Raw genomic sequence first — 72,089 nt, 5'->3', positions numbered from 1 at the left:
ATGAAGTGTGGAGGGGGGGAAAGAAGAGGCAGAAACCTGGGAGGTGGCAGAAGAGGGAGAAACTTGGGAGGGGACGGGGGTGGAAGGCATAGTACGAGGAGGAGGGTGAATCTCCACACTTGTAATAGAGCCAGAGAAAGGGGAAGAACTAGGCCCAGAGACTGGAAAGGTAAAGTGTGGAGGTGGAAGAAGGGAAGGAAGGGGCAAAGAAGATTTGAGCAATGTGGATTTTTTGGACTTCTGAGAAGTAGAGGGGCGATTGGTATTAGGTGTCGTACGAGGTCTTGTCGATACTGGGGCTTGTGAGGAAGGACGCTAAGATGTGAGAACAGACTGAGTTGTAGTCGGGACGTCAGAGCCAAGGACAGCAAAAGGATTAGATTCCGGAGTGGCTATGGGAGGGGTAACAACAGAGGAGGCTGCAGAAGATGGGACCCCAGAAGTGGGGGGATGTTTTGAAACACGAGAATAAGAAACACGGGGTAGTCTCCCTTGGAGGCGGAGATGAGTAACTGCCATAGCATAAGGGAGACCTTCTGCCTCTTTGAGGCAACGGATTTCACGTTCATTTAAGTAGACCTGGCAACGGCGGGAGTACGAAGGGTGAGCTTCATTACAATTAAGGCAAGATGGAGGTTGACTGCAAGATGTATTAGAATGGTCGTCAGCACCACAGACTGGGCATTTGGCCATAGATCTGCAATATTTCGCTGGGTGACCAAAACGCCAGCAATTTCTACACTGTTGCGGTGTAGGTATCACCTTTCAAACTTGTAACCGATGTCCCACAACATATACAGAGGATGGGAGTTCTCGGCTGTCAAAAGTTAAATGAGCTACATTGCAAGGGTAACGTCTCCGCCCACGGGCAGGAAGGACATAAGTGTCTACTGTGAGGATTGGGAGATCCTGGAGTTCCAGCTGTCCAAGAATGTCATTGCCACATGACTGGAAATTCTGTTGGACTATGGTATGGGGCAGAATGACAGTACCACTACAAGAATTGAGAGAAAGATGTTTTTCAATAGTGATAGTAGTATCATCTATATGCGAAAGGAGAGAAAGATCATGAGCTTGGGTAGCATTCTGGACAGTGACGATGCGCGTACCGCTCTTGAGAACATGAAATGAAATATCTCTACCAACATGACGCAGGAGTGCTTTGCCAATACTATGGTCAGAAAGGTAGGCAGAAGAAGAAGTCGGTCTTAAAGTAAAGAATTTAGTCCATTGTGTGGTTGGAAACTGAGCGTGGAGAGGGAGTGCATGACGTGTCGGTCTTTTCCGAGTAGAATGGGAAGGTAACGAAGGAGCATCATCAGGAGATTGACGTTGGCATTTAGGAGTAGGACCGGAGTTGGTCCGGCGTGAAATGGGCGGGCGATTCGAAAATTGCCGTACCATAGAGGGAGAAGCCGGAAGCATAGTCAAAGGAGAGTGGAGTTCAGAAAAATCGAAGGAGTCAGTCGAAGCCCCTGTACCTGAAATGGGTGAGGAAACAGCACCAGCAAGAGGTACAGGGGCATCAGGAGTGTCCGAAGAGTGGTCTAAAAACAAGGCAGGGTCAGAATGGGGTGCGGTATCAAGAAGGGGCCTGGGGGTAGTGGGTTCATGGATTGGGTTCTCCATGGTTAGGTTACTCCTTTGCTTTTTGTTTTTAAGAAAAAAAAAGAAAGAAGAAAAGAAAATAAAAATAAAAAAAAAGAATAAAAAAAGGGGGGGAGCGGGGAGGAATAGTTCCCAGGAGGAATGAAAGGGCCGGAAATCTCCCTCCGTGCCCAAGAGGACCTCAGCACCGCAAGTAGCGCAGATGCAGCATGGAACCCGTGCCATACCCTACCTGTTGAGAATTTTGGCCTTACCTGCTGTGTTTATTATAACTATATATAATGAACACTTAGCTGATAAATGACAGCAAATCGTCTACACAGCCGCCCCTGCAGACGAGGTCTAGATGCTGTCGAAACCATCACAACATTGGGCTGTCAAGAGATACAATTTGTAAGTATAAATTACCCCTAGGGGGTGTTATGTCAGCATATTTCATTCGATGATGGCTGACGAAATACCTACTTGTTTGGACTCAAAAGTCCACACCTTACTGCCGATTATAGGTTGATTACAAACTCCTTGTGACTCAAGAATTGCGCAATCCCCCGATCTACAAGAAATTCGTAACATACCTTGCTCTTTGTAACGTGAGCTATGGTGTTCTCAACACCTTCGACAGATATCGGTGACTTGATAGAAGCTGAAGTGTCCTTGGATGTCCACGTCTTCCATTGTCTAGGAAACGCACACTGGTACACTATGTTCCACAAGATTTGTCTTTATTGTTCACAATGTATCACAAGAGAAGCTGATCACACTTCTCTGAAGTGTTTGTGTTAGAGACACTTTGTTCACACTAACGCACAGATCTCCTGGCGTCAGTGTCACTCTCCCTAGAGTCAAAGATAGTCTGCCAGACGCCACAGCGCTCCATGCCGTCACTGCCCCCAGCACAAAAAAAAAAAACGCTGACCTAGTACCTTGCATCCTTGTCACCTCCTCGATGAAGCAAAGCAGAATGTTTGTTTCTTGCTGTCTTAATCATAGACAACAATGTACACTATCTTTACTATGGTAATAAAGTGGGAGCAGGATTTTCCTTAATTGTCCTGCTAAAGTAAGAATGTATTGTCTCTTATAAAAATACACGTTGCAACACCCCTGCAAGGAGCAGAGGTCACTTGACTACGTGGCATAGCATCTGTGATCAATTACTCACTCTAGCAGTAAACAAGACGCTCGCCCCTTCTGAGTGGCCCCTCAGGGCTGAAAGGGGCTGAAGGGGGCTGATACCCCCCTCCTGGAGAAAATTTCTCCACACTGGGGGGCGGCGGAGGTTCGCTGCAGGTGAACTATTCATCACTTAACATTAATTTGATTTTCTCACTCGCCACCACTGCTGCTTGTCTTTTCTGAACAGCTTTAGTCTGTATGGTGTCTGGAGAATCACTAATTTTGTTTTTAACACTGTGTAATTCTAACGGCACTAGTTTATTTATTGTCCGCTTATTCACTACACCTTTGCTCAAAACATCAACTGTCCTGATGATTCCATTTGCATCAGGATATATGGTCACAATTTTTCCAAGTGGCCATTGGGACCTCGGACCATCATTGTCGATAATCACTATGTCACCAGGTCTTAAGGACTTATGATTTTCAGGAACACCAGCTCCATAGAAGTGTTCTCTCAATGAGGTGAGATAGTCTTCTCGCCAAATTTTCTCCCAACGTTCAATCACTTTATTAAGGTGTTTGAATTTACGTCTGAGTTGCTCAGGTTCGAAATAAGTAGGTTCCTCTATGATTTCTTTATCATTCATGGGAGGAACAGGTTCGAGCCTTCTGCCATGGAGTAAATGAGATGGACTTAACACTTTTAAATTGTCCAGATCATCGGTAACATAAGTTAGAGGTCTGTTGTTGACTCTATTTTCTATTTCAGTCACAACTGTATGGAATTCTTCTAAGTCTATTCTCTGACGATGAAGAGTCTTCCTTAAACAACGTTTTACAATGCCGATCATTCTTTCATAAAATCCGCCGTGCCATGGAGATTTAGGAGGAATGTATCTGCAACGACATCTGCGTTGATTCAGCATCTGTTGTACTTCTGGCTGATCAAAGATCTTGCTTATATAAGCAGCACCAGCAACAAAGTTCGTTGCATTATCTGAAATCATCAGTCTGGGACATGCCCTTCTGGCTGCAAACCTTCTGAATAATTTGATAAAAGTTTCAGCAGACATGTCAGTGGCTACTTCTAGATGTACTGCTCTAGTTGTAGCACAAAACAAACAGATGTACACCTTGATGGGAACTTTGTCAACAGTGTTGGTTAAAATTATTGGTCCAGTATAATCTACACCTGTCACCTCAAATGGAGTGATATGACAAACTCTTTCAGAGGGATATGGAGGTGGACCTGGATACTGACATACTCGCATATCGTAGTGACGACAAGTAATACAGTCCTTTATTTGTTTTTTCACACTTTGTCGACCTTGAGGTATCCAGTAGGATTGTCGTATATGACAAAGTGTGTCAGCTACCCCACCATGTAACACGTTACTGTGGGCGTTTTGCACAATCAGTTTTGTTAGCCAATGATTCTTGGGGATCAATATTGGATGTATGGCTTCTTTAGGTAGTGAAGAATTATGAATTCTTCCTCAACATCTTATAATCTTTTCTGAGTCGAGATAAAGTCCTAAAGAATTAATCATAACAGGTTTCTTTGGGGATTTATCTTGTGTTTCTAGAAATTTATATTCTGTAGAGAAAACGTCTTTCTGTATTAGTTTCACCCAGTATTTAATGGGTTCAAGACATTCATAATCAGGTTTTATTCTTTTAATGAATTTAAAGACAAGAGCTGTAACTCTTAAGAGTTTACCCAAAGATGAGTAATTAGATCCATCAATGACTATTTCTGTTGTGTCTGCAGTATTTACACAACTTATTTCTGCTGTGTTCAAGCAGACTGTTTCTTCTGGCATAATGTGAGCTTTTTGCTGAGGCCAGTTATTTTCATTAGAGAGCCAGTTCGGTCCGTGGAGCCATAATTTATTATCCACAAATTTCTTGAGTGGGACACCACGTGACAACATGTTAGCTGGATTCTCTTGGGTAGAGACGTGAAGAAAGAGATAATCTCTCTGCATCTCTTTTATTTCTGCTACTCTGTTCTGTACATAGACCAACTTACTCTTATTATTTCTTAACCACTGGAGAACTGCTTCATTATCACTCCAGATCACGGTTTTTTCAATAATGAGATGATCAAGTACTTTGTTGAGATAGACAGCTAATTTTGTACCTACATAGAGTGCTGTCAGTTCCAATTGTGGTACTGTTCTGACCTTCAAGGGTGCTACCCTGGCCTTTGAAGTAATTAGTGTACTTCCTTCAGCATTACTCATGTAAGCTACAGCGCCATAACCTCTGGTTGACGCATCACAGAACACGTGTAATGTGTAATTGTTTCCCTCTTGACCTATTTGTCTGGGAAATTTAATTTGATGAAGTTGCTTAAACTCCCTGGATATTTCATCCCATGCTTGACTCATTTCTAGAGGCAAGTTCTCATCCCATCCAATTTTGAGTTTCCATGCATCTTGCATAAGCATTTTACCTTTTATGGTAATTGGTGAGACGAGTCCTAGAGGATCAAAACATTGTGATACCTCTGACAGTAAACTACGTTTAGTGAGTGTACTGCATGATTTATTGTTTATCCTTTTGAGACTCAAAGTATCTTCCTGTGTGTTCCAATTAAGTCCCAGCATATTGTTGCAATCAGGAATTTCAGTTTCAGGGAAATCTTCTTTGATAAGTTCCCTTAATTGCTTTGAATTTGTATTCCACATCCTTAGAGGCATATTTGCTTCTTTCATCTCCTTGTTAGCTTCTCTGTATAAGGATTTCAAATCCTCCTCTTTATTCACAGTACCTTGAAGATTGTCCACATAGAAACTTTTCTTTAAGACTTCTTTGAAGGGACTTTCAGATTTCTTCAAATGTGTATTTAGAGTAGCTTCTAGTAAGAATGGAGAGGATGTTGCACCAAATAATACTGATTTGAAACGATAAGTTTTCACAGGACTTTGAGGATCATGTGGATTTTCAGGCCACAAGAATCGAGTATAATCTCTATCTATTTCTTGTAGTCCTACTCTTAAGAAAGCCTTGGAAATATCAGCCGTGTAGGCATATGGGTTTGTGCGAAATTTCATAAGCACGTCTCCAAGCTTCTCAGTTAGTGAGGGTCCAGTCATCAGACAGTCATTAAGACTTGCTACATCTTTATTTGCACGTGCGCTGCAATTATATACAACACATAGTGGAGTGGTTTCAGAATCTTTTCTGACTCCATGGTGCGGGAGATAATGAGCGTTTGTCTTCAACTTATCTTCGACTATTTCCTCAATGAATTTATTGTCCAACTGTTCTTGTATGATATTATCATAGACAGTCAGTAGCTCTGGATTCTTCCTGAGCTCATGTATTTGTGCTTTCATCTGTCCGAAAGCCATGCGATAATTGCTAGGCAGATGTGGTGGATTTAATTTCCATGGTAACCTAACCCAATACTGTCCATCTTTATATTTGACAGTGTCCAAATATTGGTTATAAGTCCGAGACTCTTGTGGGCTTGGTTTATTTACATCAATACCTATCGCATCTAAATCCCACAACTTATCAACTGGTTCATTCATTTCTTCCAGTAATGATAATTTTTGCTGTGGTACATGATCAGCGGTTATTCTCGTAACTAGTACATTTTCCACTGAATCAATATCAGCTTCTTTCCCACTTTGAGAGGGAATGGGACCACATATCATGTGGCCTCCTGCTGTTTTCAGCAAGTGAACATCATGTTTACTTACTATATTTTGCACAAAACAGTGATAATAATCACTTCCAATGATTAAATCAATTAGACTAATTGTGTCCGTCTGTATGTCAGGACAGGCTAACTTGACCTTAGCTGCTTTCAGTGCTGCAACTGTTTCTTTTAATCCCTGGATCTGCACAGACTTAGGCAAATCATCTACTACCACAGCTTCTACTGTCTTTTTCCTTTTTCCTAGACCAACAGTGATTCTGGCTAGGTCATATGTCTGTTTACCAGAATTGTGGAAAAAACCAGCTATATCTAACTGTATTTTGGCATAGGGTTGTTTATTCAGTTTCTGCAGCACTGTTCTTCTTATGAAGGACCTTTGTGAGCCTTGATCAAATAGTGTTAGCACATTGGTTTTGTGTAATTTATTAGATAACTCAACTCGAGCTATCGGGAGAGCAGTTGCTTTAAACTTATCTCTCACATTTAATGCTGTTGCTTGTTGACTTCCTGATTCTGTGGAAGTCTGCTGCTGTTCAGCTAAAGTATTTGGGCATAATGCTGTATGATGCATACCCTTGCATTTAAAACACTTCTTCAGTGAGCATTTTCCTCCCTTGTGTTCACCTAAACACTTGTTGCACCTTTTCAGCTGATGAACACATTGTTTACGTGCCTCCATTGATGTGTATTGACTACAATACTGTGCCCAATGTGTTCCATCACAAAGTACACATTTTGGAGTATGTTTATGTGTGACAGTTTGTTTACTGTCTGTTGTATTCACAGCTTGATAAATGCCTATATGGGATTTCCCATTATGTGGTTTAGTGGGAGTAGGTATACTCTTTTTATACTGAGTTGAAGGTTTATTATCCACTGGATTTGAGGATTTTTCATCTTGTCTCGTTGCTTGCATGCATGAAACTATTGTTTGTAAACCATTGCTAATTTCTTCACAAGTGAAATAGCGTTTATTGAACATAATATTTAATCGTTCAATAGTTTGTGGTGACAACTTATCTTGTACAATACCACTGATAAACCAATCACATTGTCTTAGGTCATATTTAGCACCTAGAGATATGAGACTATTGTCTAATGTGATTCTAAATGCCTGTAAGTCTGAATAACAATGTTTGGGTGGCTTCAAGCTTGATATTAAGACTGCATGTCTAACTCTGGCCTTGTCAGCATCGAAGTAATTGTCTGCTAAGACACGTAAGGCTATTTGATAATTACCTTTAACCACCGGAAATGACTTAATCAGTTCATAGGGTTCTCCCTTCACAAGACATTTAAGATAATTGAACTTAGCAATCTCATCTATGTCAGTTCGTGAATTTACTATGGATTGAAAACCACTAATGAATTCTTCATAATTATGACCTTGGAAAATAGGTAATGACAATGTAGGTAAGCTTGGTAATGGGACACTTGTTGTTGTTACAGGTGTAACAGGTGGTTGCCCACTAGTTACAGTAGGTCTCTGTGACAGAGTTTTACGGCAGATAGCCTGTACTCCTGTCCACCTTAATTGTTGATCACTAAAAGTATCCAAAACATTTTTAATTTCATCCTCAGATGGATCTGATTCAAGAAATTTATTTTCATAATGTGTATAGTCTGAATTAATTATTTTCATACGTTGTGTAAATAATCCAAACTTGACCTCAAGATCATCAAAATCTATGTTTGTATCTTGAGTTAATCCTAGACAGACTGAAATTAGATTTTCTAATTGTGTAATCTTAGTCTGTAAAGACTGAAACTGAGTTTTCAAACAAGCCATTTTAATGGTATACTGAAAATTCTAGCACCACACTTAGAGTGTTTAAAAAACACTGTACTGCTATAGACAGCTGAGTTTTTGTTATGCTTAAGTCAGCAATAATCGAGTCAGACACTACTGACCCACTAAGCTTAACCTCAGGGTCAATGACCATGAAGGGTACAGGGTACATGTGTCTGGTGTTTATGGCTTAGAGTTTGCTGTGTCAGCCTGCCCATGATGATTAATCGTAAATAACGATGTTATACACTTCATTCACTATACACTATAAATGTCACTGTATAACTGTAATCACACGTGAATATTACTTACACATATATAAATTTCACTGTTAATATATATTTGAAAGCTTACACTTTATATATAAGTTCCTTTAATATAACAGGTAGATCTATAAGAAACAAACTTTAACACAATCTTGTCTCTTAATTTCTGTCTATAAACATTATAAACACTGTGTATATATATACACTCAGACAAACAACATCACTTGGTGTTGTCTTAATCAGCGATTTCGAGAATGGAGCAGTTGATGGAGGGTGCAGGATACCATCCCCCGTCTTCTTGTTGGGTGAGTCACCCAGCTCCCGTTTCGTTGGGTGAACGCTGGGTGAGCGCCCGTTTTCTTTTGGCTGCCCATTCTCTGTGATTGAGTCTGGAGGGACTCATTTATACTGATTTATATTGTAAAACACTAGTTTTACAGCTTTTTTCGAAGGACCTTGGCTCATAGGTTATTTGTACACTGTAGTACAACATATTTGGACCACAGTGTGGTCTTTATCCGGTTCGAGCACGACCAAAACTCTGTTGAGAATTTTGGCCTTACCTGCTGTGTTTATTATAACTATATATAATGAACACTTAGCTGATAAATGACAGCAAATCGTCTACACAGCCGCCCCTGCAGACGAGGTCTAGATGCTGTCGAAACCATCACAACATTGGGCTGTCAAGAGATACAATTTGTAAGTATAAATTACCCCTAGGGGGTGTTATGTCAGCATATTTCATTCGATGATGGCTGACGAAATACCTACTTGTTTGGACTCAAAAGTCCACACCTTACTGCCGATTATAGGTTGATTACAAACTCCTTGTGACTCAAGAATTGCGCAATCCCCCGATCTACAAGAAATTCGTAACATACCTTGCTCTTTGTAACGTGAGCTATGGTGTTCTCAACACCTTCGACAGATATCGGTGACTTGATAGAAGCTGAAGTGTCCTTGGATGTCCACGTCTTCCATTGTCTAGGAAACGCACACTGGTACACTATGTTCCACAAGATTTGTCTTTATTGTTCACAATGTATCACAAGAGAAGCTGATCACACTTCTCTGAAGTGTTTGTGTTAGAGACACTTTGTTCACACTAACGCACAGATCTCCTGGCGTCAGTGTCACTCTCCCTAGAGTCAAAGATAGTCTGCCAGACGCCACAGCGCTCCATGCCGTCACTGCCCCCAGCACAAAAAAAAAAACGCTGACCTAGTACCTTGCATCCTTGTCACCTCCTCGATGAAGCAAAGCAGAATGTTTGTTTCTTGCTGTCTTAATCATAGACAACAATGTACACTATCTTTACTATGGTAATAAAGTGGGAGCAGGATTTTCCTTAATTGTCCTGCTAAAGTAAGAATGTATTGTCTCTTATAAAAATACACGTTGCAACACCCCTGCAAGGAGCAGAGGTCACTTGACTACGTGGCATAGCATCTGTGATCAATTACTCACTCTAGCAGTAAACAAGACGCTCGCCCCTTTTGAGTGGCCCCTCAGGGCTGAAAGGGGCTGAAGGGGGCTGATACCCCCCTCCTGGAGAAAATTTCTCCACACTACCCTTCATGCCAATAAACCAGCAATCCGGGATAGCAACCTCACATCTGCCGAGCTACCTCGGTGGACAAAAGAGAGGGCGGCCGGATATCCGCCACAAAGCATACCTCCTTCAGCCACCACCCCCGGAATCCGAAAGGTGGCTTCCAGAGATACACCCGTCGCCCGAAAGACACCCAAAGCTACTCCGGGATACCGGAGAGGGATCAGGACATCCCCAGGCGATCCAGATTCCACGGCAAACTACGCCACTGCCAAGAACCTCAACGGAATGGGATGGACCCCGGTATCCTTTCCCCTACCTAGGAACTAGCGCGCCTGTGGGAGAAATCCCAAAGGCCAAAAGGGAGGGGTGGGGAGGAGGAGGAGGAAAGGAAAAAAGGGAGGATGGGGAGGATGGGATAGGGGAGGGGAGATTGGGGGGTAATTAGGTTCGGTCTGAGGAAGAAGACTGACAGGTCTAATTCCTCAGACCAAGAGCCTCTTCACCACGCCAAGGAGCCCCCCTTGAAGAGGTAGATGACCAAAAGCTCCAACGGCGGGTCATCATACGACTAAGACCCGCATCAGGAAACACTTGTTCTGTTTCCTGACTAACCTTAACCTAACCTAACCTATTTGTACAAGGAAATCTTATAGTATTACAATTGCTTCGAACTACAGTATGCCTTGAAACATAGAAATAAGTCAAAGTTGTTTGACTTTATTGAATTATCCTAGGTTAAATCTACGTAGTGTACCTTCTGTCTGGTGGCTAAAACTCCCGCTTCACACACGGAGGGCCCGGGTTCGATTCCCGGCGGGTGGAAATTCCGACACGTTTCCTTACACCTATTGTCCTGTTCACCTAGCAGCAAATAGGTACCTGGGTGTTAGTCGACTGGTGTGGGTCGCATCCTGGGGGACAAGATTAAGGACCCCAATGGAAATAAGTTAGACAGTCCTCGATGACGCACTGACTTTCTTGGGTGGCTAACCCTCCGGGGTTAAAAATCCGAACAAAATCTTATCTTATCTTACAGTTGATTGGTTAACGTGGTAGTTACGTTCCTGAAAATGGCTTGGAATAAGAAATTGTGTAAATGAAATAAAGAATGTATGGAAGAATTAGGGTTGCATTCCTTAACCCTTTGACCGTTTCGGTTGTATATATACGTCTTACGAGCCAATGTTTCCGACGTATTAATACGCGTAAATTCAAGTAGTTTCAAATTAAGTGGGAGAAAGCTGGTAAGCCTGTATGTAAGAGAATGGTCCTGTATGGTGGGTGTGCGCCCTGTGAAAAAAATTGGGGACCCAGTGGTGCACTGTGGGAATGCCATCTTGGTAGTCCTTGTTCACCATGCCTCGTGGTAAGAAGTACCTCACTCCTCACCGAATTGGAGGGCTTCTGTTCCCAAGTGATAGTTCTAACAGCGGTGGAAGTGCCAGTGAAAGTGAATTCCATGGTTTTCAAGAGAGTATGAGTGAAAGCAGTGCCCAGGATAACGTAATTAGTGATGAAAACCCAGATGACCCTCAACCTTCTGCCTCTGGTGCTGGGCCATCTCATTCACATTCACCTGTACCAGGACGAAAACGGAAACTATTTCCCCGTCTACAGGACTCAGATCTGAGCAGTGAAAGTGATAATGAGAGTGATTTCCAAGTTATTGAAAGCAGCTCAAGTTGCGACAGTGAGAGGGAATATTCACCAGTGAAACGGCAGTATGTACGACACAGCATGCATTCTGGTAGTGTGCCATATGCCTTTCCAAGGCAAAAGAGTATACCTCGGAGTACATCCCGTGGCCCTACACCATGACTTGAGAGTGAAGATGATGATATTGTTACAATGGGGATGTGTAATGTGCATGGGGCAGCAGGTGCTGGTGGTGGTGGTGATGGCAGTGGCACAAGTCATGTGGCACCAGCAGTGGGCCATGCCAAAACCACCCTCAACTACCCCCCACACTCCCACAACATCCACATCCACAACCTGCACAACCACAATCACGTTTCAATATCCAGAACCCACCAGCAGACTGCATCTGGGACTGGCAGCAAGTTGCCAATTTTGTTCCCAATCCCCACGTGAAGGCTTACTCAGCCCTGTAACAACTTCAGTCAGTACGTATTACTAAGGCTGGCTCCTCCTCAGGAAAATTAATGCACAGAAAAAGAACAAAAACTGACAAACATAAACACTTTATTATTTAGGAAATATAAAATATAAAACACTTAAATATGAAATATTGATCCTACATTAAAGAAAATGAAAAATATAAATATCTGAATTCAACGCTAATATATATAAAACTTGGGTGTCTGGTGTTGGTGACACTGCGTGTTGTTGAAATGGTAGCCGTTGCTGATGATGTGGGGGGGGGGGTCGCAGGTGTTTGTGACAACCCACCGGCTCGTTCTTCACAGAGTCTATAGCCGTAAATAATCTATCCAGATGACAGGAAATCAGGTTCTTTACCGCTGCAATGATGAGGGGTTACGTCCTGATTCTTCATACATGTGCACAGGCAAGTAGATAAAACATGGGACGTCTCAGGACGTTAGTCAGTCTCCTTCAATTCTACTCGTTGGTTGGCAGGTGACCCATTCTGTCATTCCAAGCTGGAAAGAGAGACAGGTTACACACTGCTTAAGAAATCACTCTCCATAAGTACAATACCTAAAAGACGTGGTGATTATTAAGACATTTAACATAGAGCAAGACTGAAAGGACTAAGTTTATTATTGGTCAAAAGTGAAGCTTTCAACCAATAAGTCCACTAGAATATGAGCAGGCATGTACTTACAGTAGTGATGGGAGCTGTGAGTCAAGTGATTACTGTTTGGCCGGAGCCCCACACGTCACCTTTCGGGGGGGAGGGGGAAGAGGGAGGGGAAGGGATAGCGGGAGCTAGACTGACCCTACCTTAACAAGCAGCCAGCAATCAAACTATCACTTTCGGGGAGGGGGAAAAAGGGGGGAAATAGCGGGAGCTGGACTTACCCTACCTTAACCCTTTCAGGGTCCAAGGCCCAAATCTGGAGTCACGCACCAGCGTCCAAGAATTTTCAAAAAAAAAAAAAATTGTTATTTTTTCTTATGAAATCGTAGAGAATCTTTTTGTGAAGGTAATAAAACAAAAAGTACGAAATTTGGTGGAAAATTGACGAAATTATGCTCTCGCGAATTTTGATGTGTCAGCGATATTTACGAAGCGGCGATTTTGCCGACTTTGACTCCCATTTTAGGCCAATTACATTATTCCAATCAACCAAATTCTTAGCTATTTCACTAGTATTACTTCTATTCTATCGATTGAGCACAAGAAATCGCCAAGTCAACTGTTTCAACTACAAAATAAAGTGATCGGAAATTGTTAATTTGGCCAATTTAACACAAAGTTCAAAATATTCCAATTTCAAAATAGGGTCCAGAATGAACAATGTAGGCATTCCTGGCACTAAACTAACATTTCCTCTGTTCATTAGTTATGTTTTGAGGCTTTACAAATAAATTCCATTTTGATTTTTTATTCACATAATGAATTTTTATTCACACCAAAAAATAGAAGATTTACTGTTATGCAATACTGTAATAATTGTATAAATATCATCACCATATTTGTGAATGTATATTAGACCCACCAGCTGACGTGTATTAGACGTGTGAGGTCGTTTGTTTACTCTTGAATATCGGCAAAAATTTAACATTTCTGCTACTTTGAGCTCAGTTTCAAGCCATTTCCAGTGCTAAAACCAATCAAAATCATCTCTATTTCTGTAATATGTCTTCCATTCTATCAAATGAGACCAAGAAATCGCAAATACAACTATAAAAAACATACGAAAAAACACTGCAAAGTTGTTGTTTTAATCGAAAAATCATGATTTCATTTTTTTTCTCTCATTATACACAGTGTGCTGCAGGATCTGTTTTATGTGGTGCACACATACCACATAGATGTATTCTCTCATATCTAGGCCCAAATGTACCACTCACAGTTTATCAGAGTGAGCTGAGCTCATGGCGTAGATCTACGGTTTGGACCCTGAACGTAAAGCCGTAGATCTACGGGACGGACCCTGAAAGGGTTAACAAGTAGCCAGCAATGAAACTATTGTTACTATATACTCCCTCGCTACTCCTATCTACTGAACTTTTCCCTCACACCCCATGACTTTGATGAAACACAAAGTGGAATACGGTCATTGTGTACACTTGGGAACAATGCCACGGAACTGGAATGCTTTCAGTTATTTTTTGATGAACCCTTGATGGAAATTATTGTCAGGGAAAGCAACACATACTATAAGTACACCATGGCAAATACAATTCTTTCACCAAGGTCACAGCTACACCAGTGGAAGGATACAACTGTGGCAGAGATGTACCTGTTCTTTGCCAAAATAATGCTTATGCCATGTGTATAAGCACACTGTCACCACATACTGGTCGACAGAACGCCTGATTTCAACCCCAGGTTTTAGTGATATTATACCAGTGAATCGTTTTTTGATACTGTTACGCATGCTACACTTCTCAGACAAAACAAGGCCTGACAGAAACGGCAGGTTATATAAGATCAGGAATGTGTTTATGTACCTGAAACAAAAGTGCTGTATGTATTTTTATCCCTTCAGGAAGCTTGTTATTGATGAGTCTTTGATTTTGTTCAAAGGCAGACTGTCATTCAAGCAGTATATACCAAGCAACAGGAAATGCTTTGGTATAAAGTTATATGTACTGTGTGATTGCAAAAGTGGTCTGGTTTTGGAAATAATTGTGTACACAGGCAGTAATACATTGAGAGATACCAGGAAGTTATTGGGTATCTCTGGTGATGTGGTTAGAACAATGATGGAACCATATCTTGGTAAGGGGCATATATTATATAGTGATAACTGCTTACTTTTAGTATAAAATTCAATTGCAGTGGTAATTTTGATTTAAAAGTGTGAAAATCTATGAATTTTAGCTACAAAATGAAGATTGTCAAAAAAGCATTCAAAACGCTCTACTCAGTGATTTCTTGCGAGTGAACATTACAGACGTGTGGCACAGTGCGTGGTAATCGTAAGCATATGCCTAGGTTCAACACAGGCACTCACAGAAGTGAAGTGCAGGCCTCTGCTGCCAATGACATCATGGCATTTCAGTGGCATGACAAACACGATGTCACATTGTTGGCATCAGTTCACCGAAACGAAATGGAAGACAGTGGCAGGCAGAATAGAGACGCCAATGAATCCATTCTAAAACCTGCAGCTGTGATGGACTACAACCTCAATATGCACTTAGTGGACAAATGTGACATGCAGATTGGGTTTGCCAATTGTGTTTGCAAGAGTTATAAGTGGTACATAAAACCTTTTTCCCATCTTCTTGATATTTCCATGCTGAATGCTTATAACATATACAAGTTGAAGACCAACAACAAACCAAAATATGGTGAATTTTGTTTGTCAGTCATCAGACAAATAACATTCAAGTACCAAGGAGCAACACCTGCAATAGACCAGCGTCCATGAAATTACCAACACATGCCATCTCGTCTAAGGCCTGGTGATCACTACCCCATACAAGTGCCTCCTACTGCTTTCAAAAAAAGTGCTCAGAAGAGGTGTTTTGTCTGTGCAAATACCACAAAGCGCCCACAACAACGCAGAGACACTTGTTGTATGTGTGAGGAGTGTGAAGTACTACTCTGCATATACCCATGTTTCAAGGACTTCCACAAGCTGCAGCAGTTCTAGGAAAGTGTTCAGTGACTGTACACATGTGTGTATATATATTATAGAACAATAGTAATAAACAATGTTTCGTATTGTTGGTGTGTGTAAACAAGTTTTGTAAACAATATAATAATGATAATGTTTGTGCAGTTATTGTGTTGTTTACAATGAGTGTGTATCTGAACAATGCACCTTACTTTGGTCTCACAGGCCACATAAGTTACTTAGAAAAGAAAAATATTGGAAAATATAAGAAACCTTCAAATTGGAGTGAATAAAAGAATACTGGGTGAGTGGCATTCACCGCTGTTACCATATGCAGCTCATTTTCTGCCAACTTTGTGCCTCTATATCTCGGTAAGCACTGATGGCAAAATTTTTTTTTAGGTGTAAAACACTCAGTAAAATAATCCTAACACTTTGGTAAGAATTTTTTTTTTCGAATATTTTTCGACAAAATGACAGTTTCAGAAATGGGCTTGCCACAGTCAAAGGGTTAAAACCTTCCAAAAATGCCAACCAAACTTTTTTTTGTCTTGAGATTGTAAAAAACAATGATAATAATGTAACTGTTGGTCAATGTAATGATTTATTGTAGTTAATACAATACTTATACAGTGGAACTTCAAAAATAGAACGTATCAAATATCGAACGTTTCGAAAATAAGACCATTTTTTCGGACAGACTGTGTCCCTATTATCAAACCCGCCCCTAATTTCGGACCACCGGGTACGAGACCTGTCTGCCGGCCTGCTCTGTCCGCGTCCCCGCTCAGGCGCCGTGAGCAGTCTAGCTTTGTTTATGCTTGAGTGAACACTAACCTGCGCTCTCATTCACACATTTTACGATTATTTTGTTGTGTTTAGTGCTTGTGGGACTGTGAAATAAGCTGCCATGGGCCCAAAGAAACTTGCTAGTGGTACCCCTGTGGTAAAGAAAGTGAGAAACACCATAGATGTGAAGAAGGAAATAATACAGAAGTATGAGAGTGGTGTGAGACTTGTTGAGCTTGCCAGGATGTATGGGAAAAACAAGTCGACCATCGGTTCTATCCTGGCAAAGAAAGAACAAATCAAGGGAAATGTTAAAGAGGCGCCAGAAACAGGGGACTGTGGATAGTTATTTTGTGAGACAGGGGTCCAATGACTCTCAAGCTGGTCCTAGTGACATTAAAAGACAGAGAAGGGAAGTAACCCCAGAGAGGGCTTTACCTGAAATCCTCATGGAGGGGGATTCTCCTTCCAAACACTAACCCCCAACTCCCTCTCTCCTCCTCCCTATCTTCCAGATGCCATCACCAATCTTCAATAAAGGTAAGTAAAAATTTTATTTATATGTATTACTATACATAATTAAAAACTATATTATTTGTTGTATGTAAAACTGTAATTAATCTCTATAAAATGTATTTTTTGTGTGAATATTTTTGGGTTTCTGGAACGGATTAATTGTATTTCCATTATTTCTTATGGGAAATATTGCTTCGAATTTCAGACTTCGAAATTAGAACTAGCTCCTGGAATGGATTAAGTTCGATTTTTGAGGTTCCACTGTAACTACAAAGGTTACATAAATAATATTTCTTACCCTAACCCTTTCAGTGCCCATCAAGTAGAACTGTTATTGAGGCAAAGGCCCCCCACATAGTTCAATGTCATAAGCTTAGCTCACTCAGATAAACTGTAAGTGGTAAATTTTGGCCTAGATATGAGAGAATGAGCCTACACAGTGAGTGTGCACAGTGTAAAAAAAATCCTGCTCCATGTGATGCATCATGGGAAAAGCAAAACTCCAACCACACGTTCCGTTTAAAATAGCGACTTTGAGGTGTTTTTTAGGATGGTTTTTATTGGCTGTTTCTTGGCATCATTTGATAGAGTGGAAGACATACTACTGAAACAGATGATTTTGGTTGGTCTCACGACTGGAAGTAGCTGGAAATTTGGCTGAAAATAGCGGAAATATTAATTTTTTGCCAATTTTCCTGATTATGGGAAGGCCCTCCTACACCCCCTGGTCTGTTTTATGGGGGTTTTAATAGGTTTGATTCATTTCTGCTAATATTTTATTATGTAGGAATAGAGTAGACCTATTTTTGTGTGATTATGAATTCAAAATGGGAGGCAAATATACTACATATAAGGAAAGGCCTGGAACCTGATTGATGAATAGCAAAAAAGTTTTAGTGGCAGTAATGTCTGCACTGTTTAGCTTGTGTTATATTTTTAAGTAAGTACATATTTTTGTGTAAAACTGGATGAGTTACAAATTTCTATGCACTTTATTGGGTAGTTGTGATATTTGAATGGGCAGTTTCTTGTGCTCAATCGATAAAACAGAAGGCATACTAGCAAAGTAGCTAAGGATTTGGTCGAAAGGAGCAATGGAATTGACTTAAAATAGGATTCAAAGTCTGCAGAATCACCGATGTGCAAATTGCACCCTGACCACTAGCTCTGCACCTGTGTACTTCTGTAACTTTTCCATTAAATTTTGTATTTTTGGTGTCATTGGCTTCAGAAAAAGATTCTATACCAATTCATATTTTTTTTTTAAGTAGACACTGAGAGCAATAATAATTTTGAGAATCTGAACAGTGAAAGGGTTAAATTCTGGTTGCTGATGTATGAGTAGAGAGGGATGTTGTACCTCTACTGTTACCCATGATGCCCTCTGTGGGGCTACCTAGTTTTAGATTTTCTTCCCAGGCATGAGGAGCTGGTACAAGACCCAATCAGATGAGCTGAAGCCTATAATATAAGCAGGCACACAAGTAAACAGTATGCAAATTGGTCCCGTGGATACTAGTACAAAGTATGCAAACTGGTGACCTGCATAAGGGTACATCATATTCCAAATAGTCACCTACATATTAGTACATGATGAGGGGAAAAGGGTGAGTGGTGCACTTAGGAGTCTCTGGAGACAAAGAACTTTGTCCTTGGAGGCAGAGAGAGGAATGTATGAGAGTATAGTTTTACCAACGCTCTTATATGGGTGTGAAGCATGGGTGATGAATGTTGCAGCGAGGAGAAGGCTGGAGGTAGTGGAGATGTCATGTCTGAGAGCAATGTGTGGTGTGAATATAATGCAGAGAATTTGTAGTTTGGAAGTTAGGAGGAGGTGCGGGATTACCAAAACTGTTGTCCAGAGGGCTGAGGAAGGGTTGTTGAGGTGGTTCGGACATGTGGAGAGAATGGAGCGAAACAGAATAACTTCAAGAGTGTATCAGTCTGTAGTGGAAGGAAGGCGGGGTAGGGGTCGGCCTAGGAAAGGTTGGAGGGAGGGGGTAAAGGAGGTTTTGTGTGCGAGGGGCTTGGACTTCCAGCAGGCATGCGTGAGCATGTTTGATAGGAGTGAATGGAGACAAATGGTTTTTAATACTTGACGTGCTGTTGGAGTGTGAGCAAAGTAACATTTATGAAGGGGTTCAGGGAAACCAGCAGGCCGGACTTGAGTCCTGGAGATGGGAAGTGCAGTGCCTGCACTCTGAAGGAGGGGTGTTAATGTTGCAGTTTAAAAAACAGTAGTGTAAAGCACCCTTCTGGCAAGACAGTGATGGAGTGAATGATGGTGAAAGTTTTTCTTTTTCGGGCCACCCTGCCTTGGTGGGAATCAGCCAGTGTGATAATAAAAAAATAAAAAAAAATATTAGTACATCATAAAGAAAGTGGTCCACTGCATACAAGTACATAATACTGTACATAAATTGGTTTCCTATTTATATCATACACAAACTGGTCCCCTGTGCACACTGTAAATAGCTTATGGATTAATATACTGTATAAGCATTCAAATCATTCGCAAGATAATCTTCATTTACCGTCAATACTTCATTCATTGTAATTAACAGAGTAGTTAAGTGATTTCATACTATAAATTCTTCTCTGTGTTCTTGGGAAATCTCTATAGTTTCATGTGATTACACAGGTACTATATCAAATAAACAAAGCTGCAGAACATAACTACAGTAAACTCCAAAATATATACAATAATGAACTGTATGACTTTCATATACAGTATTGTAGTTTGTACTTTCAACATGATATCTAGTTTTGTTTTACAAACAAAAATCTGTAAGGAGCTGCATTCAATTCCACAATCTATATAAATAATAACAGTAATAATAATACAGTGGTCCCTTGAATTACAAATGGTCTTGAGTTACAATTTACTCTCATACAGGAATTTAGTTATGAGTTGCAAAAAAATTTTGAAAACAGTACACGTACAATGGTCGGTGAATGTGGTTGGGCCTCAGCCTGGAGACAAGACAGGATGATGAAAAGATTTTAAATAGAGCCCCTCACCAGCATCAAGGGAGGTTCCTTGATGCTGGTGAGGGGCTCTTGATCTGGGGAATTGGATCTGTGTTCCAATTCCCCGAATTAAGTCTGAATTCCTTTTATACCCTCCCACCCACTGGTGCTGTATAATCCCTAAGGGTTTAGCACTTCCCCATGAATATAATAATGGAGATGAATGTGAGGAAGGGAGGGAGACGGTACAGAATGTGTTCCAGACGTCGGGGTGGGAGACTGCAACAAGAGTAAATATTAAATCTACAATTCTTTACCAAATCCTTGTCCTTCAATACAGTACAGTGGACCCCCGCCTTACGATATTAATCCATTCCTGAGAGCTCATTGTGAGCCAAAATTATCGTAAGGCGAATTAATTTTCCCCATAAGAAATAATGGAAATCAAATTAATCAGTGCAAGACACCCAAAAGTCTGAAATTTTTTTTTTTTTACCACATGAAATATTAATTTTAATACACACAAACTTAAGAAGACATGCACAATTAATACTCTACTAAGAATAGAATACATGACACCTTTATTGAAGATCTAGTGATGACTGATGGGATGGGAAGAGGGGAGAGTGTGGAAGTTGTTATTGTTTAGAAGGGGAATCCCCTTCCATTATGACTTGAGGTATCAAGTCCTTTTCCGGGGTTACTTCCCTTCTTCTTTTAATGCCACTAGGACCAGCTTGAGAGTCACTGGACCTCTGTTGCACAACAAATCTGTCCATAGAGCTCTGTACCTCCCGTTCCTTTAAGATTTGCCTAAAATGGGCCACAACATTGTCAGTGTAATAGTCACCAGCACGGCTTGCAATAGCTGTGTTAGGGTGCTTTTCATCCATAAAGGTTTGCAGTTCAACCCACTTTGCACACATTTCCTTAATCTTTGAAGTAGGCACAATGGATTCCAGAACTGGCATAGGCTTCTCAGGGTTAGCCCCAAACCCTTCAAAATCTTTCTTAATTTCCATACTAGTTCTCACCCTTTTTACCACAAGGTTGGCACTAGAAGCTTACTTGGGGCCCATGGTGACTTATTTTGCATTTACAAGCACAAAAAACACTGGGATAAGGTGAAATGTACCAAATGTATGCATGGATGCGACTGCACTGGCTGGCTTGTAAACACTGGCGCTGAGGCCACACATGGGACGCGTCCCAAACGAATCGTGTGAGGCGAGTTTTTTAGCGTGAGGCGAGGCAAAAATTTTTGCGTTAAAATGTATCGTATGGCGGATTTAACGTAACGTAATGCCATCGTAAGGCAGGGGTCCACTGTATAAACTAAGTATGTATTCTTATTCTCATGTACCATATGTCTCATTATCTAGTAATTATAAGTTAGTTTTAAGGCTGCCCAAAATGTCTTGCATAACAAGGGACTTTTCTATATTATTAGTATAATAAAAAATGAAGTGCTAAACCTACAAGGGTCATACAGCACAGCAGGGCAGGAAAGGGTGCAAGAGTATTGGGTAGCAAGAGGGAGAGAGACTATTATTAGGTCATGGAGTGCAGCAGGGCAGTGGATAGTGCAGGGGTAGAGGGTAGCAAGAGATTGTGGTAGAAAGGGCTGTGAGGAGTGCTAGAGGCATTATCATCAGATATGTAGATGAATAGTTCACAGAACCGACAAGTTGATAAATTAGACACACATGCAACACTTGGATATCTTTAACCCTTTCAGGGTCCACAGGTCCTCTCAGAGACTTGTTCTCAGGGTCCCCCAAATTTCTAAAAAAAAAAAATTATTTTTCTTATGAAAAGATAGAGAATCTTTTCCCGATCATAATGACACCAAAAGTACGAAATTTGATGGAAAACTTAAGGAATTATGCTCTCACGAATTTAGTGGTCTCGACGATGTTTACGCATTGGCGATTTTGCCCACTTTGAGCCCTATTTTCAGCCAATTCCAGTGTACTAGTCAACAAAAATCATACCTATTTCGCTAGAACTACATTTTTTTCTATCGAATGAGTACAAGAAACCACCTATTTACCGATTTCAACTATCCAATACAGTGGTCAGAATTTAGCAATTTTGCCAATTTCACACAAATTTCAAAAGATGCCAATTTCCAAATAGGGTCCAGAATAAACAAGAAAGACATTCCTGGCACTAAAATAACATTTCCTCTGTTCATTAGTCACATCCCCACGCCCCTCTTACATTCTTTTGCTTTCCATTTTGAATTTTTATTCTCACAAAAAATAGATGATTTACTGTTATGCAGACTACTGCATTAGTGTAGAAATGGTATAAATAATATCGGCGCACTTGTGAAAGAATATTAGTCACCAGTTGATGTGTATTGGATGCTTAGCATGATTTGTTTACTTTTGAGCTTTGGTAAAAATCGAACATTTCTGCTACTTTGAGCTCAATTTCAAGGTACTTTTCATTGTAAAACCAGTCAAAATCATCTCAATTTCTGTAATATGTCTTCCATTCTATCAAGTGAGACCAGGAAAACTAGAATACAACAATAAATACCATATGAAAATACAGTGCAAAGTCGCTGTTTTAATCCAAAAATACGGTCAAAGTTTTTTTTCTCGTTACGCACTGTGTGCTGCAGGATTTTTTTTATACTGCGCACACTGACCATGTAGACCCATTCTTTCATATGTAGGCCTACCAGCTTTCTCTCATTAGATTTGAAGGCGCTAGAATTTATGAGCACTAGTACATCAAGGAACCTGGCACGTAAGCCGTACTAGTACGGCCGAAACCCTGAAAGGGTTAATGAAGAAACATTTCGCCACACAGTGGCTTCATAAGTTATTAAAGATACCCAAGTGTTGCACATGTGTCTAATTTATTAACTTTTCAAGATTGATGGACTGACTACATCGACTCAAAGCTGAGGGACTGATTACCTCAAACTCCTCCTGTTCTTCACCATTCTCCTTTGTATGGACTGATGAAGCCACTGTGTGGCGAAACGTTTTCTCATTAAAGATACCCAAGCGTTGCACGTGTGTCTAATTCATCATCATCACAGTTTGTGCAGTAAATCAGTTGCTGTCAAAAAGTCAATGAGAGAGTCTGGGTTAAAGGAGGGTCCATCAGCAAGAAGGGAAGGTAAAGTAAGGGCAGTAGAGCGGTGACAACGTTGGAGGTAAATTCTGCATGCTCATTGACAGAGTGGGCAGTCCAACAGAATATGGCTAACAGAAACTGGTGCCTGATAATTTTCACAATGGAACAGGGTACCTCTCCATGAGATACCCGTGAGTAAGATGAGTGTGGCTGAAGATGGGAGAGAGTAGTTTCCCAACTTTGATACTGATGACAAGAAGATGGCCAGAAGCCTATACAGTGGACCCCCGGTTATCGTAATTAACACGTTCTAGAAAGTGTGACTAAAGCCAAATTTGACGATATCCAAATTCATTTTCCCCATAAGAAATAATGTAAATCCAATTAATTCATTCCAGACACCCAAAAGTATTAAAAAAAAATATTTTTTTTACATGAAATACTGTATACATTTACCGTCTTCCATATGTCAGGTAGGTTGCTCACTTTCAAGGAATGTGTTGAAGACTGTGGTTAGTGGCACACACACTGTCTCTGCTCCCTCTCTAAGAACCCACGGAGAGATGTTGTCCGGTCCCACCGCCTTTGAGGTATCAAGGTCACTTAGCTTCTTCACCTCCTCCTAGGTTGTGTGTAATTCATCCAACACTCATTGGTATATCCCTTGTTGGTGTACCTCTTTGTTTTGTCTTCCTAGTGTCCCTTCTGCCTCCACTGTAAATGCTTCCTGAAATCTTGTGAGCTCCCCACCTTCTTTCCTCAGCCTGATTACCTGGTCCTTGACTGTTGTCTTCCTCCTGATGTGGCTATAAAGCAGTTTCGGAACAGACGTACGTGTGTGTGTGTGTGTGTGTGTGTTTGTTTTTAAGGATTATATATATATACAGTGGAACCTCTACTTACGAGTTTAATCCATTCCATGACCTTGCTCACATCTGGATTTGCTCGTTTGCAGAGTCAATTTTCCTCCTTTAAATTAACTGAAATGGAATTAACTCATTCCAGTGGAATTCCAGGCACAACAAAATACTTCAATAATTTCCCTAATATCAACTCTACAGCTTATTTATCTATCACAATTCATCTAATATGACATAATAAACAATATTAATAACATAGAAACATGATATACGTATACACTAGAATGAATAAAATACATGTCATTACATATGTGGCTAGTGGTCGTGGCACCGGCCATTGTTGTTGTTGGGGTTTAAAGAGCCACCACAGTGGCCATTTCTGCTCCTGACTACATGTGTAGAGAACCTAGGATAACCCAAAAAACCCAGACAGAGTGACTTATAATTACTACACTCTTAGTGCTACACTTAATTGTTACACTTTGTCATTGACTACTACTGCTTTGGTATTGTACATATCCTAGAAGTGGTATGCTGGTACTGCCTGGCCAAATCCTTAACCCTCCACCTAGTTTGTTTAACTATGATTTCCTGCTTTAATTCCATGGAAATCATCCTCTTTTTCTTCTCAGCACTGTCCTTTGCATTTGCTTTCTTAGGACTCATGGTTAGAAACAAGAAATTTTGCAAAATAACTGCACAAAACGTAAGGAAAACACGAGAATTCCCTCCACCACGAGTGGAGTGGACTGAGCGTAGTTTTGACACATACTGACATCTCGTGGTAGCATTCGGAAACTCGCTTATAGTATAGGGTACAACAAGGTTTGCCACTGCTGTTTTAAGTTGTCTGCCATTGCTGATTCATGATGTCCGCCATTGCTGCTTCATGTTGTCTACCACTGCTGCTTCATGTTGTCTGCCACTGCTACCTCATGATGTCTGCCACTGCTGCTTCATGTTGTCTGTCACTGCTACCTCATGATGTCTGCCACTGCTACTTCATGTCTGTCACTGCTACCTCATGATGTCTGCTCCCACTTTTGCTAGCGAGTTGAAGAGCTCTCCAATATGTGAAGGTTGAGGGGCAGTGCCAATCGGACAGGTACTGGAAGGTGACATCATTTGTTTACTCTTGAACATCGCCAAAGAATCGAACATTTCTGCTACTTTGAGCTCAATTTCAAAGTACTTTTCATCGTGAAACCAATCAAAATCATATCTATCTCTGTAGTATGACTTCCAGTCTATCAAATGAGACCAAAAAAAAATGAGAATACAACTATAAAAAACATACGAAAATATACCGCTAAGGGGAAACTAATGGCTGAGAAGTGAACTCCGTTATTTATGGTCCGATTTCTTTCATTTTTGGTGTCTGTTAAGTAGCATCTTTCCATCATACATTGCCCAAGTTTCAATAAGATAGTTCAACAAACAACTGAGATCCAGTTCCCTAGATCAAGAGCAGGAGCCCCTCACCAGCATCAAGGAACCTCCCTTGAGGCCCACTCACATCTGGAAATTTCGCTCGCATCTAGAAGCAAAAAATCAGTCGAGCAACTGCTTGTATATCTGGAAGAACTCTCACGTGGGTGCACTCATAAGTGGAGGTTACACTGTATATATATATGTATATACAGTGGACCCTTGACCAATGGCTTTAATCCATTCCAGAAAACTAGCCTTTAGTCGAATTAGCCGTTAGTCAAATAAATTTTCGCCATAAGAAATAATGGAAATAGAATTAATCTGTTCCAGACACCCAAAAGTATTAAACAAATAATTTTTTTTTACATGAAATATACATTTCCCTACACAGAAACGAATGGTACATGCAAAATAAACAATAATTAAATGCCGCTTACCTTTATTGTGGAGTTGTTGATGAGTGATGCACCAGCAGCAGGGAAGATTCAGGTTTTCTATTGTTTGGAAGGGGAATCCCATTCCATAAAGACTTCAGGTACCAAGTCTTTTGGTGGGGTTACCTCTCTTCTTGGTTTTTTAATGCCACTAGAACCAGCTTGAGAGTCACTGGGCCCCTGTCGCACAAAATACGTATCTGTCCAGAGAGCTCTGTTTCTCACGTGCCCTTAGGATTTCCCTAAAATGAGACACAGGCTTGTCATTGTACATGTTGCCAATATGGCTTGCAACAGCTGTGACAGGATAAAATTTATCCATAAATGCTTGCACCTTTGTGAACATTGTACACATTTCCTTAATCCTTGACAAAGGCAACTTCCTCTGTCTCTCTTCCTCCTGCTCTGAAGCACATTCCTGAGCTGTGATCTGTTGAGGTTGCACCTCAAGCTCTTGCAGCTCTCCAGTGGTTAGTTCTTCGTCGTCATTCTGCACCAACTCTTCCACATCCTCGCCACAAACCTCCAACCCCATGGACTTCCCCAATGACACAATAGCTTCCACAACTGGCACAGGCTCCTGAGGGTTAGCCCCAAACCCTTTAAAATCCCTCTCTTGTACACATTGTGGCCACAGTTTCCTCCAAGCAGAGTTTAAAGTCCAGCAAGTCACTCCCTCCCAAGCCTTACCTATAAGGTTTATGCAACTGAGGATATTGAAGTGATCTTTCCAAAACTCTCTTAGGGTCAATTCAGTGTCTGAGGTCACTTCAAAGCACTTTTGAAACACTTTTGTGTAGAGTTTTTTGATGTTTGAAATGACCTGCTGGTCCATGGGCTGGGAGGAGAGGAGTTGTATTAGGAGGCAAAAACTTCACTTTAATGAAGCTAAACTCCCCTGCAATTTGCTCTTACAAGCCGTAAGGATGAGCAGGAGCATTGTCCATTACCAGGAGGCACTTGAGTGACAATTTCTTTTCCAGGAGATAATTTTTCACAGTGGGGTGAAACACACCATAAAACCGGTCCATGAAAATTTCCCTAGTGACCCATGCCTTAGTGTTTGATCTCCACAGCACACATAAATTACCCTTGACGATACTGTTTTTCTTGAACACTCTGGGAGTTTCAGAGTGATACCCCAATAAAGGCTTCACTTTGCAATCACCACTAGCATTACTACACAACATAGGCTTATGTCCTTGGAGTGCCTTTTCCTCCTGAGTAATGTAGGTCCTATTTGGCATTTTCTTCCAAAACAGGCCTGTTTCATCACAATTAAACACTTGTTTAGGTTTTAAGTTTTCAGTGTCTATGTACTCCTTAAAGTCCTGCATATATTTTTCAGCCACTTTTTTGTCCGAACTGGCAGCCTCACCATGCCTTACCACACTGTGTATGCCACTACGATTCTTAAATCTCTCAAGCCAACCTTTGCTGGCCTTAAATTCATCAATATCATCAATATTTTGCCTTTTCACATATTACTGAATGAGACACACTATCTCCTAATAATTGTTTTTCGTTTATCCACACCAACAACAGTCTTTCCACCTCTTCAATTATTGGCGATCTCCGTTTTGAAAACATACTTGCACCTTTCGCAACAACAGCTTCCTTGATTGCCTTTCTGTTCGCCAAGATAGTAGTGATGGTTGAATGGGGTTTGTTATATAGCCTTTCCAACTCAGACATACGAACTCCACTTTCATATTTTTTAACCCTTTGACTGTCGCAACCCCCAATCCTGAGGTGTCTCCTGGTGTCGCAAAATTTAAAAAAAAAAAATTATTTTTTCTTATGAAATGATAGAGAATCTTTTCCCGATTGTAATGACACCAAAAAAACGAAATTTGATGGAAAACTGACGGAATTATGTTCTCGCGAAGTTAGCGACCTCGGCGCTGTTTACAAATCGGCGATTTCGCGCACTTTGAGCCCTATTTTCGGCTAATTCCATTGTTCCAGTCGCCCAAACTCATAGCTATTTCTTTAGAACTCCATTTTTTCTATCGATTGAGTACAAGAAACTGCCCATTTACCGATTTCAACCTAATAATGTGGTCAGAAATTTGCAATTTGGCCAATTTCACGAAAACTAAAAAAATGACAATTTCAAAATAAGGTCCAGAATGAACAATGCAGACATTCCTGGCTCTAAAATAACATTTTTCTTTGCTCATCAGTCATGTCTCCAGGCCCCTCTGATATTACTCTTGCTTTCTATTTTGAATTTTTATTCAAACAAAAAATAGAAGACTTACTATTATGCAGACTACTGCAATACTGTAATAATTGTATAAATAACATCAATCCATTCATGACTGCATATTAGAATGGCTAGTTGGACATTTATTGGACAATGGCATCATTTGTTTACTTTTGAACATTGGCAAAAATCAAACATTTCCCCTACTTTGAGCTCCATTTCTAGGTTCTTTTTATAGTAAAATCAATCAAAATCACCTCTATTTCTATAATATGTTTTCCATTCTATCAAATGAGACCAAGAAAACGAGAATACAACCATAAATACTATACGAAAATAGACCACAAAGTCGGCATTTTAATTAAAAAAAAAACGGTCAGAGTTTTTTTTTTCTCATTATGCACTGTGTGCTCCAGGATTTTTTTTATGGTGCACACTGACCACACAGACCCATTCTCTCACATGTGGGCCTACCAGCTTTCTCCTGCTTGATTTGAAGCCGCTAGAATTTATGAGTATATATACGTCAAACACGGTACCTCGTAAGACGTAAATATACGGCCGTGACAGTCAAAGGGTTAATGATCTCTTTCTTCATTTCCATTGTAATTCTCACCCTTTTTACCACAGGCTTGGCACTAGAAGCTTTCTTGGGGCCCATGGTGGCTTATTTAGCAGTTACAAGCACTAAAAACACTGGAATAATACAAAATATATCACAGGTACACGTGGAATCGACCGCAACAGCTTGTAAACAATGGCACACTGAGTCTTGGAGTGGCTGGGCCAAATCAGGCCACGCTCCGGCTGCATGGACACGTTCGGGACGAAAGCTGTTAGATGAGTTTTTCGCCGTTGGTAGAGCCAATTTTTTGACGCCAAAGAGCACCATTAGACGAATTTGGCGTTAGTCGATGCCGCTGTTGGTCGGGGGTTCACTGTACAGTGGACCCCCGCATAACGATGGCATCACATAGCGATTTTTCCGCATAACGATTACTTTTATCGCAAAATTTTTGCCGCGCATACCGATTAAAAACCCGCTTACCGATTTTCGTCCGAGACGCGTCCAATGTGCCCTCACATGTGCCGGCCGTCCCATTGTTTGGGGAAAATTCATTCGCATAACGATTATTTCGCATAACGATGAGCCCTCTTGCACGGATTAAAATCGTTAACCGGGGGTCCACTGTATATATTGTTACACCTGTTACCTTCCACATAACTTTGAGCAAATATTACTTAATATGTATTATATTGCGAACTTCCTTATTAAATGCTAAAATAAGCAAGTCCGACTATATAATATTATCTGGGGCCTCATATGAGTTACCAAATGGAATCATGTAAATTTATGTACATACAGTGGACCCTCGCCTAACAAACGCATCGCATAACGTTAAATCCGCCTAGCGATACATTTTAACCCTTTGAGGGTTTTCATCGTACTAGTACGTCTTACGCGTAGGGGTTTTTGACGTACTAGTACGCATAAATTCTAGCGGCCTCAAATCTAGTGGGAGAAAGCTGGTAGGCCTTCATATGAAAGAATGGGTCTATGTGGTCAGTGTGCACAGTCTAAAAAAAATCCTGCAGCACACAGTGCATAATGAGAAAAAAAAACTTTGACCATTTTTTTGGAATAAATCAGCGACTTTGCAGTGTATTTTCGTATGGTATTTATTGTTGTATTCTAGTTTTCTTGGTCTCATTTTATAGAATGGAAGACATATTACAGAAATTGAGATGATTTTGGCTGGTTTTATAATGAAAGGTGCCTTGAAATTGAGCTCAAAGTAGCAGAAATGTTCGATTTTTACCAAACTTCAAAAGCAAACAAATCGTGCCAAGCGTGCAATACACGTCAACTGGTGAGTCTAATATTCTTTCACAAGTGCACCAATAATTTTTATACCATTTTTTACACTAATGCAGTAGTCTGCATAACAGTAAATCTTATATTTTTTGTGAGAATAAAAATTCAAAATGGAAAGCAAAAGAATATAAGAGGGACCTTGAGACGTGACTAATGACTAGAGGAAATGTCATTTTAGTGCCAGGAATGTCTTTCTTGTTTATTCTGGACCCTATTTGGAAAATGGCATCTTTTGAAATTTGTGTGAAATTGGCAAAATTGCTAAATTCTGACCACTGTACTGGATAGTTGAATTTCATAAATGGGTGGTTTCTTGCACCCATTCGATAGAAAAAATGGAGTTCTAGCGAAATATTCATGTTTTTTGTCGACTAGTACAGCGAAATTGGCCGAAAATGGGGCTCAAAGTGGGCAAAATCGCCGATGCGTAAACATCACCGAGACCGCTAACTTTGCGAGAGCATAATTCCGTAAGTTTTCTATCAATTTCCAAACTTTTGGTGTCTTTATGATCGGGAAAAGATTCTCTATCTTTACATAAGAGAAAATAATTTTTTTTTTTTTTGAAATTTGGCCGACCCTGAGAACGAGTTTCGGAGAGGGCCTGTCGACCCTCAAAGGGTTAATGCAAAAATTTTGCCTCGGCTAGTGCTAAAAAACTCGCTTAATGCGATTCGTTCGAGACGTGTCCATGTGCGGCCTGATCCCGCCTCACTTGTTCCGTGGGTGCCAGTGTTTACAAGCCAGCCAGCGTTTTTAGTGATTGCACCTGCAAAATAAGTCACCATGGGCCCCAAGAAAGCTTCTAGTGCCAACCGTACAGCAAAAAGGGTGAGAATTACTATGGATATGAAGAAAGAGATCATTGCGAAGTATGAAAGTGGAGTGCATGTCTCCGAGCTGGCCAGGTTGTACACAAAACCCCAATCAACCATTGCTACTATTGTGGCCAAGAAAAAGGCAATCAAGGAAGCTGTTCTTGCCAAAGGTGCAACTTTGTTTTCGAAACAGAGATCGCAAGTGATAGAAGATGTTGAAAGACTGTTATTGGTGTGGATAAACGAAAACAGATAGCAGGAGATAGCATCTCTCAAGCGATCATATGTGAAAAGTTTAGGAAGTTGCATGACGATTTAATTGGAAAAATGCCTGCAACTAGTGGTGATGTGAGTGAATTTAAGGCCAGCAAAGGTTGGTTTGAGAGATTTAAGAATTGTAGTGGCATACATAGTGTGATAAGGCATGGTGAGGCTGCCAGTTCGGACCAAAAAGCAGCTGAAAAATATGTGAAGGAATTCAAGTACATAGACAGTGAAGAATTGAAACCTGAACAAACGTTTAATTGTGACGAAACAGGCCTGTTTTGGAAGAAAATGCCAAGCAGGACCTACATTACTCAGGAGGAAAAGGCACTCCCAGGACATAAGCCTATGAAAGACAGGCTTACTCTGTTCATGTGTGCTAATGCTAGTGGTGATTGCAAAGTGAAGCCTTTATTGGTGTATCACTCTGAAACTCCCAGAGTGTTCAGGAAAAACAATGTCCTCAAGGCTAATTTGTGTGTGATGTGGAGGGCAAACAGTAAGGCATGGGTCACTAGAGACCTTTTCTATGACTGGTTACACCATGCATTTGCCCCCACTGTGAAAAATTACCTCCTGGAAAATAAATTGGACCTTAAGTGCCTCCTGGTATTAGACAATGCTCCTGGTCACCCTTCAGATGTGGCAGAGCGACTTTCTGCAGACATGAGCTTCATTAAGGTGAAGTTTTTGCCTCCTAATACCACTCCTCTCCTGCAGCCCATGGACCAGCAGATCATTGAAAACTTCAAAAAACTCTACACAAAAGCTATGTTTGAAAGGTGCTTTGTAGTGACCTCAGAAACTCAATTGACTCTAAGAGAGTTTTGGAGAGATCACTTTAGCATCCTCAATTGTGTAAACATTATAGATAAGGCTTGGGAGGAAGTGACTAAGAGGACCTTGAACTCTGCTTGGCAGAAACTGTGGCCAGAATGTGTAGACAAAAGGGATTTTGAAGGATTTGAGGCTAACCCTGAGAAGTGTATGCCAGTTGTGGAATCAATTGTGGCATTGGGGAAGTCCTTTGGGTTGGAGGTTAGTGGGGAGGATGTGGAAGAGTTGGTGGAGGAGGACAATGAAGAACTAATCACTGATGAGCTGCAAGATCATCTTCAACAACAAGAGGCCAGACCTGAGGAAACTGCTCCGGAGGAGGGGATAGAGAAATTGAGGAAGTTGCTTACTTCAAAGATTAAGGAAATGTGTGCAATGTGGCTTAAAGTGCAAACCTTTTTTGATGAAAATCACCCTCACACAGCTATTGCAAGCTGTGCTGGTGACTATTACACTGACAATGTTGTGAAACACTTTAGGAAAGTCATAAAGGAACAGGAGGTACAGGCCTCTATGAACAGATATGTTGTGCGACAGAGGTCCAGTGACTCTCAAGCTGGTCCTAATGGCATTAAAAGAAGAAGGGAAGTAACCCCGGAAAAGAACTTGCCATCTCAAGTCCTAATAGAAGGGGATTCCCCTTCTAAACATTAACACCATCCACACTCTCCCCTCCTCCCATCCCATCAATCATCACCAGATCTTCAGTAAAGGTAAGTGTCATGTAATTGTACATGTGTTCTTCAGTTTGTGTGTATTAAAATTAATATTTCATGTAGTAAAAATTTTTTTTTTTCATACTTTGGGGTGTCAGGAATGGATTAATTTGATTTCCATTATTTCTTATGGGGAAAATTAATTCGGCTAACGATAATTTCGCTTAACGTTGAGCTCTCAGGAATGGATTAATATCATTAGGCGAGGGTCCACTGTAGTAAAATTATTCAGATTAGGTGTAATAGTGCAATATGTGAAGCACTTGTGTAACAGTCAGTTTCTGGTCAACATGCTCACCCTCTAAGCATATGTCACGTGATCTACCTTATGTTAGGTCACCCCTCCCTCCACTATTGACAGTAGTAGCTGATCTACAGCTCAAGGTGCATCGCTTGGAAATCCTATGTTGTAACAGAGCCATATTCCCTTAGATCATACTTAAGGTGCTCATGGGGGCCTTATCTGTATATTACAGCCCATGTCAACTTTCTGACATATTCACTGGTGATCTGAAAACCTCTGGGTAATAATTTGTAACTTCATTTGTGTGATTAGAAATGAAACCTTAAGGTCCTGTACGTAGTTCTCTGTAAATATTGTGCACTCGTAAGATACGAGAGAAAAGCTAATCTTTTATTATTGATATGTTCTAAGGAACAATATATTAAAGGTCATAAATTTTTACTTGTGATTTTTTGACTCCTCATGGAAAGTAGTTAGAAATTCATCAACTTATTGTAACTCGACATCCTGTAAGTGAAAAAGAGGATAAGAGGGCGATAATATAAAATGTTCCTTAAATATTCAACAATGTAATACAGTAAAAATAAATTCTTTTACAATTAGTTTTAGATTGACTCATTTTTCCTGCTAGACAGATAATAAATATATAATCTTTTTCTACATACTGAAAAAAATAACAATAACAGTTTGGTTTGCCTGGTTTCCTCAAAACTTTGCATTAACCGCATATAATTTTTTAACACACCCGTTGTCTCCCACTGAGGTTGGGTGACCCGAAAAAAAAAGACATACTTTCATCATACTATCGAAGATACGGTACTATGTTCCACAGTCAGCCCTCCTGGCCCTTTATCACTCTCTTATTTACCCCTATCTCACCTATGGAATTTGTGCATGGGGCTCAACAACAATTAACCATCTCAGACCACTAATTACCCAACAAAAGGCTGCAGTTAGAATGATGATAAATTCTCACTACAGGCAACACACTCCACCAATATTCAAAACACTCAACCTACTCACCATACAAAACATCCATACTTATTATTGCACCTATTACATACATAGAACACTTAACTCTGATATTAACCCTCCCCTCAAACATCTCCTTGCCAACCTCAACAGAACACATGACCATAACACAAGGCACAGATCACTCTTTGATGTTCCTCGTGTCCATCTCACGCTATGCAAAAACTCAATGCACATAAAAGGCCCTAAAATCTGGAATTCATTACCTGTAAATATAAAAGAAACACTACCTGTTTATAAATTCAAGTCTCTTCTCAAAGATCACTTACTCACTCAAAACCAAATAAATACTGAATAACTGAACCTTATAAATTGTATATCCTATATGTTACTCACAATTATATCACACAAATGTTAAACCTAGGACCCAATCTAACTTTATTATTTTTTTAAATACACAACCTAACAGAATAGTACTCCATTCGACAATGTACAGCAATGCAAGCAACCATATGACCTGTCTTTGTAATACTCATTTGTGCTTTATAGTTATCTGTTTACAATAATGTTTTATCACTGATTTCATCATTGCTTAGTTAATCTTAAGTTAATTTTAAGCCAGCCCGTAATGCTATGCATATAAGTGGCTTTGGCATGCTGCTCTTACCTGTATTTTTTGTACCTCTGTATGTATGCTTAAATTACTAAATAAATAAATAAATAAATAAATAAATAAATAAATAAATAATTATCATTCATTCTAACACTCTTGCCAGAGGCATGCCAACATTACAGCTCAGATGCCCTTTCAAACTAACATTTCCCCACCCCTACTTCAGAGTGCAGGCACTCTACCTCCCTGCTCCATGATGCAAGCCTGGCTAACCAGCTTTCCTGAATCCCTTCAATAAAAGTTACCTTGCTTACATTCCAACAGCATGTCAAGACATAAAAGCTACTTGCCTCCACTCCTGTATAACACACTTGCACATGCCTGTTGTATAAAAATGATACAACTAATATTTTAGTATTACCCTTAAAAGTTTAATCAATAAATCAACATTGTTGTTTGGATAATAATGTTAAAAATACATTACATTAACACAGTTGTTTAAACAGTACTGGAATTCTAATGAGAAGATTTTCTAGTTTGCTTTATATTGTACTTACAATAACAAACATAAGAACATTATATACAGTACTGTCTTTCTTATTTCCCAAACCTAATATTTAATATTTGTGTTTAAATGCTTATAAACTCATAAGTGTTAAAAACCCTTAATCACAATAATCAGATTATTAAAACTAATTAAAATTATAAAAAAATAGTGTTTATTTACTATCCTTGCAAATTATATCTTAAATTATTTTCATAAGTATAATCTAGTCTTGTGCTGGCTTCCTTTCCTTGTCCTGATCTATTAAGTAAATACTTGTTCAAATACAGTAACATGAATCTTTCTATACACTGCAATACTTCAAAGCTCTTGGTTTAATAAGAGAAGCTACAGATATATTTACCACTTCTCAACTGATGGCAACCTTAGATTTGAAGTGCTGGTAGTGAGAGTGGCTTGAACACAGGCTTCTGAAGGAACGCCAGCCACAGACTGAAGGTAATGAAGTGTAGCAGATGCAGCAGGTGAGGAATTAATATTGGACGAGTTTCTTTCCAAACTACAAAACTCAGTTTCATTCTGCAAATCTGAGAATGCAAGTGCTGAAGTGCTTCTTGTTGAAAAAGTATCAGGACTGCGGAGTGGCACAGAAAGACACTCAGGTAGAGCTATATTAACAGTATGTAATGAGGAATTATAAACAGGAAATCTCCCTCCGGCTATTATATTTTGAGACATTTGAGATGTATTTTCTAAATCCAATGCTATTAAGGCAGAATGATCTGTTATTGAGGGAGAACTAACTGACAAAGTGTTATCACAACTTGCTGGAAAAGTATCCTTTGGATTGAGGATATTAGAATTTGCATTTAAGGGTATACCATCAATTTCCACTGATGAAGTCATAACTGATGCAACTCCTAATATTCTGGATGAGACTGGTAATGTTTCCTGATTGCAAACATTATTATCATTTAAGATCTTATTTTGAATATCGTAAAAGGCCACATTCTGAGATTCAACACTTTGAAAATCAGAGTCACTAACTGTATTTGCATGTTGCGGTGAAGTATCATATGTATGTTTTTCTACATGTTTCTTTAAACTGCTTTTAGCTGTAAATAAAGATCCACATTCATCACATCTGAAAGGTTTTTCCCCTGTGTGAGTTCTCTTATGTTTATTAAGAGTGCCAATCTGTGCAAATGATACACCACATAAAAGACATTTATGGGGCTTTTCTCCAGTATGAGTTCGGATGTGGATTCTCAACTGTGATTTTGAAAAGAATCCCATTCCACAACTGTCGCATTTTAAAGGCTTTTCCCCAGTATGTATTTTACGATGCTTTGTTAAATCAGACATATCTGAAAAAACAGCACCACACATTTCACAACAATATGGCCGCTCTCCTGTGTGGGACTTTGTGTGGCGATCAAGGGAATTCTTTACTGGAAATGCTGCACTGCAAATATCACACTTAAAAGGTTTTTCCCCCGTATGAATTTTGTTGTGTCTTGATAAATTTGAATTACTTGAGAATCGAGCACCACAAAAAGAGCACTTAAATGGGCGTTCACCTGTATGGACCATGATGTGCTTTTTATATACACTGCTGATTGAGAAAGCTGCCCCACATGTTTTGCAAATATAGGGCTTTTCCCCAGTATGAACACGCATGTGTACTTTGAGATTTCCAGTCTGTGAGAATGACAACCCACATTCTTGACAAACATAAGGTTTCTCACCAGAATGAATTCTCTTGTGAGTTTTTAGATGACCGCTATGAGCAAAGGATGCATCACATTCTTCACATTTATATGGCCTCTCTCCTGTGTGGGTTCTGCTATGTTTTTTTAAAGAATCTTGCTCATAAAATGATAAGCCACATTCTTTACATATGAAAGGTTTGTACCCAGAATGCAACTTTTGATGTCTTTTTAAGTTGCATTTTTGATTAAACACTGAATTACACTGATCACACTTATAAAGCTTTTCTGATGATTGTAAAGTTAGATCTTTATTAAAATTTTGACTAATATCATAAGAGTTATTACTATTGTTGAACTCTCTTCCTTCCTTTGGATTTTGCTGCAGCAGCTCTAAAAATAAGGTTAAAGAAAAAAAAGACTTCAAAATAAAATATAAAACAAAATCCTTATAACTCTATAAACAATATAAATATTGTACAGTACTATAAAAGATTTAAATGGAAGTACAAAACTGAACAATAGGTAAAAAATAATTCATCTGGAATTACAAAATTATGGGAGATAATTTAACTGGGAGCAAAAAAGTATAGAGAACTAAATACATGTACATTAGTTTTAGAAAAGGACAAAGGCAAGGTCATCATGAGTATAGATAAATTATGAGTTTAGGAAAAAAAAAAACAAACAAAAATTGAATAACAAGCAATACATTTGTGTCTGTGTAGGAAACACACACAAATGCAGTGCAATGACAATGCTTTATTCACACAATGGACTTTTTTCAAGTCAGAGATACACGAGCATGTGTATTTAGGGAGCATGGTGAGGTGCAGAGTCAGGTTAGGTGTGTGTTAAAGCTTAAACTTTGGGAAACTTTAGAAAATAGATAGACAAATATATAAGCAAGCAGAGTTGGATTTAAGAAGGAGCTGTTTAACATGGATCAGCAGGCCTACTCTAGTGCTCCATTCTGTTACTACACTGGAAACCAATCTAGAAACTTCCTGGCAAGAAGCTCAGTTATTTTGTAGCCTCTTCTCCAGAAGCTTCTAGATCAGTTTCCCCACATAGAAATAGAATAGAGCAATAGAGTAGGCCGGCTGGTCCATGCTAGACAGGTTCAAATCCAACCCTTGTCAATTGTACATTTGTGTAATCATTTTTAAAGTTACCTAAAAGCTAAGCTTTAGCACACCTAACAAGCTCATGCAGTGAGCATTTTAGGTGTGTTATGAGATCCTTATTAATATTGTTAATAAGGATCACATATAACTGCATTTTGTCTGTTTCCATTGTGTCAATATTTTATGCTATTTCTCTCCAATGTTTAGTTCAGTAAATGAAATCCCATCATTAATTCTGAGCCTGAAATCATTTGTTTCATATTATAACTGCTTCCTTTTACTTACATACTAGGTTTCATTACTTAAAGCTATTGTAAAGGGAACATAAATATAGGGGCACACAGGTGTCAATATCACCACTGTTGCAATAGCTCTCAATAACTAACTAGATGTAACAGCAGCACTGATAGCATCATCAAAAGAAACAGCCAAAGCAGAATCAGTTTTCACTAACAGTAACAAACTGGAGCTAGGAAAATGCTCAGCAATTCTAACTAGGTGCTGCAGCAACTTTCAGCAAGAGTACCTAACTGTGGCAGTAGTATCTTTCAGTAAAACTAGCTACAGCAGCAGTAGGTTCTAGCAAAACTAGTTGTAGCAGCAATGTTTCAACAGAACTAGCTGCAGCAGCTGTGGCTCATACCAAAACTAGCTGCAACAATATAAATACCAACACCAACAATAATACAACAGCACCACAATCATCACTGGCTAGCCTAAACATCAGCAGAGGATATCTATACCAGCAGCAGAAGCAATTCCAGTAGAATATAGTAGCAGTAGGCAGCAAAGCAGTACCAGTAGATATCAGTAGTAGTAGCAGCAGCAGTAGTGACATGCCAGCCAAAAGCAGCAACAGCAACAACAGCAACTGCATTGTTAGTACTGTACTAGCACTCATGTTAGTAATAAGGTAATTTATACAATAACACCAATTATAATTCTGATGAATTCAACATGAAAAAGCAGATGTTATACACCTGAATATTTTGGGAAAGGATTGTAGGATAACTCAAGGTACAAGGAAGAAGGAAGAGGAAAATGCATAGGATTATATATATAGTAATATACAAGATATTAATCTAAAATTTAGACTAATAAAATTAACTATGGTACAGTAAATGATTATTATTACATTCATGGGAGGAGAGCTAAACCCACAGGAATCATAGTGTCTGAAGGAATGGAAGGCAATCAGGTTCAATACAAAAGGAGAATAGATCAAAATCCCTGGATCAAGAGCCCTCATGGGAATCAAAGCTCCTCCCTTAAGGGGTCTGTATGATATAACCTCGGTATCTATGGGGTTATGTTGCTACAGGTTAACACCATACCAATACTGCTACATCAACTGACTTCATGTTATCATAGAGAAAAATTACCCTAAACAGTACAGTGGAACCTTAAACTGTCCAAATGTATTATAATTATTATAATCATAGGGGGAGTGCTAAACCCGTAGGATTATACAGCTGTCCAAATGTAGATCTATGTTTTTCCAACATTTGAAAGTACGTAAAAAAAAGTAAATCTTCTTTTCCTTTTTTTTTTTTTTACATTTGAAAACGTGTAAAAAAAAACTTTGATCTACTTTTTTTTGTTATATTTGAAAATACGTAAAAAAACGCAGATCCACTTTTGGAGCACTACGCATATGAACGTAAATTTGTTTGGACAGTTTAAGGGTTAATCCATTCCATGACCTTGCTTGCATCTGGATTTACTGGTTAGTCGAGTGAATTTTCCTCTTTTAAATTAATTGAAATGGAATTAATTCGTTCCAGTGGAATTCCAGACACGAGAAAATACTTAAATAATTTCCATAATATCAACTCTCCGGCTAATTTATCTATCACATTTCATGTAATACGATATAATAAACAATATTAATAACATAGAAACATGATATATACACTAGAATGAATAAAATACATGTCATTACGTATGTGGCTAGTGGTGGTGACAGCGGCCATTGTTGTTGTTGGGGTTTATAGGGCCACCACAGTGGCCATTCCTGCTCCTGACTACATGTGTAGAGAACCTAGGATAACCCAAAAAAGTCAGACAGAGTGACTTATAAGTGCTACACTCTTAATGCTACACTTAATTGCTACACTTTGCCACAGCTGCTTCATGTTGTCTGCCACTGCTACCTCATGATGTATGCCACTGCTGCTTCATGATGTCTGCCACTGCTGCTTCATGATGTCTGCCACTGCTGTTTCATGTTTGCCAATGTAATAAAGTTGGTAGAATTACCGACAATATGTAAAGTAAAAGGACACAAGTGAAACTAATGTGACATTTTTATTGTGGCAACAATAAAAATGTCACATTAGTTGCACTTGTGTCCTTTTACTTTACATGATTGCCAATACTGCTTCATGTCTACCACTGCTGCTTCATGTTGTCTGCCACTGCTACCTCATGTTGTCTGCCACTGCTGCTTCATGTTGTCTGCCACTGCTGCTTCATGTTGTCTACCACTGCTACCTCATGGTGTCTGCCACTGCTGCTTCATGATGTCTGCCACTGCTGCTTCATGTTGTCTGCCACTGTTGCTTTATGTCTGCCACTACTGCTTCATGTTGTCTGCCACTGCTACCTTATGATGTTTGCTTCCACTTTTGCTAGTGTGTTGAAGAGCTTTCCAATACATGAAGGTTGAGGGGCAGTGCCAGTCGGACAGGCATTGAATGGCGATGTCATTTGTTTACTCTTGAACATCGCCAAAAAATTGAACATTTCTGCTACTTTGAGCTCAATTTCAACGTACTTTTCGTCGTGAAACCAGTCAAAATTATATCTATTTCTGTAGTATATCTTCCATTCTATCAAATGAGACAAAAAAAAAAAAAAAAGAGAATAAAGCCATAAAAACCATATGAAAATATAACACTAAGGGGAGCTAATGGCTGAGAAGTGAACTCCATTATTTATGGTCCGATTTCTTTCATTTTTGGTGTAAGCTAAGAAGCATCTTTCCATCATACACTGCCCAAGTTTCAATAATATAGTCCAACAAACAACTGAGATCCAATTCCCTACATCAAGAGCCCTCACCAGCATCAAGGAACCTCTCTTGAGGCCCACTCGCATCTGGGAATTTTGCTCGCGTCTGGAAGCAAAAAATTGACCAAGCGACTGCTTGTATTTGGAAAAACTCGCATGCGGATGCACTCATAAGCAGAGGTTCCACTATATTTGCACTGTGATGGTACTGGGGAAGTCAGAAGGATGATTCCTTCATAGGAATATCTTGGGGACAACTCAAGATGTTGAATCATTAATGGCCACATCCAAAATGCTGCAGAAACTGCACATATAGTGGCACAATCTCATCTCATGGAAAGACCTATAATATTAGGCTTAAGAACTGCTAAAGAGAGTTTCCATGTGATGTCACAGGATGAGACATCCACCATACTGCCTGTCAAGTGTGGTCCAGTAATACTGTGTTTACCTCTGGTGAGTCATGACAAAACAGTTTAGTTGAAGAATTCTGAGTTACCTAAGACCTGTTGTGTTGTGGGTTATTCAACACAAAGGGGCAGAAAGAAGAAGTGCTAATGACATTCCTGTCGAGAAAGATCGAGGAAAGTGGCAATCAGTGGACTTTCTGAGTTGCAGGTCAGGATAGTGTCTTTCAAAAGGATAATGCTTTTCTTGATAAGAGGTAAGAAAGTTTTCATTGCATTTATGTATTTAGAAAAGGCATATAATAGGGCATATATGGGAGCAATGTGGCAATGTTGCAAGTGTATGGAATAGGTGGTAGGTTACAGAATGCTGTTAAGAATTTATATGAGGATAGTGAGGCTCAGGTTATGGTATATGGGAGAGGAGGAGATTATTTTCCAGTAAAAGTAGGTCTTAGACAGGGATGTATGATGTCATTGTATTTTTTTTTTTACATATTTATAGATGAGGTTGTAACAGAAGTGAATGCTAGGGTGTTGAGGAGAGGTGAGGGATTAAAAGATAAAAAATCTAATACAAAGTAGGGGTTGTCACAGTGGCTTCTTGCCAATGACTTGGTGCTTTTGGGTGTTTCTAAAGAGAAACTGCTAAGGTTGATGGACGAATTTGGGAGAATATGAAAAAGAAGGAAATTAAAAGTGAACATATGAAAGAGCAAGGTGATGAGAATAACAAAAAATTTAGATAATATCACATTGGATATCAGATTAGAAGGAAGGAGTATGCAGAAAGTGAATGTGTTCAGATATTTGGGAGTGGACTTGTCAGAATACAGGTCTATGAAAGATAAGGTGAACCATAAAATTGAGGGAAAAAAGGTGGGTGGTGCACAGAGGCATCTGTGGGAACAAAGAATGCTGTGTGAAGCATGGGTTTTAAATGCTGCAGAGAGGAGGAGGTTGGAAGCAGTGAAGATGTCATGTTTTAAGAGCAATGTGTGGTGTGAATATTATGTAGAGAATTCATTATTTGGAGATTAGAAGACAGTGTGGAGTTACTAAGAGTATCCAGAGGGCCAAGGAGGGGTTGTTGAGGTGGTTTGGACATTCAGAAGGGATGGAGCAAAATATGACGACTTGGAGAGTGTATAAATCTGTAGTGGAGGGAGGGAGGGGCAAGGAGTCATCTTAGGAAAGGTTGGAGGGAGAGGGAAAAAAGATTTTGTGTATAAGGGGCTTGGAAATCCAACAGGCATGTGTGTGTTAAATAGGAGTGGAGGTAAGTGGTTTTTATGATTTGACATGCTGTTTGAGCAAGGCAACATTTATGAAGGGAGTCAGTGAAACTGGTGAGCCGGACAAGAGTCCTGCAGGTGGGAAGTACAGTTCCTGCACTCTGAAGAATGAGTGGGGATACTGCAGTTTGGAGAGACAGCTGAACTATAGTGTTGGCATATCTCTGGCAAGATGGTGATGTAGTGAGTGGTGGTAAAGTGCTTTTTCTTTTATGGGTCACCCTACCTCAAAGGGAGATGACCAATGCGTTAAAAAAAAATTGAAGATTTACCCTATTTTTGGGGGGATAATAAAATATAACCAGACCAGGGGATGTAAGGGTAGCCTCACCCATTCTCAGGAAAATTGTTAAAAATTTAATATTTCTTAAATAACAAAAAAGGCACAATACCGTGACTGGCACGATACACAAATAACCCGCACATAAAAGAGAGAAGGGGTAGCAGTAATGTTAAATGATCAGTTATGGAAGGAGAAAAGAGAATATGAATGTGTAAATTCAAGAATTATGTGGATTAAAGTAAAGGTTGGATGCGAGAAGTGGGTCATAATAAGCGTGTATGCACCTGGAGAAGAGAGGAATGCAGAGGAGAGAGAGAGATTTTGGGAGATGTTAAGTGAATGTATAGGAGCCTTTGAACCAAGTGAGAGAGTAATTGTGGTAGGGGACCTGAATGCTAAAGTAGGAGAAACTTTTAGAGAGGGTGTGGTAGGTAAGTTTGGGGTGCCAGGAGTAAATGATAATGGGAGCCCTTTGATTGAACTTTGTATAGAAAGGGGTTTAGTTATAGGTAATACATATTTTAAGAAAAAGAGGATAAATAAGTATACACGATATGATGTAGGGCGAAATGAGAGTAGTTTGTTGGATTATGTATTGGTAGATAAAAGACTGTTGAGTAGACTTCAGGATGTACATGTTTATAGAGGGGCCACAGATATATCAGATCACTTTCTAGTTGTAGCTACACTGAGAGTAAAAGGTAGATGGGATACAAGGAGAATAGAAGCATCAGGGAAGAGAGAGGTGAAGGTTTATAAACTAAAAGAGGAGGCAGTTAGGGTAAGATATAAACAGCTATTGGAGGATAGATGGGCTAATGAGAGCATAGGCAATGGGGTCGAAGAGGTATGGGGTAGGTTTAAAAATGTAGTGTTAGAGTGTTCAGCAGAAGTTTGTGGTTACAGGAAAGTGGGTGCAGGAGGGAAGAGGAGCGATTGGTGGAATGATGATGTAAAGAGAGTAGTAAGGGAGAAAAAGTTAGCATATGAGAAGTTTTTACAAAGTAGAAGTGATGCAAGGAGGGAAGAGTATATGGAGAAAAAGAGAGAGGTTAAGAGAGTGGTGAAGCAATGTAAAAAGAGAGCAAATGAGAGAGTGGGTGAGATGTTATCAACAAATTTTGTTGAAAATAAGAAAAAGTTTTGGAGTGAGATTAACAAGTTAAGAAAGCCTAGAGAACAAATGGATTTGTCAGTTAAAAATAGGAGAGGAGAGTTATTAAATGGAGAGTTAGAGGTATTGGGAAGATGGAGGGAATATTTTGAGGAATTGTTAAATGTTGATGAAGATAGGGAAGCTGTGATTTCGTGTATAGGGCAAGGAGGAATAACATCTTGTAGGAGTGAGGAAGAGCCAGTTGTGAGTGTGGGGGAAGTTCGTGAGGCAGTAGGTAAAATGAAAGGGGGTAAGGCAGCCGGGATTGATGGGATAAAGATAGAAATGTTAAAAGCAGGTGGGGATATAGTTTTGGAGTGGTTGGTGCAATTATTTAATAAATGTATGGAAGAGGGTAAGGTACCTAGGGATTGGCAGAGAGCATGCATAGTTCCTTTGTATAAAGGCAAAGGGGATAAAAGAGAGTGCAAAAATTATAGGGGGATAAGTCTGTTGAGTGTACCTGGTAAAGTGTATGGTAGAGTTATAATTGAAAGAATTAAGAGTAAGACGGAGAATAGGATAGCAGATGAACAAGGAGGCTTTAGGAAAGGTAGGGGGTGTGTGGACCAGGTGTTTACAGTGAAACATATAAGTGAACAGTATTTAGATAAGGCTAAAGAGGTCTTTGTGGCATTTATGGATTTGGAAAAGGCATATGACAGGGTGGATAGGGGGGCAATGTGGCAGATGTTGCAAGTGTATGGTGTAGGAGGTAGGTTACTGAAAGCAGTGAAGAGTTTTTATGAGGATAGTGAGGCTCAAGTTAGAGTATGTAGGAAAGAGGGAAATTTTTTCCCAGTAAAAGTAGGCCTTAGACAAGGATGTGTGATGTCACCGTGGTTGTTTAATATATTTATAGATGGGGTTGTAAGAGAAGTAAATGCGAGGGTCTTGGCAAGAGGCGTGGAGTTAAAAGATAAAGAATCACACACAAAGTGGGAGTTGTCACAGCTGCTCTTTGCTGATGACACTGTGCTCTTGGGAGATTCTGAAGAGAAGCTGCAGAGATTGGTGGATGAATTTGGTAGGGTGTGCAAAAGAAGAAAATTAAAGGTGAATACAGGAAAGAGTAAGGTTATGAGGATAACAAAAAGATTAGGTGATGAAAGATTGAATATCAGATTGGAGGGAGAGAGTATGGAGGAGGTGAACGTATTCAGATATTTGGGAGTGGACGTGTCAGCGGATGGGTCTATGAAAGATGAGGTGAATCATAGAATTGATGAGGGAAAAAGAGTGAGTGGTGCACTTAGGAGTCTGTGGAGACAAAGAACTTTGTCCTTGGAGGCAAAGAGGGGAATGTATGAGAGTATAGTTTTACCAACGCTCTTATATGGTTGTGAAGCGTGGGTGATGAATGTTGCAGCGAGGAGAAGGCTGGAGGCAGTGGAGATGTCATGTCTGAGAGCAATGTGTGGTGTGAATATAATGCAGAGAATTCGTAGTTTGGAAGTTAGGAGGAGGTGCGGGATTACCAAAACTGTTGTCCAGAGGGCTGAGGAAGGGTTGTTGAGGTGGTTCGGACATGTAGAGAGAATGGAGCGAAACAGAATGACTTCAAGAGTGTATCAGTCTGTAGTGGAAGGAAGGCGGGGTAGGGGTCGGCCTAGGAAGGGTTGGAGGGAGGGGGTAAAGGAGGTTTTGTGTGCGAGGGGCTTGGACTTCCAGCAGGCATGCGTGAGCGTGTTTGATAGGAGTGAATGGAGACAAATGGTTTTTAATACTTGACATGCTGTTGGAGTGTGAGCAAAGTAACATTTATGAAGGGATTCAGGGAAACCGGCAGGCCGGACTTGAGTCCTGGAGATGGGAAGTACGTACAGTGCCTGCACTCTGAAGGAGGGGTGTTAATGTTGCAGTTTAAAAACTGTAGTGTAAAGCACCCTTCTGGCAAGACAGTGATGGAGTGAATGATGGTGAAAGTTTTTCTTTTTCGGGCCACCCTGCCTTGGTGGGAATCGGCCACTGTGATAATAATAAAAATAATAAAAGAGAGAAGCTTACGACGACGTTTCGGTCCGACTTGGGCCATTGACAAAGTCACACTAACCAGAAGTGGAGCAGGACGGCTATATAAAGGCAGGAAGAGGTGGTGGTAGTAGTAGTAGTACAAGAATGGTATATAATACCGACAAGATGAAATTAAGACACATGCGCAACACCCGGGCATCCCCATCGTAGACGTTTCGCCATCTAGCCAGCCACTGGATGGCGAAACGTCCACAACAAAGACAACCAGACGCCGCACATGTGTCTTAATTTCATCAGTAGTTGTAGTAGTAGAAGTAGTAGTAGAAGTAGTAGTAGAAGAGGTAGTAGTAGTGGTAGAAGTGTGTCATACTATCTTCTGACAAAGGTAATTTGGTAGTTATCCTTGATCGCGAGGATTACCTCCGTAAAGCTGATGTCTTGCTCTCTGACTCACGTACCTACACTCCTCTCGTTTCCAACCCTCTTGATTGCATCAAGAGAACTTTCAACAAAAAAACTAAGGACTCTCTCTGACCTCTGTCCTCCTGACTTTGACCTTGTTCAATGGTTTCGTGTCATCTGTCCCTCTCTTCCCTATTTCTATGGCCTTCCCAAAACTCATAAACCTGATATTCCTCTTCGTCCTATCATATCCTCTAGAGGTTCTGTCTCTTATTCTCTTGCTTCTTGGCTGGCCAAAACCCTCACTCCCTTTCTTGGTACTTTTTCTCCTGCCCACCTCCGTCACTCTCAAGACTTCACTGAACGGGTTCACTCTCTCCCAACCTGTAAGATGCTTAGTCTTGACGTTGAGTCCCTCTTCACCAATGTCCCTCTTGATGATGTCCTTGATTTCCTTAGAGAGAAGGCCCATGAAGAGTTTCTTCATCTCCCTATACCTACTAATGTCTTTCTTGATCTTATCCGCCTCTGTGTGGACTCTAACTCCTTTTCCTTCCAAGGGAAATATTATTCTCAAACCTTCGGTGTCGATATGGGCTCTCCTCTCTCTCCTGTCCTTGCTAATCTTTACATGGAATGCTTCGAGACTGTTCTTCTTCCTACCCTCGATGTGCAACCTTCACTCTGGCTCTGCTATGTGGATGACATCTTTGCTCTGTGGCCTCATGACTCCAGTCTCTTCCAACCTTTTCTTGAAGCTCTTAATAATCTTGCTCCTTCCATTAAGTTTAAAGCTGAATGGGAATCTAATTCCTTGCTTCCTTTCCTTGATGTCCATGTCCACCGCTCAGATACAGGTTTTTCCTTTTCCGTTTACCGAAAACCTATGCACAGTGGCATGTACATTCACTACTTTTCCTATCATGCTTCCCCTGTCAAGAAAAGTGTTTTTATCTCCCTCTTTCTCTGTGCCCTCCGCATCTGTGATCCTCAGTTCCTTCCAGCAGAAATTTCCACTCTTCATAATTCGTTTTCCCGTCTTGGCTACCCTTCCCATTTCATAGACTCTGCCCTCTCACGTGCTAAATGCAATTTCTTCTCTCCCAAACTCTCTACTCCTGGGAACTCTTCTATCCTCTGCCTTCCCTACATCTCCGGTCTTTTTAATCTCAACAATTCTCTCCGTCCCTTAGACATCAAGCTTACCTTCCGCCAGACTAACACTCTTCGCACTAATCTCGTTCATACCTCTCCTCCCTCTACAGATGTTCCTGGTGTCTACTCTATTTCTTGCTCCTCCTGTCCTCTTCAATACTTCGGAGAAACTGGTCGTTCTCTTTCTGACAGACTTAGGGAGCACAAAAATAGTGTTAGGCTTGCCAACACTAACAATGCTCTTTTCTGTCACGTCAGAGATCGTAGCCATCCTACTGACTGGTCTTCTGCTAAAACTGTCTTCCCTACTTCCAACTCGAACAGTCGCCGTCTAGTTGAATCCTCTCTAATACACAACTTTCCTTGTATGAACCTTAGCCCTGGCTTCGTCTCTGTAGATGCCTTCCTCTCCCACTACATTGTAAAATGCTCCAAACTTCAGAACACCCATGACGTAACCTGACTCCTCATTTTTTTTTTCTTCTTCTTCTTCCTCTTCCCCTTTCCTCTTTCCTTTTCTCCTCTGGGTTGTCTCTCTCTCTTCTGTCTCGTGTTTCTGTTCCTTCTCCATTTATTTCACCACTTCCCCTTTCACGCACCTCTGTGCGCTTGCTCTCCCTCAGTGGGCACCTAGCTCTCTTGCAGTGCTCCCCTTCCTTTGTATCTGACTGGCTCGTCCTCCTTATTTCCCACTTCTACCACTACTACTACCTCTTCTACTACTACTACTACTACTACAACTACTGATGAAATTAAGACACATGTGCGGCGTCTGGTTGTCTTTGTTGTGGACGTTTCGCCATCCAGTGGCTGGCTGGATGGCGAAACGTCTACGATGGGGATGCCCGGGTGTTGCGCATGTGTCTTAATTTCATCTTGTCGATATTATATACCATTCTTGTACTACTACTACTACCACCACCTCTTCCTGCCTATATATAGCCGTCCTGCTCCACTTCTGGTTAGTGTGACTTTGTCAATGGTCCAAGTCGGACCGAAACGTCGTCGTAAGCTTCTCTCTTTTATGTGCGGGTTATTTGTGTATTAATATTTCTTCTACTTTGAGCTCAATTTCAAGCTACTTCTGATCCTGAAACCAACCAAAATTGTACGTGCACTCCAGCTTCATACTGATTTTGTTTCAGAAGAAAAATATTGTAGTCAACTGCATCAAAACCTTAAACAGATTAATAAAAAGTCCCAAAGGATGCTCATTTCTTTCAAGTGCTGCATAAATGGTGTCAAGCATTTTTATTATTGCATCATTAGTGCCCCTCTTGGGCCTGAATCCAAGCTAGCAAGGAATAAGCACATTAGGTTTAATTAGATACACATATAGGTGCATGTGGATTACTTTCCCAAATAATTCTGATTGCAATGGTAGAATCAAGATTGGTCTGTAGAGCCTGGACAACACCCATCCATCTTGGTGGATAGAGCTATCCTGGCTCTATTGAGGCAGCCATAGCTCTTCAAGTAATTTGCTGGAAAGTACTGAAACAGATGTGGATAAAACTTGTGCAACTTTCTTGTAGATTAGGGTGGGTGTTTCTTCTATGCTACTGGTTGAATTTTTAAGAGGGTTCATTACCAAATTTATTTCAGAGGTCATGGCAGGAGTCAATTAAAAGGAGTTGGGGAAACTGTCAGTTACAGGGGTGCTGATGTTGGTTTGGGCCTCTGGAATGTTAGTAGCAAGATTCAAACCTACTGTAGAGAAAAAGTCAATACATAAGTGTGCTGACAGCGTCAGTAGTTGAGAGCGAAGGTTCATTTGCCCTGGAGAGTATTACCATTTTTTTGTTTTCGTTTTGAGTGGGTTTTTATTTTGTAATAATGATAAGATGCATGTAGGGTAGTGGTCAGTTCTATCCATAATCACAATACATTTTAAAGTGCTATTATATTGGCCCAAATATGATCAAGCAGAGAAAATGGTTCAAATATGCTAGCGAGTTTAGTGAATGCAGGGATCAGGAGGCAGCACATGCTATTTAGGAAGCTTGACACTTAGGGGTTATTTGGCCTACAAATATTATGTTGAAGCCACCAATTATTAAGTAATTTTCATTGAGTTTATTAGAACAAAGAATGGAGGAACACTGCAGAAGGCCTACTAGCCAATACAAAGCAGGTCCTTATCAAAACCACCCCTTCCCAAAGCTACCCAAGAATTTACACCCGTACCCAAATTATTATTGCTTTCCCCAGGTTGTGACTGAAGCTCAGAATGTTGGTGTGAGGGATACTGTAGATCACCCCAATTGTTATTATATTATTGCATTGTGTGCAGCAAATTGAGCAAAAATATATTCACAATGTTCACTGATAATGTTTATAACATTCGTACAACTGAATTTGTTAGCAAAATACTGTAATATTATTATTATAATCAAGGGGAAGTGCTAATGTTAGCATAATAAATAGCAGTACATCCACTATTTTTGTTTGGTTTGTAGTTGTGAATATCTGTAAATCCAGGTATGCTGAATATACAGTACAGTGGAACCCTGAGATTTAAAAGTATTGACCATCGAACGCTTTGAGTTTCAACTGCTTTTTTCAAATCAATTTTGTCCCAACTATCAAATGCGCCCCATCTCTCGAACCACCGGGTACCGGACCTGTCCACCTGCCCGCTCTGTCCGCATCCCCACACAGGCGTCGTGAGCCAGTCTGGCTTTATTGATGCTCGAGTGAACACTAACATTTCACTATTAATTCATTGTGTTTGGTGCTTGTACGACTGTGAAATAAGCTACCATGGGCCCAAAGAAACTTGCTAGTGGTACCCCTGTGGTAAAGTAAGTGAGAAACACCATAGATGTGAAGAAGGAAATAATAAAAAATATGAGAGTGGAAACCATACCCCGGCCGGGATTGAACCCGATGTCAGAGAGTCTCAAAACTCCAGACTGTCACGTTAGCCACTAGACCAGCTAGCCACAATAAGATTCGTCCAACTAGGTATATTCCTACATCATAGGAAGGTTAGCACAGGCACCACTGTGACCACAAATGCAAGTTTTTACAGACGAATCTCCAGCTAGCGTGGCCGTGACGAGCTCTAGCTCAAGTCCCCTCACTGCCGTCAACATGACTCACGAAATCGTAATGACACGATTGCAAACAAACCATACCCCGGCCGGGATTGAACCCGCGGTCAGAGAGTCTCAAAACTCCAGACCGTCGCGTTAGCCACTAGACCAGCTAGCCACAATAAGATTCGTCCAACTAGGTATATTCCTACACCATAGGAAGGCTAGCACAGGCACCACTGTGACCACAAATGCAAGTTTTTACAGATGAATCTCCAGCTAGCGTGGCCATGACGAATTCTAGCTCAAGTCCCCTCACTGCCGCCAACATGACTCACGAAATCGTAATGACACGATTGCAAACTAGACCAGCTAGCCACAATAAGATTCGTCCAACTAGGTATATTCCTACACCATAGGAAGGTTAGCACAGGCACCACTGTGACCACAAATGCAAGTTTTTACAGACGAATCTCCAGCTAGCGTGGCCGTGACGAGCTCTAGCTCAAGTCCCCTCACTGCCATCAACATGACTCACGAAATCATAATGATATGATTGCAAACAAACCATACTCCATTACTGAAACTATGTATAGTGCCAAAACAAAAGCATTCACATTGCTAAACTCACAAACTAGTATTTAGTCACTTAGCCATAATACCAACTTACCACATAATTTTGTAATATTTTAAACTTAAGATTTAATTTAAGTCTGCCCGAAATGCCTAGCCATGCTAGGTGTTCTAGTGGTACACTCTGTAATTATTATTTTACTACATGTAAACCACACAATAACCAAATTCTGTAAACTCAGCATTGTAATCCTTATAGAGAATAAACTTTGAATTGAATTGAATTGAACTGAATACCCCGGCCTGGATTGAACCCGTGGTCAGAGAGTCTCAAAACTCCAGACCGTTGCATTAGCCACTAGACCAGCTAGCCACAATAAGATTCGTCCAACTAGGTATATTCCTACACCATAGGAAGGTTAGCACAGGCACCACTGTGACCACAAATGCAAGTTTTTACAGACGAATCTCCAGCTAGCGTGGCCGTGACGAACTCTAGCTCAAGTCCCCTCACTGCCGTCAACATGACTCACGAAATCGTAATGACACGATTGCAAACAAACCATACCCCGGCCGGGATTGAACCCGCGGTCAGAGAGTCTCAAAACTCCAGACCGTCGCGTTAGCCACTAGACCAGCTAGCCACAATAAGATTCGTCCAACTAGGTATATTCCTACACCATAGGAAGGCTAGCACAGGCACCACTGTGACCACAAATGCAAGTTTTTACAGACGAATCTCCAGCTAGCGTGGCCGTGACGAATTCTAGCTCAAGTCCCCTCACTGCCGCCAACATGACTCACGAAATCGTAATGACACGATTGCAAACAAACCATACCCCGGCCGGGATTGAACCCGCTGGTCTAGTGGCAAACGCGACGGTCTGGAGTTTTGAGACTCTCTGACCGCGGGTTCAATCCCGGCCGGGGTATGGTTTGTTTGCAATCGTGTCATTACGATTTCGTGAGTCATGTTGACGGCAGTGAGGGGACTTGAGCTAGAGTTCGTCACGGCCACGCTAGCTGGAGATTCGTCTGTAAAAACTTGCATTTGTGGTCACAGTGGTGCCTGTGCTAACCTTCCTATGGTGTAGGAATATACCTAGTTGGACGAATCTTATTGTGGCTAGCTGGTCTAGTGGCTAACGTGATGGTCTGGAGTTTTGAGACTCTCTGACCGCGGGTTCAATCCCGGCCGGGGTATGGTTTGTCTGCAATCGTGTCATTACGATTTCGTGAGTCATATGAGAGTGGTGTGCGGCTTGTTGAGCTTGCCAGGATGTATGGGAAAAACATGTCAACCACGCTTCTATCCTGGCAAAGAAAGAACAAATCAGGGAACCTGATTTGTTACTGAAGTTGTTGCTAGTGTGGATCAAGGATAAAGCTATGGAGGGTGACAGTATTTCTGAGACAATTATTTGTGAAAAGGCAAGGCAGTTGCATGCCGATCTTGTAAAGAGAACTCCTGGAACCAGTGCTGATAATGAATCTAAGGCCAGCAGAGGCTGGTTTGACAGATTTAATAAGTGTAGTGGCATACACAATGTTGTAAGGCATGGTGAGGCTGCCAGTTCAGACAAATGGGCTGCTGAAAAATTTGTGCATGAATTTAAGGGGTACGTAGACACAGAAAAATTCAAACCCCCAATAAGTGTTCAATTGTGACGAAACAGGCCTGTTTTGGAAGAAAATGCCAAAGACGACCTACATTACTCAGGAGGAAAAGGCACTCCCAGGACACAAGCTTATGAAAGACGGGCTAACTCTTTTGCTCTGTGCTAATGCTAGTGGGGATTTTAACCCTTTGACTGTCGCAACCCCCAATCCTGAGGTGTCTCCTGGTGTCGCAAAATTTAAAAAAAAAAAAAAAAAAATTATTTTTTCTTATGAAATGATAGAGAATCTTTTCCCGATTGTAATGACACCAAAAAAACGAAATTTGATGGAAAACTGACAGAATTATGCTCTCGCGAAGTTAGCGACCTCGGCGCTGTTTACAAATCGGCGATTTCGCCCACTTTGAGCCCTATTTTCGGCTAATTCCATTGTTCCAGTCGCCAAAACTCATAGCTATTTCTTTAGAACTTCATTTTTTCTATCGATTGAGTACAAGAAACTGCCCATTTACTGATTTCAACTACCTAATAATGTGGTCAGAAATTTGCAATTTGGCCAATTTCACGAAAACTAAAAAATATGACAATTTCAAAATAAGGTCCAGAATGAACAATGCAGACATTCCAGGCTCTAAAATAACGTTTTCTTTGTTCATCAGTCACGTCTCCAGGCCCCCTTGCTTTCTATTTTGAATTTTTATTCAAACAAAAAATATTAGACTTACTATTATGCAGACTACTGCAATGCTGTAATAACTGTATAAATAACATCAACCCATTCATGACTGCATATTAGAATGGCTAGTTGGACATTTATTGGACAATGGCATCATTTGTTTACTTTTGAACATTGGCAAAAATCAAACATTTCCCCTACTTTTAGCTCCATTTCTAGGTTCTTTTTATAGTAAAATCAATCAAAAGCACCTCTATTTCTGTAATATGTTTTCCATTCTATCAAATGAGACCAAGAAAACGAGAATACAACCATAAATACTATACGAAAATAGACCACAAAGTCGGCATTTTAATTAAAAAAAACGGTCGGAGTTTTTTTTTTCTCATTATGCACTGCGTGCTCCAGGATTTTTTTTATATGGTGCACACTGACCACACAGACCCATTCTCTCACATGTGGGCCTACCAGCTTTCTCCTGCTTGATTTGAAGCCGCTAGAATTTATGAGTATATATACGTCAAACACGGCACCTCGTAAAACGTATATATACGGCCGCGACAGTCAAAGGGTTAAAGTGAAGCCTTAACTGGTGTATCACTCAGAAAATCCCAGAGTGTTTAAGAAAAATAATGTCATTAAGAACAAGTTATGTCATATGGAAAACAAATAATAAGGCATGGGTCATGAGGCAAATTTTCAAAGAGTGGGTCCATGAAGTGTTTGGCCCCAGCATGAAAAAATACCTCCTAGAAAATAATTTGCCACTCCAGTGCCTCCTGTTACTGGACAATGCTCCTGCACATCCCCCAAACTTGGCTGACCTACAGTCTAGACCTACTACAGTTTCATCACAGTGAAGTTCTTGCCTCCTAACAACACTCCTCTCCTCCAGCCCATGGACCAGCAGGGCAATTCTAACTTCAAAAAACTCTACACAAAAGCAGTGTTTGAAAAGTGCTTTGAAGTGACCTCAGACTCTAAGTTGAGTTCTGGAGGAATCACTTCAGTATCTACACCTGCATAAGCCTTAAAGGTAAGGCTTGGGAGGGAGTGACTTCCAGGACTTTGAACTCTGCTTGGAGACAATTGTGGCCACAATGTGTTGTCCAGAGGGATTTTGAAGGGTTTGAGGCTGACCCTGCTGACCCTCTGCCTGTTGTGGAAGGTATCGTGGCACTGGACAAGTCCATGGGGTTGGAGGCAAGTGGCGAGGATGTGGAAGAGTTGGTGGAGGACCACAGGGAAGAGCTAACCACTGAAGAGCTGGAAGAACTTCATCTGGAACAGTATCAGACCACAGCTCAGAACTTGCTTTAGAGGAGGAGGAGGAAGAGGAAGTGGATGAGGTGCCTTCTTCAAAGATTAAGGAGATTTGTGCCAAGTGGAATGATGTGCAAATGTTTGTGGAGAAGTACCACCCTGAGCAAGCTGAAACAAGACATCTTTGCAACAAGTTCAGTGACAGAACCATGTCCCATTTTAGGGAAATTTTAAAGAGGCACCAGAAACAGAAGACTGTGGACAGTTATTTTCTGAGACAGGGGTCCAGTGACTCTCAAGCTGGTTCTAGTGTCATTAATCCTTTGACTGTCGCAAGCCCATTTCTGAAACTGTCATTCTATGTCGCAAAATTTTTGGAAAAAAAAAAAAAAAAAATTTTTTTTTATGATATGACAGAGAATCATTTTCCGATGGCAATGACACCAAAAGTATGAAATTTGATCGAAAACTTACGGAATTATGCTCCTGCAAAGCTAGAAATCTCAGTGATATATACGTATCGGTGATTTTGCTGACTTTGAGCCCTATTTTCAGCCAATTCCATTATTCCAGTCAACCAAATTCATAGCTATTTCTTTAGAACTCCATTTTTTCTATCAACTGAGTACAAGAAACCACCCATTTACCGATTTGAACTACCCAATAAAGTGGTCAGAAATTGGCAATTTGGCCAATTTCACACAAATTAAAAAAAGATGCCAATTTCAAAATAGGGTCCAGAATAAATAATGCAGACATTCTTGGCACTAAAATAACATATCCTCTGTCCATTAGTCATGTCTCCAGGCTCCTCTTATGTTACTCTTGCTTTCTATTTTGATTTTTTATTCACACAAAAAATAGAAGATTTACTGCTATGCAGACTACTGCATTATTGTAAAAATGGTATATTATTATTATTATAATCAAAAAAGAAGCGCTAAGCCACAAGGGCTATACAGCATAAAAATGGTATAAATAATATCAGTGTACTAGTGAAAGAATATCAGACTCCCCAGTTGACGTGTATTGAACGTGTGGTGTGATTTGCTTACTCTTGAAGAGTGGTAAAAATCAAACATTTCCGCTACTTTGAGCTCAATTTCAAGGTCGTCTTCATCGTGAAACTAATCAAAATCATCTCTGTTTCTGTATGTTTTCCATTCTATCAAATGAGACAAAGAAAATGAGAATACAACCATAAATACTATAAGAAAATACGCCTCAAAATCGGTGTTTTATTATGCAGTGTGTGCTGCAGGATTTTTTTATACAGTGCACACTGACCACAGAGACCCATTCTCTCACATGTGGGTCTACCAGCTTTCTCCTGCTTGATTTGAAGCCGCTAGAATTATGAGTATATATACGTCCAAAACACTGGCTCGTAAGACATATACATACAGCCGAAACAGTCAAAGGGTTAAAAGACAAAGAAGGGAAGTAACCCCAGAGAGGGCTTTGGTATCATAAGTCTTTATGGAGGGGGATTCCCCTTCCAAACAGTAAGCCCTCCCTCACTCCTCCTCCCTATCTTCCAGATGCCATCAACAATCTTCAATAAAGGTAAGTAAAAATGTTATTTTATATGTTTATTTAAATTTTTATTTATCAGTTACTAATTGTACTATGTATGTTTGTTGTGTGTATGTAAAGCTATAATGTAATCTCTATAAAATGTATTTTTTTGTGAATATTTTTGGGTTTCTGGAATGGATTAATTCTATTTCCATTATTTCTTATGGTAAATATTGCTTTGACTTTCAAACATTTTGACTTTAGAGCTAGCTCCTGGAATGGATTAAGTTTGAAACTCGAGGTTCCACTGCATTAGCAAAGCCATGCGTTAACCATAGCTATGTTAATATGATTAAGGAAAATTTGGCACTTAATGATGCGAGCAATGCTATCATCACAGCATTGGGATCTTGTGTTGTAACTTAGGTTACTTAACCCTTAAACTGTCCAAGCAGATCTATGTTCACATGCGTAGTGCTCCAAAAGTAGATCTACGTTTTTTTATACATATTTTCAATAACAAAAAAAGAAAAAAGTAGATCAAAGTTTTTTTACACGTTTTCAAATGTAGAAAAAGAAAAGAAGATCTACTTTTTTTACATACTTTCAAATGTTGAAAAAACAGATCTACGTTTGGACAGTTTAAGGGTTAAGCAATTGTTTTTACTAAGGACACTTCTAGCATTGTTTGGTGTGGAGTAACTGCAGTTTGGTTAGTAAACTGTTCATTGCTGTGTATGTTATCTAGGAGGTTACCCAATAATTGTAGACACAGTACAGTACAGTATTACCTTCATAAACTGTAGCTTCCCTCTTACTTTCACTGCTGTCTATGCCACTACTGCTCTGCAGCTGTCTTGAAATATATTCCTTGGACCTTACTGACTGAAATTACATATATAAAATTATTTTCATAACTTATACATTAAATTTTTATTGTTATCATCACATTCATAAGTAAGTGCTAACTCATAAGTCCTACAGTGCTTGGAAAATGAGCTGTTTGACAGCAAATTGTTTTTAATAAAGACTTTCTCTAATGTTTTTTCAGTACTTTTACAACACATCACTTGTCACTGATACAAGCACATAGTTCTTCCTTGCCTCCTTTTTTGACTAGTAGCACTGTATTTACATGTGTACCATTATTCCATTATCTAGCAGATTATATTTTTGTAATGAGATCCAATTCTTTTCAGAATAGATATCCTAGCTTTTCTGCACACTCTTAAAATTATATAATGGTGATATCTCACCATATTCCACTGCTTTTTTTTTTTTTTACTATCTTAAACAGTAATATATTCTCTACAACATTTTGATGGACTCCATTTAAACTGGCTGTTATTGGTTTATATTTTCATCTAATGTGTTCTCCTTTGTAAACCAGGAATGTGTGCTAGCAGGCTGCCAACAACAACAACCTGATTGACCAGGCAAGCACTGGACAAGCCTGGCTCCAGGCTGATCTGCAGGGGTTGGAAGACCCTTGAAACTAATCACAGATATATCACAGATCACTAATGTAATTCCTATTTTCAAATCAAGGGATAAGATTATGCCCTCAAATTACTGTATTGACCAAAGAAAAAACCTAGAACCTTGCCTCTGCTTGACTATCTCCTGCATTTTTAACAACCAAATTTACTGGGTACAAAATATCCCCCTTGAATATCAATAATTTCCTTAAAGAGCAACCAGCTGGGCATAACTAACAAATGAATGTACTTACTTAGTATGTGCTGAGCACCCCCTCCATGATCAGTGACTGTTTCGTCAAAAAATAACCAACAAACACACATGGCAGCTCAGCTCTTGTCTCCCTACTACATGAGAATATAGTATATAAATGCATTGGAGAACAGAGAAGGATGACAAACTTAATCTGTATAAGGAATCATACAGTGGGAGCCCTGAACCTACATTGCCCTGAAAGATGTATAGTACGGAGATATGATTGAAAAATAAAAATGGAAGACAGGTTTAAATGAAGGAGAATACAAAATGGGTGCTAAGAATATCTAGTCAAGAAATAACTGGGAACATTAGATTCAAGTTGAATAAATTTAGATTTAGAAAAGATACAGGAAAGTACTGGTTTGGCAATAGTTATTGATGAGTGAAACAATCCACCAAGCAGTTAGTGAAGCTAAAGCCTTGAGTAGCTTTAAAATAGGTTAGAGTAGACAAATTCATGAGTGAACAAAGATGGATTTGAGAAGGACCTGCCTAGCATCAGCCAGTAGATAACTGAGACACATGTACAACAATTAGGTACCTTTATTGTCAAAACATTTTACCTGCACAACAGGCTTTCTTGAATACAGACAATCAAAACACTGGAGGCAGTAGAAGAACTGGAGAGGCAATTTTGACATAGTCAGTCCTTCAGCCTTAATAGTGATCAGTTCCATGGCCTAACTGATCATCTTAAAATTCTCTCCCCAGTTCTTATACTGTTTCTATTGTCATATCACCTGTATTCAACTGAAGAAGCTGTGCAATCAAAACACTCTGATAAAGATACCTAAGTGCTGAGCATGTCTTTCCAACTTGTTGGTAGTATTAACCATTATATGATGGACCAGTAACCTAATGAAGTGCTCCTCTATTCTTATGATGATGATAGTGATGATGATGACAGTAATGGGGGCTCTGGTGGCCTGGTGGCTAACGCTCTCGCTTCACACAGCGAGGGCCTGGGTGCAATTCCCAGCCAGAGTAGAAACATTGGGCGTGTTTCTTTCCACCTGTTGTCTATGTTCCCCATCAGTAAAATGAGTACCTGGGTGTTAGTCGACTGGTGTGGGTCGGATCCTGGGACACTGATCTAATGTTCCCGAAATGCTCAGCATAACAAGGGGCTTTCTATATAGTAGTATGTCACTGATGTCAGCTAGGCCTGTATACCATGTACATGTACTTGTAGTAAATAAAGATATTATTATTATTATAATAGTTATGCTGCTGCCACTGCTGTTGCTGTTGTTGTTGTTCAGAGACACCACAGGTGATGTTTTATTGAGCCATAGCTCCTGGAGTCTGGGAAAAATACATTTCTAGCAGAAATGAGAAAGGAAACAGAGTTTCCTCTGGAAAGAGAAACGGAACAATAAATTCCTAGCTTAGGTCAGATGGACCCCAGGCCTTCACTGCCCACTCCCCTTCTAGGCAAAATGCTAAGTATGACTTGGATAAATTTCTTTGATTTAGATTAATAGCTACCTTGTAACTGGTTAGCAACTCTTCAAGTCTGCATTTCATAACATCATTACCTCCAGCACCGAGGCAGATAATGGGGTTGTTCCCATTACCCGACATGATGTTATCTAACCTATTAACTACATCACCTACACCTGTTCCAGGGAAACACACACTCTTGCCTTCTTATGTCTATTATAGACATCTGAGCACAAACAGGTAGTGCATCTGTCTCACGGTTAGCCGATGGAGGATCAAGCCTCCACCATGTCTTACACTGAATGACCCACATGGGATTAGCACTTAACATGATTAACAATTAATTATTATCCCTATTACAGAAAGCCTGGTCTATATAATGAATCTGAGAATGCCCAACACCAAGAATGTTCTTTGTCTTACATGCTGAGGTATATGCCGTACCTGTCTCCTTATCCATAACTGCACACTCATCACAGCAGAGCAATTTCTATTCTCTAACCCTGTTTCAACTTTTCTCAATTTCATCCTCCTCTCACTTCTGGAAACCACTACTACTGTTAACAAAGAGCTTGTAAATATAGTAACCTGGATGACTGTCAATAAACATACACTTAATATGGACAAAGCCTTTTACATTATGTTTGGGAGAAGAGAAAGTGAGGTCCAAGTAAACATTATGCTTAACAACATTCTTAGTGCTAAACATTATGAGGGAAAAGTCCTGGGTCTACACCTTGAGAGCAACCTGAAATTCAACACCCATATCCAACACACAAAATAAGTATCTAAAACAGCTGGCATCCTCTCAAAGATACATTACTATGTACCACAAACAGCACTACTTACACTATACTATTCACTGATATTATGTGTGCCTGGAGTTCTACAAATGACAAATCGCCTAAAGCCAATAATAACCCAACAAAAAGCTACAGTGCAAATGATCAAATAATCCACTACTAGACAACACCCCCCACTCACTATACAAAACATTCACTCATACTATTGTGCAACCTACATATACAGAGCAATCAATTCTAATATAAATCATGACCTGAAGTGCTTTCTTCACAGCTGCAATAGGACCCATAGACACAATACTAGGCATAAAAATCTCTATGACATTCCCAGTGTCAGGCTAAATCTTTTCAAAAACTCCATGTACATAAAAGGGCCCAAAATATGGAACTTTCTGCCAGAAATCTCCAGAACCACTGGCTCAGGTAGCATTTTTAATACTAGTTAGAAAACACCTCATCTCCTTAACCTCTCTCAGCCCATCATAAATACATATGTAAAAACTATACATGCATTTGCTCATGAACATAGGTAAAACATTATAATTCATATATACTTATTCTCAATACTATATGTAATCCTCTCAAATGTTAATCATTCCATTGTGTCCACCTCAGGGTAATAGTCAAAACTGTAATTCTTCTCTACCTAACTTATTAAAGCCATATAGCTTGAACTAAAAGAATATTCAATTCTCTTGTATACATTGTAACTCACCTAATGCCCTTATGTACAAAATTACTGCACTGTTATTGCCTTATTAACCTTAAGTTAGTCTTAAGTTTGCCCAAAATGCTCTGCATATAAAGGGGCTTTTGGTATGTACACCCAATTGTTATACTCCTTTGCACAAACATATATCATGCTGAAATAAAATTATTATTATTATTATTATGTTTCCCTTCATTTCTGAGAACAACCTCACATTCCATATTGCATGTACATTATTATCCTTATCCAAATGAGATTTAAATTTATCATTCTCCCCCCTAAGAACTAGAACCTCATCCTTAAGAACATCCTTTACAACTCTTAATAATGCTTCTAGAATGCTACAAGCTCCTGAAATCTTATAGCACAAGTACATTCTTATCTTCTCATTAGTACCTGAGTAGATTGGGTTCCATTGTCTTGTTTGTTTGTGTGTTGACTCAGCATGGTTTCCAGTTCAGTCATTGCTTGCTGGGTTGGTTACTTGATCTTGAAGTTCTGTGTAGTTACTGTGCAATTATGATATCAAGATGAAGCTAAGATTTGTTTGCATTTTTAAACCCGGCAGGTTGGCCACCCAGGACAACCCAAGAAAGTCGGTGAGTCATTGAGGACTGTCTTATTTCCATTGGAGTCCTTCAATCTTGTCCCCCAGGATGCAACCCACACCAATCAGCTAGCACCCAGATACCTACTTACTGCCAGGTGAACAGGGACAGCAGATGTAAGGAAACATGCCCAACATTTCCACTCATGCCATGGACTGAACCTCCAACTGTGTGAGGCGACAGTATTGTATGGTTTTGCCTTTTGAAGGTAGCCAGTTCTTCATTTGGTTGGTTAAATTTCCCTTAAGGCTTGTTTAGACTCATGGCTTCAGTGTGGCCCTCCTGCTTTCTGCAGTATGGAGATTTCATATGAGTTTTACTTAAACTTTGATCCAGTGTCCCTACCCTAAGGCTCCGGTCATATTGCTTAACTGCTGCAGGTCTATAATGATATATCACTAAAACAATCTACATCTATTATGGTTAGTCTATAGGCAGAGATGAACCCTTAGTTCCTTTTTGGCCTTTCGAAGATTATTTAGGCTGATCTGCACTAAGTTTTATATCGTTTTAGGTTTCTACATACCCTGCTGGTTTAACTGTGGCATTATTTCATTTGTGGGGGGGGGGAACTGGAGTAAATGACCAGCTCTGGTAGACGTGATGCTGTATAGCCCTTGTGGTTTAGCGCTTCTTTTTGATTATAATATTAATTGCAGACGTGATTCCCTGACCATCATGTAACAATATAGTCCAGCACACTTGTTATAAGAAATCAGCTTTAGTTACCAAAAACAATTATGATATATTACCTCCATTTAAGGGCTGAATATTCAGTTTTAACAAATCACCCTCGGATCGTTCAATAAAATAATAGAGTAACAAAGATGTACACAGAAGCGAGGAAGTAATGTTTACATTGTCGCCACTGATGACGTTCTTCTAGGAAATGTCACAACAAAGTCGTTCCTTTCTTTTTGGACGGTGGTTGTGCAAATTTATTTAGGTACAGGTACATATAAATACAGCTATCATACATAGTGTAAATTACCTAGGATAACCCCCGAAAAGTCAAAGTGACTTATTTCCACCGAGATCCTTGGTGAGGAATGAGTTGAATTATTATTATTATAATCAAGGGGGAAGCGCTAAACCCGTAGGATTATACAGCGCCCAGGGGGGGATGTGGAAGGCATTCAGGCTTAATTTGGGGAACTGGAGCACAGATTCAATTCCCTAAATCAAGAGCCCCTCACCAACATCAAGGAACCTTCCATGAGGGGGGAATGAGTTGAAACCACCCAGCATGAGCCAGTAGGCTTACTGCAGTGTCATTTCGCTTTTATATTTTTATCTTATCGAAACTCTGGGCATATTAACGGTGGAGGCACCATTCAACAGCAAAATTTCAGATAAAAGCTAGCAGATCTATTGTTCATCTTAATGAAATGTGTCAAATTAAACATATCTATGGAGATATTCGACGTAAACCTGACAACAGTCCTTTAATGGTAACTGAGGATGAGGCCATCCAGTCTACCGCAGCCAGATCTGAGACTGAACCTCTGCCAAGTGTGGAAGAGCCCAACCTCCCTGCAAAGGATTCTGGTGATACAAGAATGTCATCACACACACCAGTTGTGGAGCTAGCCATCCCTGCTAGCACATGTGGAACTACTGATCTGCCACTACCTATACCTAGGCCTACACCTGAATATGGGGATGAGCATGTCATTTTTCCCAATACACATATCCACAACAGTCAGACGGACACCACACTTGTAACCCCCCCCCCCTGGAAGCTGGAGATGAGTCAGATGTACATGACCTACCTACAATGAATGCTGAGGCAGTATTGCCACAGGCACTATCAGAGAACACTAATGTAACCATGGTACCTGTGGAAAATACTGTATATTTTCCGGAAATACGGTAATTTATATGTAAATAGATGCCATATATTGTATTTTTAAAAGATGTATGTTATCGAAAATGGGAAACTGGAAGCTGCGCCTGCGCAGAAAGAGACACTCGCCATCTTGGTTTTGAATTTTGTACAAACGTTGGTGTAACGGGAAGAATTTTTCGTGCTCTAGAGGTTAAAATTGTGTTGACACCTCTCAAACAGGAGGCGAAATTGGTGGATGTGCATTCCTGCATAACTTGAGATATCAGACGACTGGACAAGACAGCTCCAGGAACCTCAGATAAGCTCTCTAGATTTGTGTGTATTTCTGGCCAGCATTATTTTCATAGATTTAGTTAGAGTGAGGTTTTCTGAGTATGATACACATTAATCTCCAGTCAAATTGGTGAGTGATATTAAGATATATTTTCCTTCTGTTATGTAATTGTGTATATATATAACCATTTATTATTTTTAATATACAGTCCACAAAATTTATATATTTACCAGTATTCCTGGTGTATGTATATTTTATTTAATTAATAGGTCCAGAGCAACTTGTGGATATAACAGTGGTAGGTATCGAAGGGGGACATTTTTTGCAACCAAGGTGTCCCAAATTCCTACTTGTCTAATTGATAAATAATAATTATCTTTGTTATTTACTGGTATGTACATTATGAGTTACATCCAGATAAATGCAATTTTCCATACTGCTCTTATCTGTATTTTTTTTTGTACCTCTGTATGTGTGCACAAATTTATAATAAATAAATAAATAAATAAATAAATAAAAAAGGTGACAGGTGTTAAAGAAAGAACTATCTCAGAAGTGCCATTCACTGTAGAGGCACTGGATTCGCCTGACCTTCCTCAAATTATAACAAACTTGCAGAAAATTTTTTGAGCAACTTGAATAGATGTTGACAAGTTTAATAAACATATGTAGTCAGGATGATGCTGTTGAGTACGTTGATGATGTCAAAAGCGCAGCAATCTCTGTTCAGTTTCAAGCAATTTGTGTGGAAAACTGTATTTATCTGAATGTATCCTTATGTACATAACAGTAAATGAACAGATAATTATTATTTATCAGTTAGACAAGTAGGAATTTGGGACACCTAGGTCGCAAAAAATGTTCCCCTTCGATACCTACCACTGTCATATCCACAAGTTGCTCTGGACCTATTAATCATAAATGAAATATACATCACCAGGAATGCTAGTAAATATATAAATTTGTGGACTGTATATTAAATTAAAAAATGATTATATATAAATGCACATTTATATAACAGAAGGAAAATATCTTAATATCACTCACCAATTTGACTGGAGATTAATGTGTATCATACTCAGAAAACCTCAGTCTATCTATGAAAATAACACTGGCCAGGTTACTACATAAGACTTATCTGAGGTTCCTGGAGCTGTCTTGTCCAGTCGCCTGACATCTCAAGTTATGCAGGAATGCACACCCAACAATTTCGCCTCCTATTTGAGAGGTGTCAACCCAATTTTAACCTCTAGAGCACGAAAATTCTTCACAATATTAATTAACGTCTTACTCCATTCAAACAACAATGGCGAGTCACTCTTCTTTTAAAAATACAATATAGGGCATCTATTTACCTATAAATTACCGTATTTCCGGAAAATATACTGATTTTCCACACTGCGGCTGGCCGGAGTTCGTTGCTAAACGACTCAAATTGCTCATTTGACAATGGTGGAGGACCTGGGCACATACAGGATCTGGCATCCACACGGCGACATATTACACAAGATTTAATCACCCTTTTTACACTTTGCCGTCCTTGTGGAATCCAGAAAGTTTCCCTAATACAATTTAAGGTATCTTGTACCCCACCATGCATTACATTTTTATGGGCATTTAGAACAATTAAATTTGTTAGATGATGAGTTTTGGGCAGTAAGATAGGGTGTTTAGTATAATCACCAATTCAGCATTTTGTAACCTACCTCTTCACCTAATTACATTGTTCTCTAAATACAGCCCCAATTTCTCTATTATGGAACCTTCCACAATTTTTCTTTCCATCATCAATTTAATCTCATTTCCATAGATTTCTTCTTGTACCCTCTTTATCCAGTATTCAAGAGGATGTGAAAACTTATATGAAATATTCATCTTGTTTAGAAATTTAAACACCAACTTAGTTACATTGATTAGTTTGGGTAAAGAAGAATACCTATTTATATCAATGGCTAAGGGAGGACAAACTATTGGAGCGGTGGTCACAGTAATTTCAACAGGAGCAATATACGACTTTTGTACAGGCCAATTAGCTTTATTTACCAACCAACTCGGTCCTTTAAACCATGATACAGCATTCACAAATTTAGCATAAGTTAAACCTCGAGACAAGAAATCATCTGGATTCTCCTCACCAGGTATATGATTAAATGTTAACATATGTTGACCCTGTGACTCTGTTTTGTACATACACAATTTTACTGTTTCCATTACGAATCCATTGTAAGGATACCTGATTATCAGACCAAATTACAGTGTCGCTAATATTTATCTCCTGCAACTTATTTCTTATATAATTAGCTAATTTGACACCTACATAAATGGCTGTTAATTCCAACTGAGGTAAGGTACATGATTTAATTGGACACACTTTAGCCTTAGACATAAGAGAAGAACATTGAAAGTAAGCAACTGCTCCATATGCCAATTTTGAAGCATCACAAAAAATGTGGAGTACATTTTTCCCATTTGGATTGGCCACCTGGCATGGGAACTCCAACATTGGAATTTTTTCATAATCACCAATTAATTCATCCCACCTGTTAATGAATTCCTCAGGTAGAATTTCATCCCAAGTACATTTAAGTTTCCATGCTTCCTGAATTAATAATTTCCCTCTTATAGTAAGGGGTGACACTAAACCTAGTGGATCAAAACATTTGGAAACTTCAGCAAGCAAAACTCTCTTAGTTAATTTATTGGGCATACTGTAATTATTAGGTTTTAACATTAACAAATCTCTCTTAGTATCCCAAGTTAATCCCAATACATTACTACATTTTGGGACTTCATCTCCAGGGTAATCTTTACTTATTTTGCCCTTTAATTTGGACGAATTACTATTCCATTCCCTCAGAGGCATATTTGCACTTTGCATTATTTTATTAGCCTCTCCATAAGTCATTAACAGTTCCTCTTCAGTTGACGTCACACCCAGGAAATTGTCCACATAAAATTGTTTGCTCATTACTTTACTCAATGGACTTCCCATACGTTTAAGGTGTGCATTTATTGTCGCTTGAAGTAGGAACGGACTGGATTTAGCACCAAATAATACGCTCCTAAAGCGAAAGGTTTTCAGAGGGCTAAGTGGGTCACTAGGATTCTCAGGCCATAAGAAGCAGGTACAATCCCGGTCAGCCTCTTGTAAACCCACTCTTAGGAAAGCTTTACTTATGTCAGCTGTAAAGGCGTAATTCTTCATCCCAAAATTTAATAAGATATCTCCTAATTTTTCTGTCAACGACGGACCTGTTGTTGCAACCCCTGAATGGGTTGCAATATATATAATGTATATATATAATTATTACCTTTTCATATAATTTTATATTGCTTGTATTTGTGATAATAGCTAAATCATAAATGTATTGCTTTATATTGTTATTTGACTTAGCTTCCTTTGGTTAGGTAGGATGTAACATATGTGCTCAGTTCAAGTCTTGATTGTCTAACTACTGTAATTATCGCTCTTTGCTCGTTAGACTGCCGGCTTCTGTTTCTGAGCTGCAGCTGTCCACGGAGCTATCACGTGATCGAGGGGGGAGGGTGTCCTCACCTCGCCTGAAGTATTCAGTCTGGTCTAGACTCACTGGGTGGTTGGACATATTCCAGACAAAGTGCCTAAATGTCCCTTATAGGCCCTTGTTGGAAGACCGTCTCTTGTCTCATTATTGTTAGTTCTGTGAGACTGTTCACAGAACATTGTATAGACTTAGTGATTTTCGACGTTGTACTGAGGTTGTGTGTCGCATAGACTCTCGAAACAACTCAGGTCCTGAGCTGTAGCTTCTGACCTAACTTGTACTGGTATCTGTGTATTATCACAGTCGGGGATTTTCTTATGCTGAACTTAGATTCAGTAGTATGGGAGTTTTGTGACTTGTGGAGGATCTGCAGATGGTCCCTACTTAGTGTCGTTATATTATCTCCTTGTTCCTGATTCTGTGTCGCAGTTGCTTGTTATATTGCTATTGGCCTTAGCATTCTTTTTATTGTTCAAGCAGACTGTTCTGATTGCCAGTTGGTCAAGAAGTTAGTTTATGTGAGGACTTTGTCAGTCACTTGTTCAAGTCTAGTCGAGTCGTGAGACATAGCGAACTACTTAGAGCACTTACACACATACACAAACTTACTTGTACATATTTGTAATATCTTATTAAATGTTAATGTACCAGACGGTACTTAAGAATTATAAATGTGATATATGCTTCAAGCACAATAATATTATACACGAGAGAAGTGATTATTATTATTTTGATTATTATTAATTTAATTTAATTTGATAATATACCTCTAGACTTAATAAATTTATTAAATTTTAATTTCTCTAGTTAGTAGCCTACCAGTTGTAATCCTGAAGCACTATTGAATCATACTGAATTCTAATGGATAATTTGACAAGGATACTGACTAATTGTTACGAAAACCCAGTAACAGGCTGGATGCTAGAAGGGCAGTCCTTTCTAGTATTCACTGGAGATCTCTAAGCTTTTAGAATCGCGTTTTTGTAACACCTGTCATCAGTCATTTAAACTAGGTACATTTTTGTTACTCCTGGCACTACAATTAAACACAACCCTCAAAGGAGTGGTCTTAGAATCCTTCTTCACTCCGTGATGTGGCAAATAGTGACCATAAATTTTGGCTTGCTCAGGAGGTACCTCTTCTATAAATTTATTAATTAATTGTTCAGCAATTATATCATTATAGGCAGTTAACAATTCTGGTGTCTTACTCAGTTCGCGGAGCTGAGCCTTTAATTGTCCATACGCCATTCTGTAATTGGTGGGCAATTCTGGATGGTTCAGTCTCCCCGGAAGTCGTACCCAGTATTGTCCAGATTCAAATTTTACATCTCTCAGGTATTGCTCCTGAGTAAAAGAATCGTCTGGACTTTCTTCATTTACATTTATTCCAATGCTGTCTAATTCCCACAATTTATGCACTGGCTCAACACCATCCTCTATGGAAGAATTATACTGGGGTACGATTTCATGAGTAAGACACACAGTTATGGTATTTGTAGTTTCCTCTAGTCATGAATTATTATTACGAGGAATCCTACCATACATTACATGTCCTCCTGCAGTCTTCAAAAGGGTGACACCACATTTCTTTACCATACCCTTTACAAAGGAGGCATAATAGTCACTACCTATCAAAATATTTATTGGGCCTACAGAATCATCACTTACCCCAGAAGGTGCTAAATTTACATTATGTGAAAATTTTTCTGTAGCTTTACTAAGCCCTGCTGTAGATATTTTCTCTGGAAGTCTATCTACAATTACTGCATTAACACGTTTTTTCTCATTGCCCAACCTGACAGTTACATAAACAGTGTCATACAATTGAGCTCTTTTATCTGAGAGAAAACCAGATAATTTTAAAGTTGTGGGATCTCCTATCTGTACTTTCATACCGTCAAGACATTTACGTTTAATGAAAGTACGTTGGGATCCCTGGTCTAATAATGCAGTTACATTTTTTGATTTACGCCTTTTATCATCAACTTTTACCTGTAACACAGGTAAGGCTACTTCAGCAAAACCATCATTATTAATATTAGCAGCAATTTTTACATTAGCCACTGTTGTGTCAGGATTGTCAACATTATCATTATTATCAACATTATCATATAGACCCTTACACATGACTATATGGTGTCTTCCTTTGTGACATTGATAACAGAAGTTTAATTTGGCATGACAACCCTTTACATTGTGATTACCCAAACACCTGATACATCTGTCAAGTTCCTCCAATCTTTCAACTTTATCACTCCATGAATTGTATGCATTGCAATTCTTAGAAAAATGAGTACCCTTGCAGAAGAGACTATCTCTCTTTTCTCTGACTGGTTTCTTATTAACTGGGCTACTCTTAGGAGGGTACTTATTCTTCTTACCTTGTTGAGAATCATTATTTCTGATTCTTGCTACTTGATATGCACCTATGCAACTCTTTTTAGGAAATGAATTTTGATTATTATCATTGGGATAATTTTTCCCTTTGTGAAACTTGACAGATACCTCAGAGTTATTATGTGTTGCATCTTTAAAATGAGTTAGTTGGCTGGTCTGCAACTGCACAATTAATTCTTGTAGACCTAGTCTTATTTCCTCCAGACCAAAATAACTCTTGTGATACTTGTTCGAGACCCATTCAAGTGTTTTACAGCTGAATTTATTCTGTACTATGGCACTCAATAACCAGTCTGATTCCTTCAGATTATATTTATTACTTAAAGTTTTGAGAGTGCTCTCCAGTTTAACTCTAAATTGCTGCAAACCTTTGTAAGTGTGATCTGGAGATTTTAAATTAACAATGATATTCACTAGATCCAACCTACTTTGTTCTATATTACCATAAGTGACCTTCAACAAGTCAACTGCTTCCTTGTAAGAGTCATCTACATTGGGAAAGGCTTGTATGAGTATGTAAGCATCTCCTCATACCTGTCCTTTGAGGTAAAATAATTTAGTTACACAGGCTAGGTCACTCCTGTCATGCACAGCTGCTTTAAAAATTGACCAAATTCCTCCCAATTTTCACCAGGATTAAATACAGGTAAACATAGTTCTGGGAGTTTTGGCAAAGACATATTATTTGTTGGAGCAGACTGATTAACTGCCTGGTTTACACATTTTAATTTATTCAAGGCCTGACTTTTACAAGAATCTTTTCCTCTAATTCATAATACTGATTAATTATGAGATCTACTTCAGTCTCATCTACACAGTTTACTAATAAATCTCCTTCATATTTGTTGTAATATAATTTGTATGAATCATATCTATTACCTAAAGCATCTAAATACAATTTTAAATCATCAGTATTCACAGTTTATTGATTCATTAATTCCAAACATTTATTGTATGCTTTTGTTACATGACCCTTTCTAGCTTGCAGAGATGCTTTCTTTGCTCTATATTCCATATGTTTGTCTTCTACATTAATTTCCTCATTTTCAGCCATGATGCAATGTATTAAATTCAACTTAATAACACTGATTATGTACTAAATTATGCACTTTATAAAGGTAAATAGTACAACTTACCTTAAAATAAATTCTAGCTACTTGAGCTTAGCAATTACATGTAAAAAATTGTAATATAAATTTTAAATGCACATTAATAATGTTAGCTACACTTGAGCTTAGCAATTACACATGTAAGAAATTTATACATAAATTTTAAATGTACATTAATACAAACCTTAAGCCAGCCTTGGCTTATCAAAATTATTATACAAATTAATATAAATCCTTGCCAGAATTTGGCATAGCAAAATTAATATTATACACATTAATATAATTAGCAATACTTGCCTTATCAATTACACATACATTGATATAAATCTTGGCCAAAATTGGCTTATCAAATTAATATTATACAAATATAAATCCTTGCCAGAATTTGGCATAGCAAAATTAATATTATACACAATATAATCTTTATCCACACTTGTCTTATCAATTACACATACACTGATATAAATCTTGGCCAGAATTGTCTTATCAAATTAGTATTATACAAATTAATATAAACTTAGCCAGACGAGCTTAGCTTATCAAAATTAATATTGTAATTATTATAATCCACTACACATTAAGTAAATTTGTGAACTTAACATCCACCTCCTTCTGTTATTTCACATATAATTATTAAGTAATTAACTAATTAATGACTTCACTAATTACCTCCGGTTCAAGAAGGACCAACGGGCAAATTAAATGTGGAAAATTACATTTATCTGTATGTAACTCATTATGTATATAACAGTAAATAACAAAGATAATTATTATTTATCAATGTTACATAGACAAGTAGGAATTTGGGACACCTAGGTCGCAAAAATGTCCCCCTTCGATACCTACCACTGTCATATCCACAAGTTGCTCTGGACCTATTAATTACCAATGAAATATGTATAACCAGGAATACTGGCAAATATATAAATTTTGTGGACTGTATATTAAAAGTAATAAATGGTTTTATATATATATATATATATATATATATATATATATATATATATATATATACACACACACAATTACATAACAAAGGGAAAATATATCTTAATATCACTCACCAATTTGACTGGAGATTAATGTGCATCATACTCAGAAAACCTCACTCTAACTAAATCTATGAAAATAATGCTGGCCAGAATTACACACAAATCTAGAGAGCTTATCTGAGGTTCCTGGAGCTGTCTTGTCCAGTCGTCTGATATCTCAAGTTATGCAGGAATGCTCATCCACCAATTTCGCCTCCTATTTGAGAGGTGTGAGCACACTTTTAACCTCTAGAGCACGAAAAATTCTTCCCCATTCACTAACGTTTCTAATACAAATTCAAAAACCAAGATGGCGAGTCTTTTGTGCATGCGCAGAGCCTCCCTGTCGGCTCCATTCTCTTCTTTTAAAAATACACTTTTAATCAAGTTTATTTACACAGCATAATATTGGGAAATTATTTTCCACAAATACATTGCAAATCTTTTCATGGAACATTGCTTCCATCAGGAAGCGGTTGCCTGACTTACATCATATTAGTGCAACCAAGAATATT

General features: G+C 39.3%; 1 protein-coding gene across 2 annotated transcripts; it reads right to left on the bottom strand.

Moving 5' to 3' along the window:
- Positions 1-35,076: 35,076 nt before the first annotated feature.
- LOC128687983 (zinc finger protein ZFP2-like) lies at positions 35,077-62,569 on the bottom strand. 2 transcript variants are annotated; one of them, XM_053775629.2, is made up of 3 exons: positions 62,140-62,569; positions 56,879-56,972; positions 35,077-36,982 (listed from the first exon to the last, which is right to left on the bottom strand). In XM_053775629.2, the coding sequence occupies exons 1-3, from the start codon at positions 62,143-62,145 to the stop codon at positions 35,280-35,282; spliced, it is 1,803 nt and encodes a 600-aa protein (XP_053631604.1). In that variant the 5' UTR covers positions 62,146-62,569; the 3' UTR covers positions 35,077-35,279. The 2 variants fall into 2 exon arrangements, with proteins under 2 accessions (XP_053631604.1, XP_053631603.1); XM_053775628.2 differs by lacking the exon at positions 62,140-62,569 and adding an exon at positions 61,176-62,124.
- Between the last annotated feature and the right edge of the window lie 9,520 nt (positions 62,570-72,089).

This window comes from Cherax quadricarinatus, chromosome 10, assembly GCF_038502225.1.
Source record: "Cherax quadricarinatus isolate ZL_2023a chromosome 10, ASM3850222v1, whole genome shotgun sequence".
NCBI lineage: Eukaryota > Metazoa > Arthropoda > Malacostraca > Decapoda > Parastacidae > Cherax > Cherax quadricarinatus.
The sequence above is the reverse complement of the archived record's forward strand: the minus strand, read 5'-3'. Positions and strand labels throughout refer to the sequence as shown.

Bases quoted from the DNA above. Each gene is read 5' to 3' on its own strand.
- LOC128687983 (XM_053775628.2), bottom strand. From the start codon at position 61,244: ATGACTGAACTGGAAACCATGCTGAGTCAACACACAAACAAACAAGAC. The intron at 56,973-61,175 runs GTACTAATGAGA...ATGTAATTTCAG, and splicing joins ATGGAACCCAATCTACTCAG to TCAGTAAGGTCCAAGGAATA. The intron at 36,983-56,878 runs GTAATACTGTAC...CCTTATTTTTAG, and splicing joins GGAAGCTACAGTTTATGAAG to AGCTGCTGCAGCAAAATCCA.